At 42.0% G+C, this 72,089-nt stretch overlaps 1 protein-coding gene across 1 annotated transcript; it reads left to right on the top strand.

Moving 5' to 3' along the window:
- The first annotated feature begins 43,157 nt into the window (after positions 1–43,157).
- NFIL3 (nuclear factor, interleukin 3 regulated) lies at positions 43,158–62,579 on the top strand. The gene is made up of 2 exons (XM_056848600.1): positions 43,158–43,176; positions 60,650–62,579. Exon 2 carries the CDS (start codon positions 60,848–60,850, stop codon positions 62,234–62,236), a length of 1,389 nt encoding a protein of 462 aa, XP_056704578.1. The 5' UTR covers positions 43,158–43,176; positions 60,650–60,847; the 3' UTR covers positions 62,237–62,579.
- Positions 62,580–72,089: the final 9,510 nt, after the last annotated feature.

Here is a 72,089-nt window from a genome sequence, read left to right as displayed (position 1 = left end):
CACCTTCCAGAGCATCCATTTTCTCCAGGTGAACTGATCTCTGTTGTCTGGAGATTAGTTGTAATAGTGGGAGATCTCCAGCCAATACCTGTAGGCTGAGCAACCAAAATAAACACCGCTGTACTGTTACCAAAGGTTAGGAAATGAGCACAGAGCACGGCTCTGTGCTCAATACCTGTAGGCTGGCAACCCTAGGCACTACTGATATGAGTGAAGCTGTTGCAGTGGAGGAGAGAGGCAGACCTGCAGATATGAGGGACCAAGGAAATAAAAGCACTTTGTATGTGATAGTCAATACCTTGTATTCTGTACTAACTGGAGCCAGGTAACTGATGGGCAGCCAATGGAGTGATTGGGAATGATATGCATGCTCTGCCTAGCTCCTGATAATAGCCTAGCTGCAATGTTCTGTACTAACTGGAGTCACCAACTTGACTTCAAGAGTGCATTAGAGAAGTCAAGATGATACGATGGCGTGGTGCCTCCTTCTCCCAAATGAACTTGCCTACTTGTTCAGGTCTTTGGCAAAGGCTTTGCTCTGTGTACCACACCTTCGGATTTGGTATGAAATACAGAATTCAATATCCTGAGAATCTAAGTTTCACACTGTTAAGCTTCGTGAAGAGGAGGCCATCCATAAGGTACATAACCAACAGGAAAGTTTATTGTTAAAGAAGAAAAATTTGAACAGAACTGGTAGGATATGATGGTGTGGCAATCCTTCTTGGCGCAATTCAATGGTGTTTCTCTCTGGCAGGCACCTTTAGACTTACAGGGGGCACTTCAGGTTCAGACTGATGCCGCAGGTGGGATGGTTTCAGGGTGTACTTTGAGGGCTGTTGGTGCTCTCAGAGGTGGTCGGCACACTGGACAGGGTTGGGGCTCACCTAGGATTTGACCTTCTTGGAGTTCTTCCCCATATTGGTGGCAGTTACCACCTGGGATTGAACAAGTTGCTGGAGGTTTCCTGGTTTGGCATTTGCGGAAAGCGATAGGATGCTGTAACATTGCTGCTGTGACACAGAGTTCAACAGCTGGGCCCCCCGGATGTGATGGTCCTGCAGTTGGGCAAGAATAACCTGGGCAAAAGATCAGGACTTGAAGTGTGAGAAGCTGCTGCAGCAGATTTGCTGGTATTGGCAGAGTGGCTACCTGGCGTGACCCTGTTGTGGTCTGACATATTGGAGCAGTAATCTTGGCAGGGGATGGTGTGCCACAAGAAGGTGGACCGGGCCAGGCAGAAAGCTACCTCGGCCATCGGCAGAGTGGCCATAGCCCTTGGTGGGCCGGTAATCCCCCACCCGGATATTTCCTGCTGGGTGGCAGCAGACTTTTGCCCAGACGGAGTGCATCTCTCTTCATGGGGATCAGACATTTAGGTACCGGACATCCGTTTTGGCCTAAGTCATTGACTGCAGCTTTAGGCATTGGCGGTGAGTCGGCCAGGTTGGGGGATGGTCCCCAGCCATCTTTTGTGGCAATTTGGGCATGGGGCCGGATCCAGTTTTGGGGGAAAGCTGGCCTGTGTTACCCCTTTCCCCTGCTCTGGGGACCCCAATAAGGGTTTTTTGGGGAGGCGATTGGTACATGCCCTGCTCAGGTAGGGTTGCCAGGTGCCCGCTGGTGGCAGGCAACCCCCGGCAATTTCCCCCTCTGCCCGCTGACCACCTGAGGGTCGGCGGGTAGACGTGCACACACACATGCATATTACGAGTGTCACTTCCGGTTTGGAACCGGAAGTTCCGCCTCGCGCGGGGCCTTATACCTCTTAGTTTGAGTGGTAAAGGGCCGCTTTACCACTCAAATTAAGAGGTAAAGGCCCTTTGCGAGGCGGCACTTCCGGTTCTAAACTGGAAGTGGGGCACACGCACATGCGCGCGCGCACTTTACGAGAAGAGTCTCCCACCGGAGGAGGGAAGGGACCTGGCAACCCTACTGCTCAGAGGCTGTGAGGATGACCTCCTTCCAAGTGGCAGTGGACCACACAGCAGCGTCTGTGCACATGAGTCCTGGTTACTGCCATCTCAGGCTGCTCCCAGCAGGCAGGCTGGGTGCAGGAGGACTTCAGTTGACAGCTGAAGCCTGGATCCTGCCCCTGTGCTACTCCAATGCCTAGTGCAGTAACCAATAAAGTTGTGGCCATTTGATTCTAGCCAGAGACTCTGTGGCTCATTCGCCAGGCAATGGGGGACCTTGGGCTTGGATTGGGGGCAGGTTGCTTGCGGTAGCTTGGTGTGCCGGCAGCGGGCTACCCACTCAGCCCTAGGCCCGCAAGTAAATGTTACTCTATTAATTTAATACAATGAAGTAGCTTTAAACAGAGTGGGTTGCCTGTACTGAGGTTCTGGAAGATTGCAATGATCTACCAGCCCCAAAGCCTCACTGGCTTTGGGCCTCCTCAGCTTTCATTTTGTCTGTGGCAGCCTGTAGCAAAACCAGTTCTGACTTACTGCTGAAAATAGAAAGCTTCTGTCTTCTTCTGATAAGAGAGGCTTAACATAAAAGCCAGCGGTGAAGTTTGCAACTCAACAGTTGCATTCCGAACTGTACAATACCACAAAGCACAAACAATAATCTTATGAAATAAGAGGGGATAATCATCCTTTCTCTGGTTTCCCTTTGAAGGCTGAAGTCATCAACAGGAATTGTTGGTTTCATGGGATCATAGCTAAAGCTTTAAGGCTTGCCACAGAAATATAATTTGTAAAGTGACTGAAGCTAATTGTCCTTTGAATTTGCCCTTCATTGTGGAATGTTACAAATAAGGTTTTATGTGACTCTGAACTGCTTCAACCTTTTGAGCATGTCCCCTGATACGTCTTGCATTATTCCCATGTCCTTAAAAAAATCCTTAGGAAGTTCCTGTCTACATTGCTAGCTGTTTCGAGAGGATGATTGGACTTTGAAGATGAAATAGAATGCAATATAGAAAATACTCCTTTTTGTTATTAGGTCTACTTGAAGCTGCTGTAGCCTCTGATGACTTTGCAAAAAAACAAAAAACAAAAACAAAACTATTTCTATTACAAAGACATACCTGAGCTTTTTAAAATCAACCATCTTTGAGTCTGTTGTTATAGAAATAATATAACACATTAACACACTGCAGCTGAGTGAGACAGACTGGCCAGTACTATTAACGAGAGATAGTAAAATAAATGTGGATTAAGTTGGGGAGAAAAGTGGAATTAAAATTTTTACTTCTGTTGCATTACTTTTTGCTGTTCAACAGATCCTCCTTTATAGGGCAATCCTAAACAGAGTGAAACCCTTTTAGGTCTGTTGAATTTGGGAAATTCCTGGAGATTTGGGGGCAGAGCCTGGAAAGGAGGGATTTGGGAAGGGGAGGGACCTTTGCAGGGTACAACTCCATATTGTGCACCCTCCAAAACATCCATTTCCTCCAGGGGAACTAATCTCTGTAGTCTGGAGACCAGCTGTAATTCCAGGAGACATCTTGGCCTCACGTAGAGGTTGGCAGCCATGGTCAAACTCAGTGGGTTTAGATACATGCACCACTGTTTAGGATTGCACTGACAGTACATTATTAGGCAATTTAACATTTCATCAAGCCATGAAGTGTCTGAAATAGTTGATGGATTTGTACAACAAAGGAAATAGATAAGATGGTTGAGGCAATAGCTTAGTGTTGTTTGGAAAAATCTCCATAGGGTTTAAGAAAGACATACTGATGTAATATAGTTGGTGGTTTTATTAACATTCTTTTTGTACAACATCCACAGTAAGTCTCACCAAAGCCCTGTTACAATTTTTTCCTGACCTACTGAAAGGACTCTTCTGTTCATTTCCATTTACACACACATCTTTCGGCATGTCTAAGTCACCCCCTTCATTAACCTGGCCAATGAGCACACACTATTGCTATCACACTCACAAGGAGGCAAATAGGTCTTCTGAAGACAGTACTTTCAGCATACTTACACTGGACATGCATTTTTCATGTGTGTGTGGTTAGGACAAGATTTGTACTTCCCTCACAAATGGCTGCATTAAGAAGAAGAAGAGTTGGTTTTTATATGTCGACTTTCTCTACCACTTAAGGGAGACTCAAACCAGCTTACAATCACCTTCCCTTCCCCTCCCCACAACAGACACCCTGTGAGGTAGGTGAGGCTGAGAGAGCTCTAACAGAGCTGTAACTTACCCAAGGTCACCCAGCTGGCTTCATGTGTAGGAGCGGGGAAACCAACCCAGTTCACCAGATTAGCCTCCACTCCGCCGCTCATGTGGAGGAGTGGGGAATCAAACCCGGTTCTCCAGATCAGAGTCCACCGCTCCAAACCACCGCTCTTAACCACTACACCATGCTGGCTCTCTTTATGCACCTTTATGCACACTACTGTATTAGAGATTTTGTGTAGATAGTACTTTTTGTTGGGTTTTCCTGGCAACTATCCTTTCTTTTCCTGTTACGTTGTATGTTGGTATTGGATAGGTTTTTGATAGGGAGTTGCAAAGCCAAAGAAAGAAAGGTACGTGCAAGTACCATAATAAACCACAACTACCACTTTCTCCCTTACCATGGCACAGTTGTTGGGTCTCTTGTAGCAGCAGGCCAAGAGTGGTTTTTTAAACCATTTGGCTTTTAATTGATTGCTGCAAAGTTTTTGTCATCCCCCTCCTGTCCCCAGGTCATTTTGCATCTGGCCTCATTATGATTTGAATTGATTGCTGCTTGGTGTGTGTGTGTGTGTGTTTGGTGACTGCTAAATAAAACAAGTCTAATTTATTTACTGCTCTTTTAGTGCTGGTATTATTTTGAATTTTCCTTTAATATTTGTCTTGTCTGGTTATTTTCTGTATTGATTTGATGTTGATTAGACTGTGATATGGCCAGTTTTAATTAGATTATTCTGTTGTAGACGGCCTTGGGCACTTGTCAAGGAGAGTTGACATATAAATAGTTCAATATAAATAATATAATTGACCAGTAGGTCAATTAGACCTTTCCAGTTGGCAGATAATCACCCCCTTCTAAAACACAATCTGACTACGCTTAAAATTATGGTCTGTCTTTGATGGTTAGATAAAGTGCTTGTTAAGAAAGATTACATGTGCAAACCAGTAGGTGCAAAACCACCTAAGATGTGACTTTTGATAGGTGATTTGTCAGAGAGTCCCTGGTACAGTGTGTACTAAGAACAGCTTACAGAAAGGAAATGTCTAGACTATTATCATCATACCCTGAGCATTTCTGTCATCCTTCCTGGTCAGAGATATATGCATTGCAAAACTGTACGGTTGTTTAGACTGCAACCTGAGTGCATGTGCTTGAAAATCAGTTTCACTGAAATCATAAAGTCTTCCTCGTAAATATGTCTCAGATCAAGGTGCTTTATTTCCACAAATCACATACTGTTCTAAACATGCTCTGACTTCCATAGCACTAGATATCAGGGCACAGTCCTTTTAAAAAAACTGGTTACGTTTAAAATAATGAGCAATATGGGTAGGTATCAATTCTGGGTTGGGATTTTTTTAAGACTCCTGATTATGAGCCAATTTTTTAATCTCCGTCCAACAGTACACATTGCCCTGCATTTTCACAAACTCTTTCCAGGTACACAATGATGTGTACAGTTCATCAAAGACTACAATCTGACCCACAAAGAACAGCTTGGCCTTGGGAAAGGCAAGACAAACAAGTAGTTTTATGGGGACAGAAAGCAGCAGCATTCTGCTTGGCATGCTGAAGCTCTCAGCTCTATGAAACCTGCTTTCTAAAAGGTTCATAACACTTTCCTGCTTTGTCCCTTGGAAGTTCAAGGAAGCTTTTTTTTGGGGGGGGAGTGATTTCCATAGCAGAGAGAACACTTAAGGAGACTTATGGTGTTGATGAGTATTTGGTTATTTACACTTTTAAAGGTTGAGGGGCAGAAGGATTGTGCTGTGGGAGTTGCCTTCCCTAAAACAGAATATAATGGTTAGGCTACCCTTCTGGAATGATAAAAAGCTCATTGGTACTATTCAGTGAAAAGATTTCACATGGTTATATTTTACGTTGTAGTAGCCTGAATGATATTGGAGTCCAGCCATCTCTGTTCTCCCCTTCTTGGATAGCCAGTACACCCACATAAGGAGAAGAATGGTGCCAACAGACCAGAGGACTGAGAGAAAAGTGCCCAGTTGTGAACATGTTCACCTGGTGGTTGACAGGCAGCTAAGCCTCCTGGACAGTTTTTTTGGTCCTCCAACAGTGGAGCTGCTGCTGGTTGTGTATATGTTATCATGTGCTTGGGTAGCACTTCAGAAGGAAGGCCCAGAGGTGACACTTCTGTGGTACTGATGGGCAGAGAGAGGTATGGCAGTAGAAGCGGAGATCTACAGGTTGAGCCCATCCATTTTTTCCAGTCCTTTCCTCAGCCAAAGTAACCCTGGTGATTTTGCTGATCACCCATCAAGCCTAAAAGTGATGGTGCTGAACACCAGGTCAGTTCAAAACAAAGCATCCCTCACCCAGGACTCAATACTGGATGAGGAGGCCACTCTGGTATGTACCATGGAGATTTGTTTGTAAGGTCGGGAGTCCATTAGGGGCTATAGGTATTTTGAAGATAGGTAGGTTTGGGATGCTGTTCCTGTTGAAAATCAGTTGAAAATTAAATGCCTTTCTGTTCCACAATATAAGTCTGAACCAGTCAAACAAGGATCCTGCTTAGAAACTGTTTATACTTCCTCAGGCCCCAGCTCTTCGGTAACTTTGTTATTGTAATACTGAGAGGGCTGGAGAAAAGGAAAACAAGGAAACAAGCAAGCCAGACATACCAATGAAACAAACCTGGCTTTTAGTTAATTTTCGTTATTTAGTTGTTTTTTGTTATTTTCATCAAGCCTACTGAGAGGTTCCTTCAAGCCACTAATCCCCTCATAACAGACCAAGTGAATGGCGGATGACGCCTTGAGTCCAGGCATTGCCCTTACTGAAGACCAGAAGACTACGTGGTTCCAAAAGTCTCAATTATAAAAATAAAAGTATAAAAACAAAACAAGTTTGCAGGGTGTGAAATGTAAGCCCCCTAGTTTCTATGTCTGGAGACAGGGTGTCATCACAATCATTTTCAAGTAGTCTGGTTATGCTTTGTTTATTTGCATAATGTATCTGTGTCATTCGAGAAGTAGGACAGTCTGAACTGAAATACAGTCAATCAACAGACTCTCCCAGGTGCAGCTTTCGCAACACCATTTTCAACTAAAGGCTAATCGCTGTTCTTTATGAGAACGGCACACTGGCTCATGAGAGTCTAACAGACCTGAAAACAAAAACTTTTGGAGGTCAGATGCAGCATAAGGAAGTCCAGTTATCCTGCTTTTGCCATAATAATACTAAGAAAGCTTATATGTGTAAGGCAAGCGGACTTTCAGAGAGCTGTGGCGGAAAGGAAAGGAATATACTGTGACACGACATTTGTGCAGGGGGTGGGAAGAACAGGTCCTATTTGATGTGTGGAAATTTCTGAATATGGTTGCCAGCCTCCAGGTGGTGGCTGGAGTTCTCCCACTATTACAACTAATCTCCAGGCGACAGATGAGTTCACCTGGAGAAAATGGCCACTTTGGCATGATATCCCACTGAAGTCCCTCCCCAAACCCTGCCCTCGTCAGGCCCTGCCCCCAAAATCTCCAGGTATTTCCCAACTCGGAGCTGGCAACCCTACTTCTGAATGAATTAAATTGTATTTTAAAAGCAGTATTAACAGGTGGGCTATGAAGTGAAAATCCATCTGGTGGCAATCTGGTAGCTGGAACTAATGGAGTTGATAGGAGAGTTCAAATTATCACTGAGCAGAATTATTATAACTTGAAAACTATATCTTATGGTGGTTTGAACCACAAGTAAGGATAAATACATGAATGAGTGTCATTCATCACCCCTTCCTTATCCTCTCTCTCCCCTCCCCCCACTCTGCTATTCTCTCTCTTTTCCATCTTCTCTCTCTCTAGGGTTGCCAACCCCCAGGTACTAGAAGTCAAACTAAGTCCCTTAAAAAGGAAATGTAAACTATGCAGTGGGGACCACAATCCAAATATGGTTCAAATATGGTTCAAATTCACAAGAAGTCGTTCAGAATCTCAGGACAGAACGCAGATCCTGGATAATGTTTGCGTTTCACCAAAAAGGCTTCATCAGCCTAAAAATACAAATTGCATGCATAAAAGGATACAACCTAACCTATTACCAACTACACAGTATAAACACTTGAATGGTAAACCTCCTGTAAACCGAGTAGAAATAAATGGTAAAATATTAACCTACAAACCTTGCATCTCTCTAGAAGGATTTCAAATCACCTTGATAAAGGTTTGAAAAAAGTTGCAGCGTATAGTCAGCCATTGAGTTGCTCTCTCTGAGTATGCTATTCCCGAGAGAGCTGTAAATAGCACAGCTGTTGAAGTTTGCGTCAGTGTTCATTTAAAGGGGAAGCATCCATATAAAGTCATTGTATTCTAAAACGTTTAAAAAAGATTTTCAACAAAATTAAATTATTTGTATAAAAGATATTTAATGTAACAATGTGATCTCATAGGTATTTCATGTTATTTCATTGTAGAAACTGTAGTTATAAGAAACAAGGCAAATCCATGTCTGTGTTCAGACCTCGGGGCGCTAGGGTCTGGAAGAGATGTATAAAACGGGATTCATATTGATGTAATATTTTCTGTGCATTTTTATGATCAAACTGATGGGGTCGAAATTGCCATAATACAAAGAACAAAATATCGGAGTCTTTGTGACCCTTCTCCATGTAATGGCGAACAAGGGGAGCTTCAACAATACCTGCCCTGATACGGGATCTGTGCTCCAGAATTCTGATCCTAACCATGCGGATTGTGCTCCAAATATAAAATAATTTGCAGGGGCAAAGTATGCAATAAACCACGCAGAAAGATGCACAATTCGAAAATTGGCGCAATTCAAATTTAAAGTTGAAATTTATTGTGCTGAGATTTTTGACTTGAAGACAAAGAGAGCACGCTGAGCAGGATCCTCAGCGGTAATGACCAATGGTGGTAGGATTGGGACGTGGAGATAAAGCATCTGAATGAATTACATGATCCCTAATGGATCGGGTCCTTCGGAGCCTGCAGCGTGGTAAGTTTTGGCAGCCGACGAAGGAAAAAAGACTGCAGAAATTGGGGGGGGGGGGTAAGAATGACCCAGTGATCCTGTCTCCCGAGGCACACGGCTTGCTCGATCTCTCGCTTTTGGGGAGGGGGTGCAATCACTATTTCCAAAGGCAGGGATCCTCTGGAGCAGGCGGGCTGGGCCAGCATCATCCCCTTAAGCTGTTTCTCCTGTGCATGTTGGAGACACATCCTGCGCAGGGCGTGGGAACTAGAATCTGATCTATGGAGATAGATGAGGAGGCTGTTTATTATATTGGGGGGGGGGAGTCCTTTTGCAGCTGAAAGAGGGCTCTGCAGAACAGAGGAACTCCAGGCTCTTTTCCTTGCTTTATGCATCCACCTAACCAATTTTTTGGAAAAGAGAGTGAGTGGCAAAGTAGACTCCTTAAGGATCGGATGCAACGGTGAGGCAAAAAGCTACTTTTTTTGCTGGCGATTTCTTGGGGGCGGGGAAGCCCCTGTGCATAGTGCTTTGAGAATTCAACTGCAAATACTGTGCTTTGAGAGAGCAGCATATCCAGTGGAAACTACCTGAGCATCAAAGGCCTCTTTCTGTAGATTGCTGCTTGCCTAGGGAACTGAAAGTGCAGTTAGATTGCCACCTTAGACCGTCATGGGAAGCAACCAAATGATGGTTTAGATGTACAGTAAAAGCATGAACACATGGAACTGCCTTATACTGTATCAGACCATTGGTCCATCAAGGTCAGAACTGTCTACTCAGACTGGCAGTGGCTCTCCAGGGTCTTAGGTAGAGTTCTTTCACATTACTTCCTACCTGATCCTTTTAACTGGAAAAGCTGGGATTGAACCTGAGACCTTCTGTATGCCAAGTGGATGCTCTACCACTGAGCCACAGCCCTCCCCTTGGGGTCAAAGTTCCCTCTAGGGCACTGGTTCCCAACTGGGGGTCCGTGAGAACTAAATTAAGGTCCACGAAACAAAGTTATAACCCCATAATAAATTAATATTTTCAATTAAAAGTTCTCTATTAATATATATATATATATATATATATATATATATATATATATATACACAAATATTATTCTAAGTTTAATGTTTAACTAACAGTTATGATTAAAGTTTATTTTCAAATTCTCGGAATTTTTATTTTGAACCTTGGGGTCCCTGCACCGAACAAAAAAGTCCTAGTGGTCCCTGGTCAAAAAAAGGTTGGGAACCACTGCTCTAGGGGGACACTGGCCATCTAGATGAAGAGGAGATAAGATGTCCTGTCTCCTCCTGTATACTCACTGCAGCCTGATGTACCCAGCACTGTCAGGTCTGTGAGGACAGGGTTAGTTCCTACTCCTTTCTGGTATCTTAAATCTTGAGATACAGAGTAAGACATGTTTCCCACTCATCTGCTTTGGAGGTGGTTGGAGAGCATCCTTCTATGATCTGTTTTCTTCTTCATTGAACCCAGGCCTCTTTGAATAGATCTTATTAGAAGAGGAAAGATATTCCTATTTTGGTAGTTGTTTTTTCACCTGAGTGTTTTCATCTTTAGACCTATCTATGGCCAACCATCATTTGTCATTGGCTGGTTATGTTGCGCCTTTGCTCTTGAGATAACTTCCATACATAGAAAATAAAGCGCAAAGTCAAACTTGTGGCTTTTCCAAAATGTTGCCAGCAGTGTAAAGCTACAAACAAAGAGCTGGCATGAAAGATGCTGAGAGATACTCAACATCAAACTATTGTGCTTGTGCCAAAAAAAGCAGCACCCTGCCAGAAAGCATAAATTGCATCAGTGTTTGTTCAGTGTTCCTAAATATAAAAATTATTGGGCCGAAGCCAGCCCTGAGGGAAACAGGATAAATTCCAGGGATATTAGTAGTTCTGCATCCATTTTCACCAGAATTGCATAATGCCACCATGCGTTTAAATGGTACACTGATTATCAATAGGTTATACTTAGATCGATGCCCTAGTCTTCACTCATACAATTGAATCTTGGGTGTGAATCAAGAAAGAAGTGCCAGCTGCAGTTCTTAATATAACAAAAGCAATATGACAAAACACAAAGTAACCACACTCCATTTCAAATCTCCCTTTCAGTCATAAGAGGTTTATTGGGAATGATCATGCACAAACACAATATCTGCCCAGGACTGCAGGATTTGAACCAAGAACCTCATAGCTTCAGGCTGAAATTTAGGATCATATGTACTTGGGTATTTGGATGCTGTTCAGGCATGGAAAGAATCAAGGCTGCACACGATCATAGTGTATGCAATTGACAAGCAGCATGAATCTTCTGGATTAGCTAGTCACAGTGTCAGTCTTGGGAGTCCAGGCTTCTGCGTTTCTGGTTCCAGCTTCCAGCCATTGTCCTCAGGCAATCTGAAGGCTTAAGTAAGGCCCAGCACTGACTGAACCTAATAGGATCAAGTAGCTATAGTTTGTTATCCTCCCCATCAAGGTAGGCTTCCTTTTTTCTTTTCTTTTTTTGATGGATGCAAGATGTTTCACAGGAAAAGTTCCTACAGTTTCCTAGAACTAGTTTGTTTTGTATCAAAAAGTATACAAAGGCCTATTCTTGGCTTCCAGAGTGAAGCAATCTGCCTATGCGCATAGATATTTCTCCACAGGCCACACTAAAATACATCATCCATCCCATTGTCAGAGGATGAGAAAGAGACAGCAGCAGGTTTGGTTATCTTCTGTTGGGTGTCCCTCTGTGCTGGAAAAACAGAGGGAGTGCAAACTCAATTTAAAGTAACTGAATAAAGAGAAATCCTGCTGAATTCAATCCCGTGTGACAAAGGTTAGAGTTGGAAGACTACTAAAATAGGCTTGCAGGCTGGTATTTTTGCCATAGGTCCTCTTTCCCCCTTGCCCATCATGATTACAGGTATATTATTTGTTGCTGGCAATGACTGGAATTTCTCACATGGCTGAACATGTTATTTTCCCAATTTGCCTTGTCAGGTAGATTACACAGAACCACAGAAGAATGGAAAGCCAGTGTGGTGTGGTTGTTGAACTAAGGCTAGCAAGACATAGACACAAATTCCCATTCTGCAAAGCCATGGGTGACCTTGTCCCTCTCAACCTAACCTATCTCATGGGAGTGGTGTGAGATTCAAATGAGGAAGGGACAAACTAAGTATGCCACTCTGTACTCCTTGGAGAAAGGACAGGATAAAAATGTGATAGAAGTCTGTATTGGTCGCCTCATCTAATCCGCACTCATAACGAATAAAATCTTGTTTAGAAAATCAAACACAAGTGAATATGCTGAAAATGCTAAACCCTACATCAAGCATTGTCCTGATTGTAGTGAGTCACAATCGGACCACAAAATATACCATTTGCCTGGAGGTAACTTAGGAGCAGAAGAATGTTTATGAAAGAAAAGTTGCTTGAGCAACTCAACGTACTTCTTAAGAATGCAAAGCAAGCAAGCCAACAATGGCAAAGGACTTTTCGGCACACTGGACTTACTCCTGATTTTCTTGGGAGTTGATCCACAAGCCCTCGGTTCAGTTTGGGCACTGCTGTTCTGCATGTCTGCCCTCCCTGTGCATTTTCACAGTTGTGGAGTCGGTTTAATTTCTTCCACATTTGCCTGAGGGTTTTCAAGGGAGGGTGCTGCCATCATCAGTAGTGGCATCCGTGGCATCACAACACCCTCACTTCTTAAATAAAAGGGCACTCAAATATCAATATATCGCTGGAACGTTGTAACAATAGGCTTAGGAGGGTCTCTGAATTGTCGTCTTTCTTTCTTTCTTTCTTTCTTTCTTTCTTTCTTTCTTTCTTTCTTTCTTTCTTTCTTTCTTTCTTTCTTTCTTTCTTTCTTTCTTTCTTTCTTTCTTTCTTTCTTTCTTTCTTTTAAAAGTAAGTCTCTAGTTCCTACCCTTGCAGAGATAAAAGGAAAAGGGTGTATGCCTATAAAGGGAAAAGATAGAGACTTGCAATTTTTTTTTAACGAAAGCTGGGATTTCAGAGAACCTCCCACACCTATTGTTACAATGCTCTTGTGATAGATCAATATTTAGTGCCATTTAAAAAGAAAAAGAAATCACTCTTCTTCAGGATGGAGGGGAGGAGAGGGAGTGGTTCGACCATGACAGTGTCATCATTAAACAGTGGCCTGGACATGGGTGGCAGTGGGCAAGATAAAAAAACCAAACAGAAATATTACACATAAGGATGAAGTTGGTTCAAAATCAGCTTCCAGAAAAAATATTTGGACAAAATTGGTCTCAAAAGAAACAAAAAAAAAAGTTGGGGGAAAAAAAAACACTCGAAGTGAAAACTAAAAGCACAAAATTGTATGTAGAAATCATGGAATAAACCGAAGCAGTATGGGTCCATGTGTGCGCATGGGGGGTCACATTTAGGGGGGCTGTACCGAAATTCCTGTCATCCCAAATAAGGTGTCAGATTTTAGAAAGGAAAGCTAAAGCCATCTGTTCAAGACTGAAATTAAATTACCTTTTAGTATTAGTTTCTCTGTTTATTGATTTCTTCTCTTCCTTCTAAGAACAGTAAAACACCATGACCGAGACAGAATGTGGTGAACCACATGGAGTTGCGAATAAGTTTTAAAAACTTGTTTAGCAGTTTATCCTAATGAGTCATGCAGGTAACATATCTGATTAAATTCATGAGTTAATACATTCATAACTGTTTTGTGAGGTATGATTCTCACACAGTAGGCAGCCATATCACACTCTTAAATATGGTGAAGCTAAGTTTTACTATTGTTTCACTCCATACAATAGTTTGTTAAAATGTTCACAATATATAATGATTGTTTCCAGTCAGTCAAGAGTAAAATGTCACCCCCAAAAGTAACATGGTTTGGTTTCACTCATTTGGGGTTCTAGCTCCAAGCTTTAGTTACTTTTGATTAGGTGATATCTATTTCAAATGATCATTGTCTGAGATTATGCAGCCATCTCCAGACCTTACTTTTCACAAGAAGGAAGAAACAGCCACACCTTCTTGCTCTTTACACTGTAGATGTGGAAGAAATGCATTGGTAAAGTTGCTCTGATTTCCACCACCATAACACAACAGGGTAGGAGGTATGGTCTGTAGTCTGAGATAAAAGCCTACGTAGCTAGCCATTATTGATTTATTTACCTCATTTGTATCCCACCTTTCTCCCCAGTGGGGACCCAAAGCAGCATACAGCATCATTCTTCTCTCTCCCCCATTTCAAACAGAGAGCAAGAAACTGGTAAAACTCTTATCTCAGTACCAGTATATTTCTCCAACAAGTCAAACTGTGGTTCTGCAAAGCCTTTCCAGACCAGAAAAATGGCATGGGAGGAAGGCTTAAATCTCCTTTCCTTTGCACTACAGTACAGATTTGAACTGGACACCTGTGTGTATCTGATATTTACAGAAAAAGAATGATGTCTGTTTTGGCCTTGATAAGAATGTTAGCCAGAAAAAGTGGGGGGACAGAACTCAATCCATTCAACATCTGGTGAAAGAGAAGTGTAAATGGCTTGCAGGCATGATTGGCTAGGGAAGGAAGCAGAACTGAATCAGGTGGGGTTCACCTTCAACTATGGTGAAGTCGTTGTGGAAGCACTGAAGGCTACTAGTGGCTGAGGTACCTGTAGCATAGGGTTCCCTCTTTGCCACTGGGGGGAGTTTTTTGGGGCAGAGCCTGGGGAGAGTGGGGTTTGGAGAGAGGATGGACTTCAAAGCCATAGAGTCCAATTGCCAAAGCAGTCATTTTCTCCAGGTGAACTGATTTCTATTGGCTGGAGAACAGTTGTAATAGCAGGAGATCTCTGGCTAGTACCTGGAGGTTGGCAACCCTACTGTAGCAGCTTCTGTCTTCCTTAACTGGGAGGGCAACTTGGGCCACACCTGGTGCAGTTCTGTGAAACTGTGCATCTACACCCACGTATAGGTGAAGGTGAAAACTCAGAAACTATAGTTACATGGAAGGTTGAACAGAAATGCTAGTAGTTGAAGGGGGATTTCAATGCGTAGCATGTCTTTAGTTCTACTAGTCATGAGGAGGGAGAGATGCAAAAGCATGTATGCATAATTGATGCTCTTTGTACTTTTCAACTTTGTTGGTAAAGAATTTGGGCAACCTGGGTATGAGGTTTTGATTTTAAGCGCAACTATGCACAGCCCTAGATCCCAAATAGACTTGTGTGATTTTTTTAAAAAAAATATCATGCTGTTGTTTTAACTATCCCTTTTGAGCAGACTTTACAACTGTTCTGTACGTGGGATTCAGAGCTTGACTGTGTGCCAGCATGCGGCTTCCTTGATAAAAGAAGAAATACCATAAATAAGAGGGCTCAATTGCCCTCCTCCGCTTGCTTCCCCCGTCTCATCATCTTCGTATGAATCACACTGGATTGACAACATGTCAGAGACAAAGATAATGATTTATATTAGCTGTGTTGCTTGCCCACAAGCGGTATTAAATAATACAATATTAGAAACATGTGTATAGTACTCATTTCCCCCCTGCCACCACTCAAAGAGGGAATAAAAGAAAAGGGGGGAAATGCTTTGTGGTGTGATGGAACAAGCCCTGGGTTTATGCAGCAGATGCTCACCCAGCCACGCAGTATAGATGATTTAATGGATGAGGCAAGTTTACTCACCAATCACACGCATGGCTTCTCCCCCCACCCCAGCACTGAGTCATCACTCGACTGTGTGTTTTCAATGGCAAAAGCAGAATGCTGCAGAAATAGTTATGACCATTCCTGTCTTTTATCGATATGGTTTCTATGCCTTACTTCCAAGTGAGACCTCTTACTGATATGGTTTCTATGCCTTACTTCCAAGTGAGACCTCTTCTTGTTTTCTTAAATTTGGGAATGTTTTAAATAATTTGCTTCGCCTTCATCAAAAGACATTTATGATTAGCACTTTAACGTTTTGTTTTCTTTCCATGCATTATTTCCTTCCCAATGCCCTTTACTCATAAAAATGCTAATCCAAAGTGATGACGACAGCAAACAAAAGAGCCTTTTCCAAAACGGGAAATGAAAGGAGGTTTTTTTTTTTTTTTTTCCTGGTCTTCATAGCTAATTCTATTTTAAAGACTTTTTAGTTGGGAAGAAATTGTTTTGCATAGAGGCTGAAGCTACTGGGGTGGGCAAAGCAATTTAAATTCTTTTGCTCAGTCTCCATGAGATAATAGGAATTGTTTTGTTCTCTCCAGCTACAGCAGCCCTGTATATTGCAACTAGCAGTGTTCAAGCAGAGCAATTTAAACCCAAAATTGTGAAAGGAGGAAAAATAAAGTCTCCAAAACAGAAAAAGAGCATCCAGTTTTTCCTGTCTTTTGACCATACTTCTTAAAATATATGGGTAGGTAACTGCTGGTTTTGCGTGTACTGACAGGAAATAACACCAACAGGAGGCAATCCAGTTTAGATCCATTCTTCAGACTAAATGAGACATTAGAAATTGTTTAACTCAGCTGTGGAGCTGCAGCAGTATGGCATGCGCAAACTCATCACTGTTCGCAGTTGGTATGTCTGTGATGGTGTATGTTGTTTTCTCCTGCTTTCTGCTTCTGGTGCTCTATCAGGGTCATGTCATTTAATCTGGGTGGATTGTTGTGTGAAAGATCCTTCCTTGGGGTAGGTGCATTGTGCTGGTACCCTTCTGGTGCAAGTATATGTATACACAGGCCCACTTTTCACGGAAGATTTTGATGCTTTCTTGCCACGGAGCAAAAAAAAAAAGCGATTTAAATTTATTTTTCATGGGTGTGATTTAAATTCATGTTTTAATATCCCCGTCAATCCAGAAGTAATTTTGGTTTTTCATGGGAACAAAGCAAGCAGTATTCTACAACGGTTTGGTCTGTCCCCTTTTGAAAAGCTCATGGTTTATGCCCGCCCCCAACTCCACCCCAACTCTGCCCAGCGGATTACCCAGTGCAGTTCACCTCTGTGGACACAGCCCTAGCCAAAAAAAAGCACCAGTCCCTCCTGTTTCCTTATATAACTTTTCTATTTACCATGCTCCCCCATCCCCCCGTACTTGGCCATCCCCCTTTCCCAGACTTTGACCGATGGTCATCATTGTGCCCCCCCCCCCCCGTAGAGGTCCGGCCATCCATTGCCAGGAACTTCCATCCAGATAGAGAAGGGGGACCCAGAACAGACTGGCTGCCCCTCTTCAGAAGGGTGACAGGAGTTTTGGCTTTGATTTGCTGCTCTCAGGATACCCCCCCCAACACACACACACAGGATCGCACCGGCAGGAGGGAGACCCAGAGCAGACTGGCTGCCCCTCTTCAGAAGGGTGACGGGAGTTTTGGCTTGGATTTGCAGGAGGGAGATCTGTCCTGCCTTGGAGGGAGGCTGTCCCAGCCAATTGCCGTTCACAGGGGAGGAGAAATTAGCTGACATGGGCGGGGACAATTGGTCCGAACCCAGGAACTTTTTTTCATGGAGCGAAAAAAAAAATGCGTAGCAGCCACAAAGAATGGACCAACACAGGTTTGAGAAGACGTGGAGTTGACGCAGTTTTTCTGCTAAAACGCGAAGGGTTCATGAAAAATCAAAAATTTGAAGCGGACCAAAACAAAGGCAAAACCATGCCAAACCTCCGTGAAAAAATGACCACAGAGATCAGTAGCCCAACCGGGGAAAAGAATATGTGCTTTTATATCTTGAAACACCAGTTTTCATTCTCTGGAGTCTCCTGTCTGCAATCCAAAGAAAATGGAGGATTGACAGAATGGCAGCAACTAAAAACTACTTCCACATGGCACAGGGCTGCATACTGCCAGCACGATGTTTATGAATCACATATTTTGGTGCTGTTTTGAGGAAGGTACCCATGCTAGTGGTAATGGATTCTGGAAGGCTGCAGCACTGGTAAAGGAATGTTCCAATGATACCCAGGGCTTCCAGCCTCCAGAAGGGGCCTGGAGATGTCCCAGAATTACAACTGATCTCCAGACTGCAGAGATCCGTTTCCCTGGAGAAAATGCCTGCTTTGGAGAATGGCATTATGCCCCACTGATACCCCTCCGCTTCCAAACCTGCTCTCCCAAGGCTCTGCCCCCAAATCTCTGCCTCCACATTTCCCAACCCATAGCTCACAACCCAACTGATGGCATTGAACCATGTGGTCCATACGTTTCTGGTGGCTGCCCTACTGCTAATGTCACATTTGAAACAGACCTTGGTTAAAATAGTTTTAAGGAAATTTTGCCTAGAGAACTATGACATCTGCATTGTTTCTCTCTGTCACTCTTTCTGGAACACTTTCTCAACTTGAGAGCCAGTGTGGTGTAGTGGTTAAGAGCAGTGGTTTGGAGCGGTGGAGTCTGATCTGGAGAACCGGGTTTGATTCCCCACTCCTCCACATGAGCTGCAGAGGCTAATCTGGTGAACTGGATTTGTTTCCCCACTCCTACACATGAAGCCAGCTGGGTGACCTTGGGCAAGTCACAGCTCTCTCAGCCTTACCCACCTCACAGGGTGTCTGTTGTGGTGAGGGGAAGGGAAGGTACTTGTAAGCCGGTTTGAGTCTGCCTTAAGTGGTAGAGAAAGTCGGCATATAAAAACCAACTCTTCTTCTTCTTCTTCTTCTTCTTCTTCTTCTTCTTCTTCTTCTTCTTCTTCTTCTTCTATCAATTCAGGCCACTGATTCTTATCTAAGGTAACATGTACAGCTTTGTTTGAAGCTCCTGGGTTAGATGGACTATTGACCTGATACTGTATAATGCATCTTCATAGAATCATAGAATCACAGAGTTGGAAAGGACCACCAGGGTCATCTAGTCCAACCCTCTGTACAATGCAGGAAATTCACAACTACCTCCCCCACACACCCTCAGTGACCCCTATTAAACACCCAGAAAATGGCCAAAAAAAGTCCTCCAGGATCCTTGGCCAATCTGGCCTGCAGGAAAAATTGCTTCCTGACCCCAAAGTGGCGATTGGCACTACCCTGGGCCTATCACTAAATGTAAACAAGTTTAAACTAATGCACATAGTTTCTCTGTGTGGTGACCACTTTTTTCAGCCACTTCCTGTTTGTATGCAGCAGTGCTTTGCAGAACATGTAGTTTTGCATGTGCAGTGCACACTTGGGTGGTTATGGAGTGCAGTATTTTCAGAACTTCCCCTTGAACAGAATTTGATATAGGTTTAAAGGAAAGAAGTGTATGTCCAAATATGTAGAGTTTTATTGTCATGTTGGCACTCTGGCCAAACTAACAAAACTATTCCTTGCTAATTAATGACATTGTCCTAGAAGATGTTTATTTTGTCTTTCCTAGACTTTCATGATAATGTCACACTGATCAATATTATGCATTTTTTAATATTGAGCTCTCATGTTTATAAAAATAGTGCACTCACCATTTTTAGTGCGGCTGATCCCACTCCCCCAGGAGGAAAAAAAACAAATGCTTTATTTTTTTATACGGCAAAAGATTATTATCAGCACAACAGCATCTGTTCACAGAAAAACACATCTGCCAGATCATAGAGATTAAATAACCATGTTCTAGTGACTGTCATTCAAATTAAAATATCTTTTTTCCTCCCTGAACACTCCTGTAACTATACTGATAAGTTTTCAAAAGTGTTTTGGACAAATGCCTCAGTCTAGCAAGGGAGATCCCTGCATGCATTCCATTGTTTTATTTGTCCTGGCACTAATGGTGGGTGTTGGGGGGGGGGGGCTCCTCTAGCCTTGACTGGTCTCCCAGCCAGTCCCCAGAACTGTAGACACCCGCTTTGGTTTCTGAAGGCAAACATATTGTTAATAGTTTCTCACATATTTTGTGCAGGATTGCCAGATCCCCCCACCAGCGGGGTGGGGTGAGGGGAGTGAGGGGGTAGGGTTGCCAGATCCAGGTTGGGAAACTCCTGGCAATTTGGGGATGGAGCCTGGGGAGGACAGGTGCCTCAGTGGAGTACAATGTCATACAGTTCACCCTTCAAAGCATCCATTTTCTCTACGGGAACTAATCTCTGTAGTCTGGAGATGAGCTGTAATTCTGGGGGGTCCCCAGGTCCCACTTGGAGGCTGGCATCCCTAATTTTATGGATAAAATACAATAGCAACAACAAAAACGTTGGAACAAAGCAGGTTTTGGAAAACTTGGATTAAAGCATAATTAAGCTGGGCAGAAGGGGGGGCAATTTAGGCTGGCAACCCACATGTTTGGGATACAATATGAATGTATGTCAGAGTATGAGAATACAGTGAAAGTAGATGCTTTTTTAAAAAAAAATTAATTATTATTTTTCTATACTAATTAGACAAAGTATTCAACAATCAATATAAGTAAACATCAGAGTATAAATTCTAATAAACAATTGTTGAAAATACATACATATATAAAAAATAAAATATACAGACTTCCTCTACACCTCCCTCAATCTTGTCATTTATTTGTAATCTCCTTTGTTTAAGATTCTAATCCTAATATTGTTACAAACGTTTATAAGATTTTTTTGTTTATTTAATATTACTCATAATCTAAGTATTTGCTATTTCATTTATCTATATTCAAATAAAGAAAAAAAAGAAAGAACAGAAATAAAAAGCACAATTTTTATAATAAAAAATGGATTAGATAATAAGTACCATTTTTAACTTCCTTTGAGAATGAATATCATTATGATTCCTCCATTTCTCCCACATATCTAATAAGTATCAGTTATGTTAATGCCATTAATTATTCTGTTTTTGTCAGAGCCAAGCCATTTAATCAGTCCTTTTTAATTATATCCCGAGAAAAACTAAACCCTTTGACCCAGTCTCTTTATCTTAAGTTTCCAGCATCTTCCTCTTTTTCCCAGTAGCTTTAAACGTCGAAGGGCATCCATGGAAGTTGTTAGTGCAATTCCCTCTGTGAAAGTTGATTGGGGATAGTAAATCTGCAGCATATTTTCTTCCATCCCTAAGGCGAGAAGAAAAATCCCGATATTTCCAGCTTTTTGCCCTTTTAAATTCTCCTGGTTGACTTTGAAAAGTTCATCAGGTAAATCATACAAACAAAAGTCAAAGTCTCTTACGTTCATATCCATGGTTGTCAATAGGGTTGGTTCAATTTCTTCTTGCAGATGTATATCCTTTGGTAGTCCTTCATAGCTCTTCATCTCCTCTGCAGAATTTAATTCTTCTTTTAATGGTTTGTTGTTTGGGGAGCTTCCTTCTCTCATCTCTGATCTCATTGTCATAATTCGGTCTTTTATATCCTTGAGATCTCCCGAAATAACATCCAGTTTAGGTAGATGCTAACCCAATATGAGTGTGTTGTCCTGCCTTTGGGTAAAGGATTGGACTAAGCTATTCTGATCATTTCCATCTTTCTGACTGTGACTGTTCGCCAGCCTTGTTTAGAACCACACAGTTCCTGAGAACTATGGTGTAGCTTTATTCTTATTGCTTTATAGTATATAAATCATTGCCTTGTATGACCTAGTGAACCTCAGCAATGTACTCTGAACAAGTATACAGTTTAATTCCTTCCTGTATTGCTGCATTCCTTTGGAGGACTGGGGATGATGACATAAGAGGGCTCGAGTTTATGACCTAGACACACATTGTGCCTGCTCACATGCTACAGCAACAAGTGGAAGAATTCCACTTCTTCGCACTGACCCTGCTTTCCTAGTGCACCAGGAAAAATCTGGAGAACAAACACAAAGATTTTATTATCAAAGCTGAAACAAGTTGATCTTGATGCCAGCCTCCGGGAAATGGCAATGTACGGTGACTTATATTAAGTTTCTGACTTTGTGGACCCCTGGAGGAAAGCTGATAGGTATTGAGGAACATCTGGTGCAAAATGACTCATCCATGAGGGGTGATGCTGTAAATGCACAGTGTTCTCGAAAGTGATAGTACTGAAACTGGCAATAACAGCACAAAAAGTAAAGTGCAGATATCCAGATAACTCACATTTCAAAGAAAACTAATAGCATACACAAATACATTTGCACTGCCGTCGTAAGCAAAGTTACATCCTTCTAAGCCCATTGATTTCAGTGGAAGTAGAAGTATGTAACTTGGCTTAGGATCAGTGAAGCATGAGATGCAGCTATGTAAATGCCAGAAGTTACTGCCATGCCAAGGTGGGTGAACTAGAGTGCTTAATATTAAAGAAGAACACTGATTTAGTGAGTGTATCGGAAACCAACTAGATCAGATGATCAGGGGAATATGTCTTCCCAGTATATTTCTATAGAAAAAGACAACATAGGGAGTATACTGAAGGTGCATTGTAATGTGGGACAAAGAAAGCATACATTTCAAACGGTTTAACATCTTACTATGAATAAATATAACCTCAGAAACCACAGTCCCACAATCAGTGTGCTTAATCCACAGTGAAAATCAATGGGCCTAAGTACATCTGTCTTGGAGTGTGACCAGAAATTATTGTGAACACAAATTTCAGGACAACTAAGCAATATTATTAGGAGCATGCTATCATCTATCTGAACAATATTTTTACATTATCTGGAGATGCAAGCAGAAATCAGAAAGACTGCAAAATAACAGAATGCAACAACAGAGAATGTAGCAACTATTCTTGAAATTTCTGCATAAATGTAAATTTGGGTCATGACAAAAAATTTTTTAGATAAAATAAGTGATGGTGCCTTGGGGAAGTTATTTATTGAGACATTAAGAAGAAAGGAGACTTCTGGTTGAATCCTACATAGTATCTATGACAGGATGGAAGCCTTCTTGAACCACTTGGATATAATTTTCTTTTTTTAAAAAATAGTAATTCAAAGGAAATTACAAGGCACAATATTAGTTTTTATGTCTTGAGCAATTTGTTACTGTAGATTTACATGAGGTTTGGCAGTGTATGTCCTTTTTATTTTCTTTGGACAATATTCTGAGTTTAAAGCCAGTTTTCTTGCCTTTATAGCCTCCTAGATGCCCCCCCCCCCGAGTCTAGGATTTACCATCTTTCAGGTGAGGCCTGGAGCTTTCCCAGAATTACAACTGATCTCCATGCTATAGAGATAAGTTCCCCTGGAGGAAATGGCAGTATCAGAGGACAGACTCTATGGCATCACATCCCTGCTGAGCTCCCTCTCATATACCCGTCTCTCTCTCTCTCTCTCTCTCTCTCTCTCTCTCTCTCTCTCTCTCTCTCTCTCTCTCTCTCTCTCTATATATATATATATATATATATATAGAGAGAGAGAGAGAGAGAGAGAGAGAGAGAGAGAGATGGGTAGTTTGCTCTCTCTGCGTATAATAATAATAATAATAATTCATAAGTAAATAAACAAGAAGCAGGATCCCAGCCAAAGAACAGTAATTCAACAGTATGCAGATAAAGATTTGGAGTAGAGTCATTTTAAATACATAAATCTGATTCTTAAAAAATAGAAGTAGAGCTTAGTTGTTTCCACCAATTTCAGTGAAAATACAGGATAACCTCTGCCCCCACTACCCAACTGAAGTGAAATTCTAAGCACTCGCTTCCACATTTCAGACAGACAGAAAAAAACATCCTTGGACTACTGGAATTCTTGCTTGCAGAGTGGGCACAAGAAGATGTGAATAGGCATAAGAGTGAACTTTTCCCTCCTCTACCAGAATTTCAGTGTGTTTTCACAAAAGCAGAATGTGTAGGCAAGGGACCTTGAAGCCTGTCCCCCGCTCCTTACTTTGCTTCTTGCAGCCTTTTTCTCCCAGTCCAGCTGACTTCTCATATTGGAGTGTGGCTGGGGGAAAAATTGGAATAAGCAATAGGATGGGCTTGGTTTACTTCGCTCTTGAGTGAGTGCTCTTGGTTAGTTTAAAAATAGATCACAGACTCTTGCTTTCATTACACATGAACGGATGGCAGTTCACCTTTACAGAGGCTAATTAGGGTTGCCAACTCTGGGTTAGGAAATTCCTGGAGACTTTGGGGAAGGATTCTGGTGAGGGTGTGGTTTGGGGAGGGGCCTCAGCAGGGTATAAAGCCATAGGGTCCACCCTCCAAGGCAGCCATTTTCTCCAGGGGAACTGATCTTTGTTGTCTGGGGATCAGTTGAAATTCTGGGAGACCTCCAGGTCCCACCTGGAGGTTGGCTACTCCAGGGATAATAGCAGCCTGGGTGGGTTATATGTAGCTACGTAGTGCTTCTGCAGGAATTAACAGGTATGGAGAGATCCTGAGTCAGCACAGTCCTTTCTCAAAGAGAAATGTAATGGGAACCTTACTCATCAGTAATTTCTGTTGCGTCTTGCTTGGTTTGCTACGTGTATGTTGGAGTGAAGCCTTAGACTCTCCCCCCTCCCCAGTTGTCTGTAGGACTGGCAAACAATTTATGGTGCTTGGGAGGTAAAGCAAAGGCTGGACAGTTTCATTCCACCTGTCTCTGGAGCTCTGCTTGCCTCCCAGCTACTGCAAGTGAAGTGTACTAAAATTGCACAACTTCTTTACTCCTTAAGCTACTGCTGGTTCTTCTCTATTTTACCTCCTTATCAGTAATCCCCATGCACACCCCAGCCCATATCGTTTAAGACACATCAGTTACATGAGAGTTGTATCTAGGCAGACTTTGACATAGAAAAACATAGCTCGACACATTCTTTACATATTTGTCATAGAAATGAACAGGTGTTGCCTTGCTGAGACACTCCACGCCCAGTACATTTTCAGGGATTTTCCATATATTATGCTGTGAAGCAGAATGGTACTGCCTAGGTATTGTTCAGGCAAGGGGAGAAGGAGGACACTGAAGCCCACAGTCTCTGGGCTTCTATCCCTCCCATCTACCATGTATGTGTGGATGGGTACAAGCAATGCTTTTCTTATGCCTGACTAGCACATGCACACAGAGTACAGTCAGAAAACCGTCCTCCAGCCCCAAGGTGAAAATGATTGAAGGGGAAATGGAAACTCTTGATCACAAAAACATCAATTTCCAACTGCAGGGTCCTAGTGGAACTGACAGTGTTGAAAGAAAATAGAAAAATTGTTAGAAATACACTGTTAATTCTTTGCACCCATCTTCCCTGTAGAAGATGGAATAGCCAAGGTGAAACGTTTGTTTCTGGCATACAAGAGAAGCTGACAAAGCATAAAGTTTGAGAATGAATTGACACATTAACACGAAACACACACTTGGTGCCAGATGGCATTTGCCTGAGAGTTCATAAAGGCCTCAGATGTGAAACTGCAGAATCGTTAATTAAAACATGGCATTTATCACGGAACGTTTGTGCTATATTTGCCACTACTTGTTAAGGAGACTGATTTCAGGGGTGTTTAATCTTTTAATTAATGATTATGTAACATCATATTGGAGCTCTTTACAAACTCAGCTGTATAGTATCCAACACCAGGCCTTTGTTAAGGTGTCAATTAGTTCTAAACTTCATCTTTGACAGTTCCATGTGACATAGCTCTTCCTAATGCACCATCAGAAATAGTTCCCCCACCCCCAGTTTGATCTAATCTAAGTAGGCAGATTCTCAGGAGGCCAGGTAGTAGAAAAAGTATACCATTTGCTAACTGGACAAACAACTAACAACAGTTTGATGTTTTGCTTTTGTTCCAAACAATTTTTATGAAGGAGAAAGGCAAAGAATCTGCAGAAATCTGTGATGATGGTTAGCTCTTATCAGTTGTCTTCAATCCAAAGGGAAGCCTTGCAGGCTTTCTTCTTGTCTGGTTTGGACTGCTCCCTCCCACTCTTGCAAAGGCATTTTAAGCAGTTCTGCTCAGAATCTGACTCAACACTATGCACTGGGATTTACCCACAGGAAAGTGTTCTTAGGATTGCACTGGTATCTGGTGCTGGTAGAGTTCAAAAAACCAGGGCAAAGTAGTCTGTGCCTCCCTCCCGCCCCCCACCCCGGGTACCCAATGACTAGAGCTCTAGGATGGGGGAGACTGGTGCCAGGGAGAAGGAGGCTATTTATACTTGGCTACTTTGCCTCACATTCTCCAGCGGACTGCTTCAGGGATTCATCAAAGTTATTCATGATTTTTCCAACCTTCAGAAGTCAATTTGCAGCTGCCATGCACTTGTCTTGCGTTTTCAGGAACCTGTTTTGCCACAAATTTAAAGTCTGTGCTGAGACAAAAAAGTAGGCTTGCTGGGAGCCTGAGTAATTTTGTCCATCACTAGCTATTAGGTTGCCAGCACAAGGCTGGCAACTGGTGACAGGAGGGCTCTTGCTAGTAATGTAATAATTTTGCTGACATCACTTTGAGTGCAACCATGGAGTTTTGACTGAATGCGAGAACTTCATCAACAATGTGCTGATGTCAGTTCCAGTTGCGCTGGAAGTGATGTCAGTGTGTCAGGACACTGGCAATCAACCCCCCCCATTTCACCCTCATTTTTTCCCACCACACAGCTGAGCAGAGGTGGGTAAGGCCCACTGAAAGTGCGAGATCCACACCCAGTGGGAAAATGGCAACCTTACTAGCTGTGGCAGAAGAAGTATCCATTGTGCTGTGCAGGATTTTTGTTTTTCCTAACTGAGAGAGAACTTGATAAAAATGGTTCTCTAGTGACTTTATAAAAGCTAACAAAAGCCCAGTTATGTAATGCTTACTTAATGCAACAATGAAACCTGCTCTAAATGTGGGATTTGATTTCAAAAACCTTTATTTGCAAATAAACAAAATAAATTGTCAGGTTGGTACCAGGGTGCAATCCTTTGAGCACTTACCTGAGAATATGCTGCACTAAGCATAGTGGGACTCACTTCTGAGTCAATATTTATTTATTTATATTTTATATTTATATCCCGCCTGTTCCCCACTAAAGTGGGGCTCAAGGTGGGTAACAACAAGTCAATATATATTTAAAAACAGAACAGTTAAAATAGATTAAAATCCATAAAATAATACAAATAATAAAGATGGCATCCTAAGCTCCCCGCAGACCTGACTCCTGAGAACAACAAACCCTCCACAAAGTAAGTGGGGAGGGGGACCAAGGGGAGCATATAGAAGAGGGGGGCTTTGCATGCATGTGCACTGGGGATAGTGATTTCTTCCATGGTGCTCCATTGATATTGCATCTGGTTTCCACCTTTTTAAAAAAATTAAGTATTGATCTAGATCCCACTGCCTATTGCCTTCATGTTTCAAAATGGAGTATTGCCATTATATGTTTAAATGAGAGTACTGCTTTAATGTAGAATGTTAGCTCTGTCGGAAAGAAATTGTTCTTGTGGTTTGCATTTGTTTAGTGTCTTGTATTTTGGGACCTTGGAAGACTTAAGACATTACTTTAGTACAAATTATAAAGGGTTTTTTATTAATGGAAATCCACAATTAATGATACTGAAGAGCAAGGAAGAGAATACACTATGAAGTGATTTAATTGGCATTCATATATATTGCAGAGAAAATGGCCTAAAATGCTAGCTCTATGTTCTCTCTATCATTCTGGGGTTTTTTTTTTTTTTTGGGGGGGGGGACCACAATGAATCTGTCTCAGCTGTTTGGTTTCTTTCCATTTCTATTTCCAGCACTCCCTGTGAGTCACAGATATATTTTTTTAAAAGGAATAGAGACACTACTTTGCCAGCAAAATATTGAACAAAATTAAATGAATCAGTACAATAAAAAAAGAAAACGAGTCTGCCAGATCTCTTCTGGATCTATTGCAGCACATTTCCCCTTCTTTGTGTATTACACGCTGTGTTTGTCTGACTGCTCCTCCTCAAGTTTTTTCTCTGGACCCGTTTCTTTAGCCACACCTTGTATGGAACACTTTAATCTCACCTGCTTCTCCACCCACATCTGACTTGGCCGGTCCCAGCTCCACCAATTGTGCATCATTCCTGAGGACTCTCTTCAATGCCTGACTTGTCTGTTTGCAGATTTCAGGCTCTTTGTGGGAGACTATGCTGCTACTATGTTCTATACAGTACCTAGCATATTATAACAACATTAAAAGCAGTAGCCACCCTCCATTTCTCTAAAGGTAATGAAATCAGGCCTGATTGGAGGAAGTGAAGCCTCTAACCTGGAATACTTTATCTGAAGATGTGTACAAGCTCTGATGCAGTCTCCAGTTCAAAAATGCCAGTCATAATAAATGTAGTAAATGTGTAAATCCAAACAGAATCAGATCTGGCCTTTGGGGGAAGTTCAAAAAACCTTCTTATGGGCTACCAAGGTTGTAAGAATAATGGTACCGGTAAGTAGAGAATGTGTGTATTGGCAGATATATGCCTGACAGGAGTGTTGTCCAATCAGAACAGTTTACCTCTGACCACACAGGAATGTTCTGAATGGTATGTTAATTTTCTGCTAATCATTGCATTGTTTCACTGGTTTGGGGGAGGGATTTTTAATTTTAGAAAATCATGGTTCCTGCTTGAACTGTTTGGTACTCTGGAGGCTGCACCTTTTAACTGCTATGTAAGGATAAAAGCTTTGCTTGTATACTTTATTAGGCAGGTCAATGGGAGGAGAGAAGCAGTCTACATACCTCAGGCACTATCCCCTTTTCATGATAGACAGCTCTTCTACAGCAAGTCAAAGAGTCAAAGATTTTGCTTGTGCACCCTGGCAGGCAGCCAGGGTTGCATAGTCCCAAACTTTGCCCCCGCTCCCGTAACAGGTCTGTTCAGCAGACTGGAAGGGGGCAGAGGCCAAGGCTCCCAGAAAAAATACACACATAGGAGAAAACTGATGGTGAAACATCAGATCATCTCTCTATGCAACTCAGAACTACTGTCTCAGGATCTAACAGGACCTTTATTGTATTAAACAGCACAGCAGCTGATATACACATGTTGGCCCATTGTTGTACAAAGAAAGAGGAACATCCCGGTTTTTAGCAAAGCTAGAGGTAACCTTTTCTCCCTCCTGACTCACCTTGTCTCACTGCATGCCACTGCCTGAAGCATATTTTCTCCCACCCCAGCTCAACATGGAAAGCTGGGTAAGGTGGGGGGAAAGAGCCATGGCTTAATGGTAGAACATCTGCTTTGCATGCAATAAGTCCCAGATTCAATCCCTAGCATCTCTAGGTTAAAAGATGAGGTAGTAAGCAATGCTGGAGAATGGCTGACAGCCAGAGTAAACAAAAGTAACTTCATAAACCAACAGTTTGACTCAGTGGAAGGCAGCTTCAAGTGTTCACGTAGGGTGCAATGAGGTAATCATGGGAAGTGGCAGTGTTGAGATCCTCTCACCTGTGTGCTTAATTCTTGTAAAAACAAAATCTGTATGCGGTACCCTGTTCAAGCCTCCAGGGAAAGAAAGGAAAGCTCACTTACATTTGAATTTATGCTTCTTCATGCCTGTTGTGCAAGTGAGAATTTTCACTGCCTGTAGAATTGGGACACTTTCCTCTTATTTTGATGAATTTTGAGGAGGATTCCTTGGGAGAAGGCTGCAATCTGTGAGGATTTCATCCCACTGACACCAAGGAAAATTACTATTAAATTGATGCCCTTGTATAAGTTACTTGGATTCCAATATTAAATTTTCCAAACTTTTTTTAGAAACTTAAAAAAGAAAAAGAAACAACAAAGGAATAGAAAGTCTTGACCAATTTCAATTTCCTTATTGTCAACCTTAAAGTTGAGTAATTCTTCTGTAGTCATTACTTTTGTCTTCTTGGTGTTCAGCAGTAGTCCTGCTTTGGCACTTTCTCCTTTAACTTTCTGCAGGAATTGTTTCAGGTCTTCACTATTTTCTGCCAGTAATGTTGTATCATCGGCATATCACAAATTGTAAATGTTCCTCCCTCCAATTTTTACTCCACCTTCATCTAAATCTAATCCACCTTTCCTTATGATATGTTTTGCATACAGATTGAAGAGACTGGGAGATAAAATACATCCTAGTCTAACACCTTTGCCAATTGGAAACCATTCTGTTTCTCCATATTCTGTCCTAATAGTAGCCTCTTGTCCAGAGTATTGGTTGTGCATCAAAACAATCAGATGCTGTGGCACACCCATTTCCTTTAAAACCAGCCATAGCTTTTAATGATCCACACAGTCAAAAGCGTTGCTGTAATCTATTAAACACAAGCTGATTTTCTTCTGAAATTTTCTCATATGCTCCAGTAACCAACGTAAATTTGCAATATGATCTCTAGTGCCCCTTCTAGTGCCTTTAGGGACATGTATGCATGTATGTATTTACAGAATCTATCTCTTTAGCGATGTGCTTGAGATGGCTCACAATTAAAACAACACACAGAACCACAAAAAAGACATTCAAAGCAAGCCACTATTTGAAACTACTTTACCACAACAGCACCATCCTCACTACAAGAAGGAAATCCTAGATGACCTGAAAGGAGTAAGCAAAGTGGAAGTCAATGTAGGATTCTCACTTCCCCAGTCTCAGCCAGGGCAATCCACCACACCTTCCTGGCCACTGCCACATTTGCAATACCTTCATATACATAACAAATGAGGTCAATTGTACACAGATCTATGTATTTCCAAGTAGTGGCTTCACCTGAGCACCCCAGTGGAATCCTTGATCCCACAAATGTAAAAGTTATAAAATTACTTGAAGCAACTGCTTCCAAAGCAAATAATGTAATGGCTGTTAATTTGATTCCTTGCTGGTGCTCGTGTTTCCTCAGTGGGTATTAATGTTTGGAAGGGTTTTTTTTTTTCCAGTGACCCGTTAAAGTTTTTCCTAGTTACCCACTCACACACAAATAAGAATGCTTTAGTGTGGCCTGAAAAGAAATGGCAGATGTGATGCAGCTAGCAAGAGATAAATAAATGACTGGAAGAAATAGCCTGGCCTGGTCTAAAAGGCTGCTGCTTTCTTGGTGGGGGTGGGGGGTTGATGCTGCTTTCAAAGTTACTCCTGTCTGACTACTTTTGCACTCCCACTGTGTGCTGCCATAAATAAACAGGCTCCAGTAGTCTCTGTCCAAAAGGACATTGCCTCTGAAACTTCTCACACTTGGGGACGTAAAGTATCAAAACAAGACATACAAGCTCCCCCCCCCCACCCCCATCTTGTTCAGTTGTTATGAAATATTTGGTGTTTCTTCACACTCGGCAGCTGCAGTGAAGATTGCATCATGGATGTTGGCCTGGGTTTCATTTGGCTTGGTGTTAGTAAATATACACTAGGCTACAAATAGTACCCTGTTGGTTCTACCAGATGTGGGGAGCCACTTTAGGGCTCTGTCAGACATTTACAGTGCAATCCTAAGAACACTTTCCTGAATAGACCTGAGTAGGATTTTCTAAGCAGTAGACTGACTTGGGATGGCTCTCTTGAGCAGGTAGACTGAATGCACCCAGGCAGAGAAAGATTACTGGGGCAAGCCCTACTCCAACCTACACTTCTTCATTGGAATTCACATATATAGATCCTGCATGCTTACAAGGGTATGGACAAAGGGCAGTCTACACATAGCTGAGGTTCCTGATTGCATGGGGAGAGCTCTAACCTGTGAACGTGTAGGTCAGGGAACAGCTTGCTACCATGATTCCCCCTCCATGTACATCTGAAAAAAGCTTTTTGTTTAACACTTTTATCAATAGCTAGAATTCGTAGTGTATATTATGTCTAACTTTACATCTTTTGGTTTTGTAAATGTAGCTGCAGCACCATTTAAAACCAACAGTCTGTGGTTTGCCACAGACTATAAAAACCCAAAAGTACTAGTCACTTGGAGGAGACATGCAAAAAGAATCAGCCATCAAAGCACAGGGACCAACACTAGGGAGCCAGCATGGTGTAGTGGTTAAGAGCAGTGGTTTGGAGCAGTGGATTCTGATCTGGAGAACCGGGTTTGATTCCCCATTCCTCCACATGAGCGAGGGAGGCTACTCTGGTGAACTGGATTTGTTTCCCCATTCCTCCACATGAAGCCAGCTAGGTGACCTTGGGCTACTCACACTCTCTCAGCCTCACCTACCTCACAGGGTGTCTGTTCTGGGGAGGGGAAGGGAAGGTGATTGTAAGCCAGTTTGATTCTTCCTTAAGTGGTAGCAAAAGTCGGCATATAAAAACCAACTCTTCTTCTTCTCTCATCCATTGAGCCACCCCCAAGATTGGGGTCGTATGAGTTGATGAGCAAGTTCAAGTAGAGGCCCTTCAGAGATACCTTGGTTCTATCCCCTCCCCCAAACAATTAGGGTCTTAAAGGTACCCTTTGCATTTTTTCTGGGGGAAAAACAGAAAACTAATGTAAATATGGTGCTCAATGTGCTCACTGCTATTAAAATTAATGTTTTAACCTGTTGTGAATATAAATACTTTAGTAAATGGAAATCAAAGGGCATCAGGAGATAATTTGTGTATTCACATCTATATAACATGGGGGGGGGTTTAAGAAAAAAAGAATTATTCTTTCAGGTTTATGATACACCATCTTTTGAACAGGATAGCTGCATTTGACCTTCAGCCTGGTAAATATTTGCAGAATGTGCTGCATTGCAAAACATACTCAATTGCTGAAGGAAGTCAAAAGTAAACATGGCATGGCAGATGATGAGAGGGAGGGCATCTTGGCCATCTTTTGGTCACTAGGGGTGTGGGGTGGGGGGAGGTAGTTGTGAATTTCCTGCATTGGGTAGGGGGTTGGACTTGATGGCCCTGGTGGTCCCTTCCAACTCTGTGATTCTATGATTCTATGGTATATTTATCAATACATTTTGCAGGCAGCTTCAGAATGGGTTCTCGTACAATAGTATCATTAGAATACAATTAATAGTTAATAATTAATAGAATACAATTAATAGAATAGCATTAATTATGGATGCAATTAATTTTGCAATGTGTACTTATAAAAAAACCCTGATACAACTCTGAAAAATACTTCCACATCATTCGGTATTGTATTGTGGACCCTGATAATTCTAGTGGTGCTGACCATTAGCTGCAGGGTTAGGCAGTGTGGGGTGGTGTTGCCAGGACACGAGAATGAATGTGGGAGGTACATTTGGCTTAGATGGAGAATTTGGATAGCCTGGTACCTGCTCCTGTCTGACCAATAACTTTGGTCAGTTAATCAGCACAGTTAAACAGATAATCAGCACTGGCCAGCTGATTTACCCAAGCAGCAAACGGAATGGTTTCAAACCACAGATCCCATGTTTTAGTAGCTTGCAGTTGGCTTTAAACTGAGATGCCAGACAGAAATTCAATGTATACATCACCACCATCCAGCTCTGTGGCTATCTAATCCTTTCTCTTTGTGCTATTTTCCCATCAAAAATGCACCACTTTTACCAACATTTAATAAAGAAAAACAATTGATCATACATTTTCTCTAGCAAAAATAGAAGTGGCTTGAAGGTGATGATTCTCAGAGGAAAAATTACATGAGGCTAATTAGACCTTCCCTGTGCTGGTCTCCCCTTCAAAATAGCAGCTCCAGCAGATGACTTTACTTTTAGGAAATGGTGCAGAAAAGAATCAGAGATTTTATATAGTCCTGGTATAACACACTCAGCCCTAAAACTCCCAGGATGAATAAGCAAGTGACTGTCACATCTACCAGCTCCTCTTTTTAAAGAGGGCCAGTGTGGTGTAGTGGTTAGAGTGTCAGCTGAGGATCTGGAGACCCAGGTTGAAATCCCTACTCTGCCATGGAAGCTTGCTGGGAGACCTTGGGCCATTCATACACTTTCAGCCTAACCTACCTTACAGGGTTGTTGTAAAGATAAAATGGAGGAGAGGAGAATTATGTCAGCTGCTTTGTGTCCCTATTTGGGAGAATAAATGAAATAAAGAAAGAACACAGCAATATCCTTATAGCAAGCTTGGTTAGAAAACAAGGCTAATTTGAATAGCAAGCAAGGCTATTCTTTCCTCCTGTTCAACACTTGGAAAGGATCTTGCACTCTTCCAATGAAAGGGACTTTGAGAAGTATAATACAAAGGATATTCAGTCATAGCAAACTGGGACATGCTTTGATTCATTATGCAAAAAGGCCTTATAGGTCCATCAGAAAATTTCAGAAATGTCTTCAGATTCTTATTTATTAAGAAAGAGACAGTTACTGATTTTAGTTTACCAAGAAACATAAACGTTGTTTACCAGTCAAAAGATCTGAAACAGTAATTCATTTTCAGTAGCTTTTGGAAGGGAGCACTGTTGCGACACTATCTTTTTGAATTATGCAAAGGATCTGTATCAAGTTTATGTAACAAAATTAAGATTAAGCAATAGTTCATACATACCCAGATTTTTAATGTGTGTTACCTGGCTACTTTGAGAGAAAAGGATATGCTGAATCCAGCAAAGTATAGGCTCATAGTCTCAAGGATCCCCTGGATTTTCTTTCAAAAGACATGTATCATAAGTAGCCAGGAATGCCTTTTAACCAGCTTGGGCTAGTTCTTCAAATGCACCGATATCTGAAGAAAGCACACCTGATCACTATCGTATATGCCTTGGTAACAGCCAGGATGGACTACTGCTCCATATGGGGCTGTCTTTGAAGACAATTCATAAGTTTCAGTTGGTACAAAATTAGACTGCCTGGATTGGTAATATCGCTGTAAGGCAGAGATCAATCAGGAAACCCATCTATTGGTATAGTAGTTGCTCTGAAGATTAATTCACAACTCACTCATACTCATATAGCAGTAAATTTTTAAAAAATACTTCCAACTTAATGAATGATGGATTAGACTCAGATAACCTTACTCACTGAACACTATAATCAAACATTTGCCAACCTAAATTCATCAGCAGCTTAGAAAAAGTAGAGCTTTATGTATCTGTTTCAAATCCATGTCCAGACAATCCTTAGGAGTCCATAGCAGAGATTTATAAACTGAATCTCACGCTGGATGTTGGTGGGCTAGCTGTGTGGCTCCAGCTGCCAGGTTTTCTCTAGTGTTAGTGCACATGTGCAAGCTGATCCTCTGTCCAAGCCACCCAAGTAACTGCTTTGGATGACACAGTGAGGGGAATTCCTGATGCACTGCAGGGATTCAGCTTGCTCCCAGTCATCAGCAATGTCCAGAGCTGGCTGGTGGCAGCATAGGAGGAAAAAACGGGTGTATTTTTCTTGAGGTGAGCTGTCCCTGCACATGTACACAAACAGAAAAACATGATTGGGATTTAAGTACCATGAGGAAGGCAAAGACACATAGCAGTTGGCAGGGGGATGCAGTGGTAATAGTGAATGGGTGCAGTTGAACTACTGGAGGGGGGCACAAATGGTGGTCAACATTAAGGCCCCCTACCAGAGATGAAAGAGCTATAAACAGGCTGAAGCGGGTTAATGCTTTTCAGTGCCTATGCTCTTAGAATGGACCCTTTCCTGAGAAGAAGTATGTTATCTTATTCAGTTTAGACACCTACTAAGCAGGACTCATTGCTTCTTACCGAAGTAAGCTTTCTCTTGAAGCGCTCCAATAAATTATGAAAAGGATGTGAATGTATATACAGTTTATTTTACATAATATATATGCATGTAAATGTTTACAAAGTTCTAAAAAATGTTACAAAGTTCAGACATTATGAGTCTTAAACATGTTCATGTATGCAACATGACCAAGAAAGGGATCTTGGGGTGGTAGTGTATAGCTTATTGAAGATGTCAACCCAGGGTGCGGCTGCTGTAAAAAAAGCAAATTCCATGCTGGCTATAATTAGACGAGGAATAAAGAATATAACTGCTGATATCATACTGCCCTTGTACAAATCTATGGTGAGACCACACTTGGAATACTGTGTACAGTTCTGGTCACCACACCTAAAAAAGGATATTACAGAGCTTGAGAAGGTGCAGAAAAGAGCAACCAAAATGATTAAGGGACTAGAGCAACTGTCCTATGGGGAGCGGTTAAGACGCTTAGCGCTGTTTAGCTTGGAAAGAAGGCGGCTGAGGGGAGACATGATAGAGGTCTATAAAATTATGCATGGTTTGGAGAGAGTGGACAGGGAGAAGTTTTTCTCCCTCTCCCATTATACTAGAACACGGGGTCATCTGCTAAAGCTGGAGGGTGGGAGATTCAAAACAGATAAAAGGAAGTATTTTTTCACACACACAACGCATAGTTAAATTGTGGAACTCCCTACCCCAGGATGTGGTGATGGCTGCCAGCTTGGAGGACTTTAAGAGGGGAGTGGACATATTCATGGAGGAGAGGGGTATTCATGGCTGTTAGTTAGAATGGATACTAGTCATGCTGCATACCTATTCTCTCTAGTATAAGAGGAGCATGCCTATTATTTTGGGTGCGGTGGAACACAGGCAGGATGGTGCTGCTGCACTCGTCTTGTTAGTGGCTTCCTAGAGGCACCTGGTTGGCCACTGTGTGAACAGACTGCTGGACATGATGGGCCTTGGTCTGATCCAGCAGGGCCTTTCTTATGTTCTTATGCAAGCAATCTTAAACAATCTCTATTCCTCTATATGAGAGTTCAAACCTTAAACCAGTAATAATATTTCATTCAGGAAATATAAGTTACAGAAATCTTGTAAAGAATGGTTAGTGCAATGAATAAGATTTAATTTAGTTAAAAGCATTTTAATTCAAAGTACTTATAATATCATAAAATATAAGACATACTTCACCTAGTCAGCACAGCAGGGCCTAGAGAGATCTGAAAAGTTCCTAATTCATGTTAAGGATAAAATAGACCTTTTTGGGTCCTCTATGTGTTATTTAAGTGTTTAAATATCTTTGGTGTATACAATGGTTAGAGAAATCTCTGATTCCATGAGTTCATGTCAGAGCTGAAGTCATGAGCCCTTGACGCATATTTTCAGTCCATGCCAGGACTAAGATCAGGGAGTTCTATATGTATGTGCATGCCATCTTTAGCTGTGTCAGAACTAGAAAGCAATGCAAAGCTTAAAGCTATGTGAATGTCAGAGTTCTGTGTAAGAACTGAGTTCAGAGGTCTCTCTGTCAGCTAGAGAAACCTCTGACTCAGAGAAAGTTCAGAATTCTCTCTGTTAGCTAGAGAAATCTCTGATGCATGCTCAAAGTATAAGCTCCTAGTGTCTTCAACTCTTTGAAGGGTTGAAGAGACCTGTGTGAAGGGAGCTATAGGTTTTATAATCTCCATGTCTGTCAGGACTGGGAGGCCTATACAAGGCTAGATAGATCTTAGTGAAAACCCATCAATCCCTGCTAGAATAAATGAGTTCTCGGTGTTTCCATTTTAAATATGGAAAGATCTAAACTCTTAGACTCCACCCAAAGGTTGATGGATTCTAAGAGTCTCCATCTTATTTATAAGATGGAGGAGTCTGTAGGCATTCAGTTCAGACATCCAGTCCTAGCAAGGGCTGGCTATCTTGAAAATAATCCCCATTTTAGGGAGTTCTCCAGTCTCACAGGAAGACTTGTAAATGTTGGAGAAATCTGTAAGTATTCAGTCCACACTTAGATTTTTAGGCAAATGCTTAGACTAAACACTTAGATTTTTAGGCAAGAAAGTCTTAACCCATATGGAAGGTCTGAGAGCCTCAATCCACACAAGAATTAAGGTTCAAAGCTTTTACATCCCAGGTAAGGGATGGAGAGATCCATTCAGGCCAATGGGTATCAACCTGTTAGGAACTCTAACTCTTGGCTAGGAAGCTCCTCCTTTTATACCTTCCAAGATCAGTATCCTTCCCTACCCTTAACAGTACTTGGTAGGATCTGATCTTGAGATTGTTCCAGTGCATCAGCACTTTTGGAACTTCGAGCAGCGGTGTTGTTGCTCTCACCTGATAAGGGTTACCTGTTAGGTCATTTGCAGACCTGGCCATGTACTAAACAGTCAGTTTATGGTTTTATGATATTTCTTTAAATATAACTTTTTCCATCATTCTCTTCTTGTTAAGAATACGGTTTATCTTACCTTTAAAAGATCTTCTTAACTTTCATATAACATCACATTGTGTATTTTCATTACATCATAGCTCTCAGTCAGCAAATGTTATCAGAATACAGAGCAAAAGTCAGAAACACCTTGATGCTGCCTGCGTTTCAGTGGAGAACAGACTGGCTTACCGGCTTCAAGGTCGCTCTGAATATCCTCAGAAACAAGCGCCTTTCTAAGAGGGCAATCAGTCAAGGACGGATCTACAGCTCCTTGACAAAAAACATTTAAGCTGAGTCATTTCCTTTGAGAGTCAGTCTTCTGAAAAACCTGTTTTCTCCTTATATATGAAGTCTATATGGATTTCAAATGGGAAAATTCTATATTCTTTCTGCATCTGTGAATTTGCCCATTACATAATGAAATAATGCCAAAACATTTTGCTTAGATTCTAAGCTTAGACTAGTAGTTTTTAAAATATATCCCAGGGGATCCCAGGGTGCTTGGGAAGCTTATCAAAAGCTTATCAATGCCCCCCTGTGTGAACTCAGGTCTATGCAGTGGGGCTTACTCCTAGGGAAGTGTCCTTAGGATTGCACTGTGAAGACAGAAAGTCTGAAAATCACTGCCTTAGAGTATCAGTCTAACATTATAATGTAAATGTTTATGGAAGAATTACATGTGCTGCTTTTCTCCACATTGACCCCTAGGGGGCTGTTACACACAATATGAATGCTGCCATGATGCAGTGTTCACTAATAGTCCCCACCCTATTTTACATGTTGTCTGAGGTTCTATGCATCTCTGAGGCTAGCTCACTCCTTTGTGGCTTTTTATTGGTCTTCATGTGCTGTTGTTGTGGTTTGGATTTAATTAATATTATGAGAATGGTGGTGGAATCTACTTCTAGACACCATGAACCCAGAAGACTGGGTAGGAATGGAGAAGATACAAAAAAGTAGTTGTATTAGGCACATATTTATGATGTTTCATAACAAAAAATAATTTTTGTTAACAACTAACGTATGTTAGACCAGGATGGTGTGCATGTGTGCGTGCTGTGTTACAAGTCTGTCCTGCTTGTCCCATGCCTAAGCTTAAGAGCAATACCAAAAAAAGTCATACATCTTTACTTCTCTACTGCCTGCTACATTCCTCCTGACATGCTCTCTCGCTGTTCATTACCAGGGCTGATGCCAGCATAGCATAGTGGTTAAGAACAGCAGACTCTAATCTGGAGAACCAGGTTTGATTCCCCACTCCTCTACATGAAGCCTGCTGGGTGACCTGGGGCCAGTCACAATTCTCTCCAAACTCTCTCAGCCCACCTACCTCACAAGGTGTCTGTTGTGGGGAGGGAAAGGGAAGGCAATTGTAAGCCGCTTTCAGACTCCTTAAAAGTAGAGAAAAGTGGGGTATAAAAACTAACTCTTTTTTTTTCTCCTCTACCTTTTTAAATGCACAATACAGATGTTTTCCTTGCTACTTCTCATTCTCCCAATCCCCATGTTCTCTCCCCCTCATTCCCTCCATGAGCTAATTGACCTTCTTATCTTACCATGATCCCAGGGACTCCCTGATATCAATGTATAGGTCATATTTCTTCTATCAGTACCCTTTCTAATTATATTTCACCACTTTCCCTTCCTTGAGTCTCATTAAACTAATTTATGTTTATGAATTAGGAATTCACAAAATAAACAGGAAATCAGTCGTACCATGTTTATTTTTTGTAAAGGGAGAAACACTGTGCCCCATCTTTGGATGTCTTCTCAATTTAAACTCATTTGAGAACTGGATTTCTGCCTGATACAAGGTATTTTTCAAAATGGAAGGTAAACAAAAATAAAATAAAGATGATTTGAGACTTTCTTGGTTAATATAAACTTTTTAATATGAAGAAAACAATGGAAGATACAAGGTACAATGGGTCTTTGGAATCACCGGTGGAAAAGTGCTTTTTTTAGGGGAGGAAAAAATACTGTGTAAAAATTAACCGTGTGTACTCATTTTCTAGCTCAGTTATGATAATCTGCTCCCATTTGCAGAATTTAATGGATGAATTGAGGAGAAAAATTAGGTCAGTGGAAGTAAAATTAACAGAACCCTTCATCCTTGAAGTTCATTGAATGAAGGCACTAGCTCTGCTTTCCTGCATATATTATATGCTTTGTGGCCTGTGGAACAAAATGCCAACTGGCATAACAGCAGGAAACACACCCAACTGATAAACCAGCCTATCTCCAGACTTCTTTGATAACCAGTGAGTAAACACAATTCATTACAGGATCACCCTATTCTAGTGAGCTATGCATTGGGCAAGTTCTGCTAATGCTCTAAAGTCTTATGTAACCCACTGACTCAGTACTACTACCACCTGAATTTCTTAAGTCTTATGCTCTTTGCAAGCACATTAATGTACAAAATAGTTTAAATGTTTTATTTTTTTTTAAAAAATGACTATTTTCTAGCTAGCAGCAGATAACTGCAAACGATCCGCTGATAATTAGATCCAAGAAAATGCTTCCATCAAATGCTTGAGGTAAACTTTTCCCAGAAAGGTAGGCAAAACAGGTTCTCCCCCCCCCAGACTGATGCATCAAAAAGACCCATCCAGACACCACAACCCCACCTGCAAAACCCCATTGCAGCTTTTGTTCTATGCACTATTTTTGTAGCAGGCTCTGAACAATGAACACCCAATAATACTTTTCTGGGAGTAAGCCCCACTGAATAGGCCCGACTGAAACTCTGAGTAACCTGTAGAATTGCCCTCTCAATCTGTTTCCCCTCGAGCGCTGAAAATGTACGCGCCCTCCTCGATTCCTGATATGATCTTCATTTTCCTCATGGATAACCCACCCTGCCCCCGTGGTTTTCTTCCAGGCGGTGGTTTAAACGCGTGATGCTGCCCTGTGCTTTTGCGCGGAAGCGAGTTGTAGCCATCCAGGCTGACGCCGAAGCGGCCCCGAAATGGCTCTGCGCGCAGCATTTTTGCATTTGAGGCTGGGGGTGAACCCAGAGCAGGAGCTGCCCCCGCTCCTTCCCCCCTTCCCCCCCCCCCGGCGTTACTTTCAGCCTCCATTCCGCCACCCTGCCCGCCTGTGATGTCAGCTCAGCAAGCTGACTCGGGAGCGCCCCGCGCGCTGCACCGTCTGGGCAGAGTCTCCCCCTCCCGCTGGCCTCGCTGACTCTCCATTGGGCCATTACGTCAATGTCAGCAGCCGCCTCTTCTCTCCTCCTCCTGCTTTGCCTAGTTATGCAATATCTAGCCCATACGTCTACTGTACCACACGCAGAACTCCAGAGGGCCGCGGGGGGGGGGGCGAGGAGTGTGAGGGGAGGAGAAGGAAAGGGAGGAGGGGGGGACCGAGTTCAATTCAAGTCTGGTCCTGCCCTTGTTACTTCCCTCCCGGAAGCATCCATTGGCTGCTCTTTGGAAAGCCCTGAGCTGTGATTGGGGCTGGGCGACCGCCAATCATTGCAAAGGCTGGCATGAGGCTTGTGCGTTGTGAGGAGTGTACAGTATTGACCTACTAACACAGATCTCTCGCCAGTGGCGGCGGCGGCAGCAGCAAAGGCATTAGCAGCAACAGCAAAAGCCACCGTCTCATCTCTTGCCTGGTTTATTCGCTCCCTCCCTCCTATCAGGGGAGCGGCTTTGGGCTGCCCAGAGAAGGCAGCGCTCCCATTCAGAAGGGGTCTTCAGGGAAGCCTTTTCCTAAGGCTTCACAGCCGCCAGCCGCCTGAACGCTTTTCATCTGTCGGCTCCACTCCAAAGTACTCCGCTTCGGAAGGAAGCGAGCAGATGCCAAAGGGATCTTCTGAGAAGACATAGTCCACTCCTCCGGAGGAGATTGCCAAGGTATAGACCCTTTCATGGAACTAGGCATTACAGTGGGGTCGCTTCCCACTGGACACTTTATTATCACTCTCTGTGTTAATCACCCTTTCCTACCGAGCTAGCTCTGTACATGTGCTTCTGGGGGGGAAAGGCATCTGCCTGGCTATCATCTAATTTATCTATTATCCCAGTAACTTTTTTTTTTCACCCTTTGGCACGTCAACATTGGGACTGGCCACTTTAAGGTGGCTGCTTTGGTTGCAGCGCCCCTTTGAACAGCTTGTAGACTCCGAGCAGTGGCTGCTGCCGCTTGTTCGCTGGCTCTCGGTGCTACATTGTTGCATAATATGTCTCCTTGTTTGAGGGGGGAATTGATGTTTTGGAGAAGAAAAGGGGGGCGGGGGGAGCGGAGCCTGACAATGAGCCAGGGCTGGGAGAAGGGCGCATGTGGTCTGAGCAGGAGTGGTGGAGAAGATAATAAGAGAAAGTTGGCATTCGGGATTGTCCTTTGGGGGGAGGGGGGCGAAGGATTTATTTTTGACGGTTCGAAAAATGCCTGCTTGCAGATTTGTATATATACTTACAAGGGTGTGTGTGTGTGTGTTGTTTTTTTACCAGACACGCACACGTTTTCCCGTCTGAATGTCTAAACAGCCCGGGGGGGGGGGGTTTGATGGGATTTGTTCTTTCACAGATTGCATAATCTGTCCACTGTGAATTACTGGCAAGCGTTTGATATTCCGTGAGCGTGCGGCGCTTTGCTAATTTTGGTGCGGCGTTCGTGATGTCAATCTTTAGCTACCTTTATCACATCTTCATTGCTCAGAAAATGTGCTTTTGAAAAAAGCTGAATGATTGATGGGCTACACTTTTTAAAAACTGTCAGACGAATACCCATAACAATCGCCTTGTTCTCCCAGCTCTGAATTTATTTTGTGTGTTTTGTGTTCTATCCAAATTCATCGAGATTGCTCTTTCTCCCGATTGATGACAGTTTTTCAATCACTGGGTTTCCTGATCGTTCCTGGAAATGTTGCATTATGTAACCACAGAATTTGCTGCCAGTCAAGCTAGGCAGCTAATTATGCGTTTTTTTATATATCTCGCCACAGAGAAACTAGAGCAATCTCAGTCTTAAAAATGTCAGACTAACAGATTTCCGAAGTCGTTTTTCTCCTTCTCCGCCCCCCCCCCACGGCTCCCCTCCTCCTCCTCCTCCTCAACAAAAGTAGATCGCTGGGTAAGGGTGGGGAGGAGGCAGCTCGGCTTGTTGAATGTGTGCCATGTCCCTTAAAATGAAAATTGTGCACGTCTATATTTAGCCCTATCACATTTGAGCAATTGTGGCTTCATGGGCTATTTCTGGTCTTTTCTCCAGAGCTGTGCAAATAGACGTTCAAGGACATTTGCTTGCGTTTTGAACTCCACACCCTCGGAGACGTTTTGATAAGGCTGGTATTTTTAGGAAGGCATTTCGCCCAGACATCAAGTGGTTTGGTAGGTGTTGGCTTTCTTGCACGATTTTCTCTTCCACCTCCCCTCCTGCGCTCTGCAAGGGAAAAAAAAAAAGGACCTTTAGGAGATCATTACGCATTTCGGGAAAAGCGAGATCGTGTCTGATCTCATCGCCAGTGTAAACTGCGATGAACAACGGCGAAGTCAGCCTGACAGAGTGTGTTATGTTTGTGTTCTCATTTCAACGTTGTGATCTCTGTAACGTACGCCAAAAACAACAACAGAGGGATCTAGGTCAGTATTACATGTCGAGTGACCATACTTCTCATGGAAGATCCTAACCTACGTAGTAGCAGATTCTCTCCCCTTCCAATTATTTGCCTTCCTTTTGTAGCAGTTTAGTCCTGAGGGGGGTGTGTGGCCCTGATCCGGAGTCACTTCCAAATCCAGTTACAACGCTGCCGGGAAACAGGACAGAGAATCGGGCCCGGCGTGTTTTGCTTTCTATCGGTGAACCCTTTGGCGGGTTTATGCGTCGATTACGCTCGAAACTCCCTCCGAGGGGTGTCGCACAGGCCGTTCCCCAGATTTAAAGTGTCCAACGTTGACCCCTTTTTGGAATCGATGGGGCTAGCTGGTGCGTCAACCAAGGGGTGGTGGTGGAGGGGGTCGCCAGCGGTGTCGGGGCAAGGAAAATTCCGCTTCGATTCTCAAGCGCTTCGGGGTGTTTCTCCCCCCCCCCGGGACACCCGTGGCAGGAGGGGAGGGGTGCCGTGGCCGGGCTCGGAGGGAGGGCTGACCGGGGGCCCTAGGCGTTGGTTGTTATGACTGGGAAGGGGGCGCGCGCTGGCTGCCTGGCTGGCAGAGGGGGCTGGAGGGCGCCGCCGCCGCCGCCGCCGCGCTCCGCATTCCTTTGTTCTGGAAGGGGGAGCGAGACGAGGCGGCTCTCCAGTGGGGCGGGCGGGAGGCTGGCTGGCTGGCTGGAGCAGGGCAGGCCAGAGGAGTAAATAAGGCCGGGGAACAGTTGCTTTGTGTCCTGACAGGGAGCGAGAGCGGAACAAGCCGGCCGGAGGGAGGGATGTGGCTCCAGTCACGTAGCGTGTGTACTCGCTGTTGGACGCGGGGACGCGGGGAGGGAGGGCGGATGGGCAGAGCGCTCCCCTCCCTCTTTCCCTCCGCCCCCCCTCTCTCTCTCTCTCTCTCTCTCTCTCTCTGCCCCTTCTGGCTTGCGAATGCAACTGTGCGAAGCAGCCAGGCCCTCGCTTTGGCAGCCTGCAAGGCTGTGGCCGGCCAAGACGTCTCTCAGACTTGAATGCCCTCGGCTTGCATGCCTTTACTTTTCATGCGCCCAGGCCTGGAGCTGGGTTTCTTTTGTTTAAAAAAAACACGCACACATGTAAACGATCATTCACAGTGGTCACTTTAGATGGACACTTTAAATCTGGGAAATGGCCTGTGCGACACACCTCGGAAGGAGTTTCTGAAGAAGTGAGCTGTGGCTCACGACAGCTCACACCCTGCCAGAAAATATTTTTGTTAGTCTTTAAGGTGCTACTGGACTCTGGCCCTTTTCTACTACACATGTAAACGGTGTGCCAGAAAGCCCCACCTCCCCCTGGACTGTGTCTAAGGGAGGCCTATTCGCCAGACTCCCCCCCCCCCCATGGTGCAGCAGTTGCTTCTTAGCAAAATTTCAGCTGCCACAGTTCCCTTCTAGGGCTAAAGCTTTTCTCCAAATATGCGTGACTTGGTTATAAGTTGGTAGACTGCCGGGGGGGGGGGGGGGGGTGAGAGAGAAAATTACAGTACAAAATTCCTACTTGACAAGACACAGTTATTGGCGTGAGGGAGTGAAGTGACAAGAGACTTGACTGGGACACATTGCCAAACCCTGTGGCATACTGTGGGTGGCATTTTTACCACACATCCAAAAAGAGATTTAACTACCACTGCCAATGGTATTATTAGTTCAGCAATGTCCAGGGCCTGTATATCAGTTTGCCCCCCCCCCTTTTTTCCACAGTGGCTATAAAATAGTTGGTATTCCACTGGTGTTAATGTTGCCATGAAACAAGCCTTAACAGACCAACAGAGAAGCCTGTGCATGTTTCTTAGATGTCCCACTGGGCTCAATGGGATTTGCTCCCAGTTAAATAGATACAGAGTTGTAGCAGTTGTTTGCCATGGTAGTAATAACTGTAGGCAGAGCACAAATGTTTGCATGGTTTAAAAATGAACACATTCCACTGGTGGTAAGAGACAGTTATAACTGATTGCTCCCACTTGAAATGCCAAAGTACTTATTATTCCCCTATGGAAAGAGAACATAACTACTCAGCAGCAGCAGCAGCATACTTAGCTAATGATTATTCCAGCAAGAGCATACTTATGACATTTTTATTTGATATCCTTTTGCATTTTTTTTTGCTTTGTATAGCAAAACTATTGGAATACTTTTGGTTATTTTTCTTTCCACTACGTGACCTTTGCTGTTTTTACTAGAATTTGACATTTTCCATTTTAGTGAGTTCCTTAATTTGTCCAAAATATGGTCGCATTTAGCATTATAAAGAATGTCAAGAAGGTATTGTCGAAGGCTTTCACGGTCAGAGTTCATTGGTTCTTGTAGGTAATCCGGGCTGTGTGACCGTGGTCTTGGTATTTTCTTTCCTGACGTTTCGCCAGCAGCTGTGTCAAGAAGTCTTTGCCACAGACTTCCCTGGGCTGCCAACTGATGTCAACAGGCAGTTTTGCTGTTGACTTGAAGTTCTAGTGTCAGGCCAAAGGCTGCAGTTCTGAGTCAGGATGCCAAATGACAACACTGGAACAAACATTAATATTTTACTATTTAAAGAAATTTAAGTTGGGCCTTTAAGGCTCAAACACACACACACACACTTTTGGAATCGTTAGAAAAACCGAAGCTCTTGTTGTCATGTGAATAAGGTCACATTCACGTGTTATATTTTAAATTATACACATCAAGTGATTTGTGCATACAATTTAATGTGAGAATGTCACAGTCTTGCTTCCAAACACCTGTATAATACAAATATGCTCTTCAGGGATTTGAGATTTGCTAAAATTTGTGCATAATTTGAAAACAATGACTGGCTCTTAGAAAAGCAACAAAGGCTGCAATCCTAAGAATACTTTCATGGGAGTAAGCCACACTGAATAAAATAGACTTCTGAGTAGGCTTATTTTAGGATTGTTTGCAAAGTGTCAAAACAACATGACTTGAATGGTGCTTTCCAGGCAAACATAGACCTTTTATTCCACAACCAAAGTTTGGCAGGAGTCAAGACTAATGAAGAAAGCAAATTAGTTCTCCCTCAACCTCTCATTTGGTTGAGATGGACCTGTGACATTCGCTAATCCATGCAGAAGTTTCTTCACTGGTGTAGATGACAGACTCTTGGTCTTGCTATTATATTCCTGTTTTGCCTTTCTTGTGCTTTTGCCCATTGCTTATTTATCTGCCTGTTCAGATTTTGTTTCCTCATGTCTGTTTCCTTATCCGTATAGTACAACACATGGTCGTTCCAGAATTATAGTCTCTGCTCTCTGGAATTTAAAAGTTTTAATTTTAGGCTCTTGCTACCATTTTTCACATTGTTCAATATCTACTGCCTGGACTAGCTACACTTAATGTTAGCTTTTGAGAATACATTTTAAAATTCACATTAATTCTAGTTTTTTGTAACATAAATAAAAACAAATTATTGGTATATGTCTTATTTATTTTGTCCATTAAGATGGCAAAACCACACAAGACTATAACTTTGGCTAAATTATAAGATAACACTGAGCCATTTACATTAAATTTCTTTTTACCTGACTTCTACAGTAAACACAAATTAAGGATTCTTCATGGGTACTTGTTGGAAGGTCTCACAAGCATCAGTTTTGATAGATAAAAGCTCATTAGTAAGAGATAATAGGCAGCAAGTTTCCACGAAGTGTATTTGCAAAAGGCTTTACACATGATAGTGCTGGTGAAAATTTTATTTTATTTTTGGAAAATGCTACATGGCCAGCAGACTTAACTGTGCATTCCTCTCATCACATGCAGTTGCATGAAAGCACATGAATCTCTTAGGAAATATCGTGTTATCTGTCATGTTTGCAGCGATGGTGGGCTGCTTGAACACTACATCTCTTTGATACATCAGGTAATGGGTTGTGTTTACTCCAATATATGTGGTCAGCTGAATATTTCTTGATATGTTATGAGTGTATATTGTTCATGTACCTGCATTTAAACAGTGGTTTATATAATCACTAGTAGGCTGTTCTGTAACAGAGTAGCACACCATAGAGACATATCACAACCTAGTTAAACAAGGATTTGCTGAATATTAAATATACATTGGGTAAGTAATGACCCAGCGTTTGCACTGGAAACTACCTTTACCTTTTAAGGATTTATTGTAGCCAGAGCTGGATTGATCACCCAAATGATCCAAGCAGCTGTTGGAATGCCATTTTGGCAGAGGGCACCAACTTTGAGTGGCATGGCTTTTGCCTGTTGTCGCATTCCTGACTGTGTCCAAGCTAGGCTGTAGAGCCTAACTGCAGTCCACCTTGGTGATAGTAAGAGATATGTGCACCCTTCCCATTTGTGCCACTGGATTCCAACAGGATCCAGAGGCCATTTGCACATCCTTGGAGCTGCTGGGGGTACATGGGAGGACATGTTGCCCCCACTTATGCGCTGCCACCTGGTTTCAAGATTAATTGCCTTGGAGCTGGGCAGCTGCAACTTAAGTGAGGAGGGGCAGTCACCTCCTGTGTTATGTTCCAAGTACTTGGAGCAGCAGAAAGAGTTTAGTTTTCCCTTATTGTAGATGGACCTGTATAACTATATTGCATCCATGCATAGTTAGCTGCTCAAACTGGAGTTTTCATATAATTTAGCTTTATTGGACCGTGATAAACAGCACTGGAATTGGTACTGTCTTTGAGTTGTTTCCTGAGGCCCTCTGACTGCAGTTGTTATTTTATCCTTAGAGATAACTTCCCACTTACGGAAATATTCCCAAGGAAATTTGCAGGATCAGGCCTTTACCTCTGGAACCAGTTCTGTGTTCTGGGCTGGTCTTTGCTCCTGCCCTGAGTTCCTCTACCTAAGTGTCACCATAGCTCAGTGGTCGGCAAACTCATTAGTCAAGAGAGCCAAATATCAACAGTACAATGATTGAGATTTCTTTTGAGAGCCAAATTTCTTAAACTTAAACTATATAGGTAGGTACACTGTTTATTAACTTAATAAACTTTAATTAAAATTTTAAGTCTTAATTAAACTATGGGTACACTGAATAAAACTTGATATCATACTTAATGATCATTTATTGATAAAAATTAAATTGTAAGTAAGGTATCCATAAAATTAAATCATGACAATGACTGACAAACACTTAATGTGAACAATGGCCTTGCATCTCCTTGGAAAGTTTGGGTAAATCAGGTTTGTATGTTGTTGTTTTTAATTTTAGGCATGATTCCAGGTTCTCATCAATAAGACGACTTCTCAATTTACTCTTGATAAGGTTCATGCTTGAAAAAGATTGTTCGCATGAATATGTAGAACAGCAAACACTAGTAGAGGAAGGGAGGGGGGAGGAATGGAGAAAGGAAGGAAGGAACTGGGAAAGGAAAGAGAAGGAAGGAACTGGGAAAGAAAGGATGGAAGGAAGGATGGAAGGAAGAGTGGGGGAGGGACAGAAAGAAAGGAAGGAACTGGGAAAGGAAAGAGAAGGAAGGAACTGGGGAAGAAAGGGAGGAAGGATGGAAGGAAGGAAGAGTGGGGGAGGGACAGAAAGAAAGGAAGGAACTGGGAAAGGAAAGAGAAGGAAGGAACTGGGGAAGAAAGGCAGCCTGGAGCTGGACTTTTGGGAGCCGCCTGAGGGGGACGAGGAGGAGGAAGGCGGCGAGGAGGAGAGTTTACCCCTTCCAAGTGGGCCGGTGATTAAGACGCGAAATCCGCCCCCTGCCCTGGAAGTTCCCCTGCAAGATCCCGGCCGGGCAAGACGCGGCCTGCGCGGGGGGCGGGAAGACGATACGCCGGACTGGCTCCAAACTCTCAGTCTGAGGCGCAAGGAGGGCGAAGCGAGCTCGGTCCTGGCCCAGGAAGCATCGTTGCCTTCCCCGCTCGGGGCCAGGCGGAGCCAACAGGAGGAGGTGGGGGGGGTGAGAGGTCGCCTAGCTCCGGTCGCCCATAGAGACAGAGGAGGGAAGGCGGCGGCGGCCGAAACGAGGACCGGACAGCCACGCCTCACTCCTCACGGTGGAGAGAAGGGAGGAGGGAGGGAGGAGCCCCCTCTCTGCCAAACCAAGGCGTGCAGCCGGGCGGCAAGAAAAGACGGGGGGGCAGCTGAGGGGCTCTTGTCATTCTCCGGCTGCCGCCGCAATGGTGGGAGGCGGGGACGGCGCTGGGGCGAGAAGGTGGAAGGGCCGCTCCTTCCTCTCTCGGAGACCCTCCCGTGGTTTCGGCCGGCCCAGGGCGCTGCTTCCGCATGTGGGAAGAGCCGCACTCAGGGGCCCAAAGAGCCACTTGCGGCTCAAGAGCTGCACTTTGGCGACCCCTGCCATAGCTGAACATTGGCTATTCAATCCCAATCAGTGTTCCATCTGATAACTTGATCTTCAGGCGTCCCAGTCTTTTCCACAGCCTTACATCTTGTTACGCTGTCTGCATTCCTGTTTGCACTCACCACAAGTTCTGATATTACAATGTCCCGTCAGTCTCCTATGCTGCTGCTGTGTGTACACTTTTGCGATTTTGGTACCATGGCTTAAATGTAATCAGGAATATTGTCGAAGGCTTTCACGGTCAGAGTTCATTGGTTCTTGTAGGTTATCTGGGCTGTGTAACCGTGGTCTTGGAATTTTCTTTCCTGACGTTTCGCCAGCAACTGTGGCAGGCATCTTCAGAGGATTAACACTGAAGGACAGTGTCTCTCAGTGTCAAGGGTGTAGGAAGAGTAATATATAGTCAGAAAGGGGTTGGGTTTGAGCTGAGTACTGTCCTGCAAAAGTAATGTGGACAATGATTAGCACATTACTTTTGCAGGACAGTACTCAGCTCAAACCCAACCCCTTTCTGACTATATATTACTCTTCCTACACACTTGACACTGAGAGACACTGTCCTTCAGTGTTAATCCTCTGAAGATGCCTGCCACAGTTGCTGGCGAAATGTCAGGAAAGAAAATTCCAAGACCACGGTTACACAGCCCGCATAACCTACAAGAACCAGTAATCAGGAATCATTTGCTTTATTTCATTTTCACAAACATGCGTTTCTACATGAGACTGAGGCTGAATATTATTTACCCAAGGCCAGAGTTCTTCCCATGTTTAAGTCCACTGGCCTGCTGTAGCCTTCAGGTTGCTGCATATCCTTTGTTATGTCGTATCCTGATTATATTAATATCATCAGCAAAGGTTGTTTTGGTCATTAATGTGTTAAACGGTTTCCCAACAATTTATTATTTCCTTTCAGTTTTTAATTAACATCTATTTTTAGCCTTCCTTATTCTCCAGGGATTAGTTAACTACTCTTTATAGTCTTCAAGTTCCCGGATTTGCAGGTTCAGATTTCTGTTGAAATTGATTTTTTTTTTAAGGAAATGGTTTGAGATTGTTTTTTTTTTTGGTTTTTTTTTACTAATGTGAACGTACTCGGGTTTCTTACAGTTTCTCTCCTGTGAAGAAAAACACCATTAGCTAAGCATGTACAGTCCATCAATCATTGCTGTGCTTTAGCTTGAAACAAAGCACACGCATTTAGCTTATTTTAAGGTGGGCTTATTTTACTAAAGGTTGTGCAAACTTCATTAATGAAATGACGTCCTTTTTCCAGATGGCTGACTTGTTACACTATCATTATGATCTGCAGCTATTATAACATCACTGTGATGAAATCACCTGAACAATACATTGCTTGTTTTATGGTTACTGCATATTGTTAAGCAAGAGATCTGACTCATCAGCATAACAGATTCTTTTAGATGACCTTGCCATGGTTGTTTCAGTCTGCTCTAGTATGACAGAAAAATACTGCAGGTCCTCGGACAAAACTTTAATTGATTTTAAACCAATCATGATTTCAGTTTAAAACACACATCATGGAAACATTTCCAGTGAAATGTTTATAGCTTTAATCAACAGGATGGCAGGTTTGGCTGTCAAAAGCAAGAAACTGAACAAATAAAAGGCGAAGTGCTATCAAAAAAGCCTTGCAGAAAACCTTTGAATCTCTTATTTTTTCTTTTTGAAAAATCGCCTTAATTGCTTAGGATAACTGTGCAATCTGATGTATCTAAGCTTTTTCGAAATTGTATTTGTATTGCTCTTTGTTCAAGTAAGCATTACATTAATGTTCTTCATGGATATTATGTAAGAGACCTCTGCTTTTTTACAATCTTTCAGTACTGGAAGTGGATTACATTTCAAAATGCAATAATAATGAACCACTTGCAGAAAGAGGGAGTGACTGAAATCACATCTGACCTTTAAGTACAGTTCTTGTAGCTTTTGTAAAAATGATAAAACACTTAGAGATTTGAAAATATTTTGTGATAGCTCATAATAATTAATTTTTAAATTATTTCTTAATTAACAGTTTTAAGTCTGTAATGTACAACTGCATAGGATTGATCATTTGGCAGGGGGCTGACTTGGGGATAAGGTTGCCCAGCAGGCCTGAAGAAAAATGTGGTCCTTTTAACAGGGGCTTAAGGTGTAGAATGGGTAACTGAACTTTTCATGTCATGGAAGTAAATAACATTACCTGCCCTGTCCCTTTAAGCCTCTATTACAGGGACAGGGCACCCCCCCCGCCCCGCTTCCCCAGGCAGTTGGCAACCCTACTTGAAAGTGGTGCTGTGGATTTGTCTTTACCTGTGTTATAGAAACTGATTTATTATTCTAGTTTTACAGGTTTGGATTTACCAGTGTATTAGGATTAGGGACTTTTTATAACTTTGCTGGTTATATACCGAATAAAGGTTGTCTTGTCTGTCAGGTTTGGATATAGGGCTTTGAGCTTCTGGAAAAGCTGAAACTAGTCCCTACAAACAAGATTGATATGTATACATTTTTATATTATTATTGAAGGTGGGTGGGATCTGTACCTACATGCTCATGTAGCTCTCAGGGGGAAAAATACTATGCCTTCCAGTGTGCAACTGGTTATTAATGCAATTGGTAAGGCCAATTTCATATACTTAGAGTTCTAAGGAAGGGGTTCCCAACCTTTTTTGAGTCTGCAGGCACATTTGAAATAATGACACAAGGTGGTGCGCGCAACTTCAAAATGGCTTCGGCAGGAGGTAGAGCCACACCCAAATGGCTGCTGCAGGCGGAGCCAACTGCAAAATTTCAGAAAGCGAGGTCACGCATAATTCTAGCAGTAATACTTAAAACATTTTGGGCAGAAGCCATGCTTAATAGGATGCCTTTAAAAATGAATATATTGTTTAAAAATATTTTCTAGCATAGCACACGGTTTACTTCAGTCACACAGTGAAGATCCTTGTGCTGCAGTACCAGCTGCTGCCAAAAGCAATTGTTTAAATCTGCTCAGCCAATCAGAATCCCTGCCGGGCAAAAGCTCTACTTGGCCCCACCCACTTATTAAAAAAACCCTTGGTGGGCACCAGCAAAGAAGTCTGTGGGCACCATATTGGGGACTCCTGTTCTAAGGGCTGGATCTGAATCATCTCTTGCTTAAGCAGAAAGCATTTCTGTTCATACATCAGGAGCTGGGTTTTGGAGTGGGAGAGAGGATGCAGGGAGCTTCACGAGGAAGAGAGATGTGAGAAAGATCCATTATACAAGTTAAGCTCTGCTCACAGTTCTTAGAATCCAGTTCTCATCTGAGACTAAGAAAAAGTTCTGCAATTAGAGAAAAATAGATCAAACAGGATTTTCTCTTTGAACATAGAGTGCAGGTGAATCTTTGCCTACTATAACCAAAATTATGATGCAGAATGGTTTTGTCGTTTAGCAACATAAATATGTTCAAGGAAGAATGTAAATAGTGTCACTGACCTCAATATAGTCATCTGAGTGTACACCAATTAATAATGGATACAATACTCCAGGTGATGCTTGCACACAGGCATCATAGAAATCAGCATGAACTATGAGATCAGTGGTTAATATACTTCCTCAGTCTGGCCTTTGAGCTAATGGAAATACACTCAGATTAATCCAGCAGTGAGCCATTTGTTTTAAATAGAATTGGAACCTTATTCAAGGATCAACTTCAGAATTCTATTATCTTTTAGATTTCTCTTCAGGAAGGAAATAACAAAAACATGTTATTATCTGAAGATGCTTGAGGCATTTGACAAAAAAACCCTATTTATTGCAAAAAATTATAAATGTTGGAAAATAATTTTTTAAAAAAACTCTACATAATTTTAGTGTAAGTGACTATAGGGGATGTTCACATCAATTGTCTCAATGAATATACCAGTATAAAAGATGAAGGAACTGCCTTCTAGGAGCCGATACTTACATTATAATACTCCTCCACATGAAGTCTGCTGGGAGATCTTGGTCCATTCACAGTTGTCTCAGAACTCTCTCAGCCCACATGGAGGCAGGCAATGGCAAACCACATCCAAATGTCTCTTGCCATGAAAACCCTACAGGGTCACCATAAGTCAGCTGTGACTTGACAGCACTTTCCAACACCAAGATACCAACTAAGCCCTATGCCAGTGCAACATCAAGATACACTGGTAAATTTTCAAGTTATGTTGGTGTATCTGAAGATATGCAGGTACCAAGGCACACTGGGAAAGGAGAGAGTCTTAGTCAGTATCCCAATCATCTTCAGGCTGCCCTCAGTAATTATATAATGTTACACCAGCAACAATCCTTGTGTAACTGGAAAAATCCCCACAGAAGCCACGAGGAAAGAGAATATAACTGCTTTCCTCCAGACACTCTTCCAAGCTACGGCACAGCTGGGGATACCAGCTAAGCCAGCAGCCAAGTATGGTTTTCCCAAGCACTGTATAAACCCCAAACTGGATACCTATATGCCTGATGATAGGGCATGCAGCGTGGGGCTATACCTTCCTGGCTTTGTGATCGGCACATCTAGAACACATATGGGGGTTGGGCTTTTGTGATGGGAGCTCTAGAGAAAGAACACTGCACAGAAATGGAGCACTTTGGCCAGATATCAAAGGGAGAGAACAAACATATTGTGCCCGAGCTCCTACAGTTTGCCCTGTGGTTTCCATGCAGGGAGGGGTATTCTGTTCCATTTGCTTCCTCCCTTGTTGGGTTCTGCATATAAATGGTGGTAGGCTGACATCAGGGGTGTGCCCACAGTTACATGTGCTGGTTGGCTCCTTCCATCTGTGGTTGTCATGGTGTGTCATTTGCACGCCACTCTATGAATGGTGGATTACCTTGTAAGTGATACGGACTTCACTGCAATTGCTAGGCTGTCTGCTCCTTGGAGCTGGATTTCTTCCCCTCTGCTGAGTGAACATTGGATACCAGCTAGCACTGCTGACATCAGCACTCAAGGTTTAGGATTGGGCTCTTTTCTTTCTTTCTTTCTTTCTTTCTTTCTTTCTTTCTTTCTTTCTTTCTCTCTTTCTCTCTCTTTCTCTCTCTTTCTCTCTCTTTCTCTCTCTTCTCTCTCTTTCTCTCTCTTTCTCTCTCTTTCTCTCTCTTTCTCTCTCTTTCTCTCTCTTTCTCTCTCTTTCTCTTTCTCTCTCTTTCTCTCTCTTTCTCTCTCTTTCTCTCTCTCTCTTTCTTTCTTTTTCTTTCTCTCTCTCTCTCTCTTTCTTCTTTCTTTTTCTTCCTTCCTTCCTTTCTTTTTCTTTCTTCCTCTTCCAGTTAAATTAGTCTTTAATGATGACAATGAGTTTTCTAACTCAAATATTACAGACTTATTTTAGAAATAAATGGGAGCACTAAATTAGACTTATGAGATAAATGGGGAAAAGGACAAATATGGGTCCACTAACCTTACATGTGACCTCTATAATCAACTGCTATTTTTGGCACACATTTAAGTGCTGCCTAAAAGATAATTTAAACATGTAATTTGTGTAATTTACCTTTGGGAAGTATGGTTGTACTTCAATTAGTTAATTTGTGACTATTAATACAATGCTAAACATACAACTCATAATGATGAAATTACACCAGGAACTGAATCTTAGGGTAATATGGTAATTCTGCATGATTACATGCAAGAGTATATTTATTATACATTATCTGGTATTATTCATTTGCTATTATACTATCCATCGAGAATCCTAGCTGATTAGCCCTTTATCTACCATTTGTTTCCACGGTGACTTATAATTATAATTCCCAAGACAATGCATTAGAAGTTGGGGCTTGTATTTAGCACCAATCTTACCTAAGACTTAAAAGTAGAGCGCCGGGCTCTCATTTCAAGAGAATTTATTGCCAATTCAGCTTGTATTGCTATATTGGCAACACATTTGGGTAAACCTGTGACCTGTCTTAAGAACATCTACGGAGGAGTTTCTTTAGAACCATTTATTCAATTAATCCAAACAGACCCATATAGTAGGTGAGGGACTACCTTAGCCTCAAATATCTTATAGTTTCTGTTATGAACTGCCCTCTTCGTCTGAAATAAAACTTCACAATTGCATTAATTACTTCATCCACTTTACTTTTAGCTATTTTTATTGGATAGTTTCAGTTCAATCTGGCATTAAACAAAAGGCCCAAATAGACAAAGTTGTCCAACTGTTCAATCTCTTGGCCCTTCACCTTCCAAGACAACTTCTGATATCTTTTCTTCTGACTAAACACCACAATGTTAGTCTTCTGGGCTTTTATGATCAAATGTTCATTTTTGCAGTATTCCTCTAAACTACAGATTAAATTGTGCAACCCACTTGCAGTCCGCGACAAAAATGCCACATCACCTGCATACAGCAGAATTGAGATCTTATTATTGGCCAATATGGGATGATGTTGAGAACTAATTATTTGCAGTCAAGCTGGTAAATCTTTTATACATAAAAGAAATAATAAAGAGGCAAAGGGACAACTATTACCCTCTTTCTTAATGGAATCTCCCGAGACAGTTCCCACCCCCATTCCCACATCTAACCCTGGCTGTAGGCCATTCATACAGCTTAGTTATCAGCCACAGTAGGCGCTGGTCGCTAGATAATGTTTCCCAAAACACTCATTGGGACAGTGCATGATTCATATTCATATTAAAATATATTTTTTCTGATTTATCATGGCCTATAAGTTAATTATAGGTTGGTTATGTAATCTTTGAACACATTAGACAACTCTTGATTTGTGAGAAGGTTGTGTTCTCAGTAGCATGGGACTGCTTATTCAGAGACTGAATCCTAACTTATATGTTCCTTCAGTAAGATTTGTGAAATAAAATCAAATATTATTTTTGCTATTATGGTCATAGGATGTCCAGGTTTAGGTAACTTTCATGTTGAAGCTGTGGAACCAAACACCTTATAAAGGAATATTTCTATTAAGTTAATAGATACTTGTGTCTCAGCTCCAGCTTCTGTCTCTAGCTTCATGGGACATCATATTAGGCAACAGGAATCTTTCTCTTAGGTGGATATCCTTACTCATGGTCCAGTCTCACTTTCAGAGCCTTACAGTCAACTTTTTAGAAAAACTGCACAAAGTAATGTAAATACTTCTTTTACAGGGTTGTTATGATGGTAAAATAGAGCAAGGAGAATTATGTAAGCCATTTTGGGTCCCCCATAGGTATGAAGTAAATAAATAAGACATTTCCCAGTGATAGGATACTTATAGTTTACCACATTGGGAACCCTGATCTAAAACATTACATAGTAAGTCTTAGGTTGTCATGATTTCTCATTTCATTCTAGTATAAGTTTTGTAGATCTATCTGATCCTGTTTCGAATGGTAAAAATATAGTATAGAACAGGAAGGGAAAAAAGAGATGCCACAATTTGAAGCGAGGGGAATGTAAGCTGCAATTCTGTTATTACAAATATTCCTGGGGATAGCATTGTGGGAGAACACAGCTCAATTGCTACCTGGATATTGAATTGAGAGGAGAAGGTATGAGACATAATAGAGTAGGTTGACGACTATAACCAAATCCTGCGGATGTGGCTTTCAACCTCTCCCTCGGTCATAGAACCAATTCTGCACACATTACCCGTCATCTGAAGCAGTCTCACTTAATTTTCTCAAAAAACCTAGCCTAGGACTCCAAGAGCAATCACCTGCATCCTCACACCCAGCCGCAGCAAGTGCTGTTGGCACCTCTGCCTTCTAGTCTTTCACTGGGCCCAGTCAGGCCCCTGCCCAGAGCCTTCAGGCAATGATCTTTCTAGTCACAAACAGATAGTTGTCCTCTTAAAATCATGGCTCAACAATTCATACATGTGGGTAGGCTTATAACATTAAGATTACAAAGCTTTGTATTGAATGTTATATTGTTGAAACGACAGTGTTGCAAGCAACTTTAATGGCATTTCTAAAAGCTCCAGATCTTTCAAGAGTGACTAATGTAAGGCACTATTAAATGTTGGTTTTAGACTACTTTATGGGGGAGTGATAAAATAATTGCAAAATTAATCATAAGGGAAAATGTTAGAACTTGAAACATAGTAATAAGAGCCATTACAGTTCATTACTTTATGTGTAAGTACTCTTGTTTTCCAATGAATTTATAGATTGCTGCCAAGGTACAATAGCTTGTTTTTGTTAAAGACATTTTGCCATCATTATCAGGTGTAATTTAATTTGTTTATGGGCCATTTTAGGCTGATCCATATACACAGATTAACTGATGAGGGCTTAATCTTCATTTGGAAAACTACTGGTTCAGTTAGAACAAAGCATTTTAAGGTTGACAGTAGTAAGACATTGATAAGACATTGAAAATATTGCAGATTTTAGTGAATTTACACACACACACACACACACACACAAGATTGTTCCAAAAGGTTTACTTAATGTGAGAAACAAAACCACTTCATGTTGTTACTGTAACTAATATGTTTGCTATAGGAAAATTAATCTAATTCTGTCCTCAGCAATATTTTTACAAAGAAAGAGGAAGTTGCCCTACATGACTATTTCGTTCTTCATGTCATTTAAAAATTATATAGGATAACAAAAGGGAGTTTCTCTCTTTGAACAAAACATAGTCTATATTCTAAATTCATCTAAAACTACCTGGAATATGGGTTTCTGTATCATCATAAAGTACAGTTTATGAGACTGGCTTTTTCTTCTGGGTTAGTGCATATTTAGCATACTCATCACTTCAGCCTAGGAACCTCATTGGCCCATACCCATTCTGATCCTACATATCTTGTACAGCAGTGGGATTCTATGCCAGAAAGAAATTCAAACTCTACAGAAGTTATTCTGTTTTGCATTGTTATAGGATAAATATGATCAGATGTCTCATTCAGTACTGAAATATGAGTCAGATAATATCAGCAATGAATGGTTTAGGCTACAATCCTGTACAGAGTAGGATGTGAATACCTACCCCCCCCCCAAAAAAAAGCTTTCTCCCAGTCCACCAAAGTCCAGTACACTCATTGGGTGCACTGTATTCCAGGAGTTTTACCATGTCTCACTCATTCGTTCACTATTATTCACCATTGCAGTGCTGCTTCTACTGAAAACTGCTGTGTGTCAGGGTCTTGGGAAGGTGAGACCTGTTGGGTGCCCTACAGTAAGGAATCAAGTGGCCTCCATTTAGAGGGGTGGACCTTGCAAGATCAGTGCACTTAATTCAACTGCGGTACACCAACAACAGATGTCTACCTTCCATCCCTAGTTGAGGACAAAGTTACTTTTGGCTTCTTATGAGAGGTTGCTTCACAGACCCTGTGCTTGCATGGGGCTGAGTTTCTGTCCTTAGCCTGTCTTTTTTCTTCTCTCTCTCTCTCTCTCTCTCTCTCTCTCTCTTTTACAGAGGAAGGGGGAATTAATGTGTTATCCTAGATCTTTATTGCTATTTTAATTTGGGCAGTTTGGGGGTATGGAAAACCAGAGTTGCCTCATAGCAATGTTTGGGTATGTAGTCAGCAAGTGCTGCTAGAGGCATATTATTTCAGTTATTACTTAACAGTCTTGTCTGTTACATAAAGTGAACCAATGTTAGTTAATATATTGATTTATTTCCCTTAGGTATTAATTACATGTTATATTATTTATGTTTCATATATTCCCTTAGGAATTGCTTCAGCTGGTTAAAATGAGGGGGGGAACATATCAGTTGAATGGGACTTTTAAAGTTACCTTGTTACAAAACAAACGTAGTGGGTTAGTTCTCAACAATAATTTTCACTAACATAATTGGGCAATTGTCACCAATTTTCCCTTCTGCCGTAGATTTCTGATTCACTTTCATTGTCTTCTTGGGGTCACCCAGGAGCAATGTTTCAGGGAGATCAGTGGGCTGCAGTGGGACCGGCGGGGGGAGTACTGTTCCAGTAATGGGAGTAGCTTTCATTCATTGATCATTGGGATTCAACCCATTATAAGATCTATATTATCACTATGTGTTGTTTTATTAAATAGATTGCCTTGTCTGGATCTGTGAACCCAGGGTTCACTAAGGTTAGCTATAAACTTATCAGGTGGCTGACAGTTTGTTTCTGAGTTCAATTAAAGATGCTTATTATGATGTTTAAAGCCCTTCATGGCCCCCACACTGTGAGACTGGCTCCCTGAAGAGGGGAGGGGAGACCCCTTGGTGAAGAACTTAAAGAGGCACTGCAAGGTTTCCCCACTCCTACACATGAAGCCCCTGACCTGGATGGCCCAGGCTAGCCTGATCTCGTCAGATCTCAGAAGCTAAGCAGGGTCAGCCCTGGTTAGTATTTGGATGGGAGACCACCAAGGAATACCAGGGTTGCTATGCAGAGGAAGGCACTGGCAAACCACCTCTGTTAGTCTCTTGCCATGAAACCACCCCAAAAAAGGGGTCGCCATAAGTCGGCTGTGACTTGATGGCACTTTACACACACACAATGTCTTGATTTAGTAAAATATTGCATCTAACAAATGGTAATTCAGAGGGAGAAAAAATGGGTTAGATTCACATTAGATTTTTGTTTATAGCAGCATCAGTTTACAGCAAGGGTTCAATGCTAAACATATTTAATCTGGAGTAAAGCACAATTGAGTTAAACCACCCTAGTAGGATTTCAGCATTAGTTAAATTCATAGTGTCAGTGCATTCAAGTAGAGCTTAATATTGTCATGTAAAGGTACAAAAGCATTATTTACAAATTATATATAATTCATCCAGAGTATTGTGTTAATTATTTTCCCAGCAATAGGTATTAAATTACCACACCTCTTTATTAATATACGTCCAACAAGCTGAAGTTGCTTAGAGATTTATGTCTTGGATTCCCTTTGTTTGATTGCAGGGTAATTGACTATTTTTTTAAATTAAGGAACAGAAAATCAACTAAATAATTATTATTCTTTTGTGTTCCATAGGTTGGTAAGAAGATTGTCAACTGAATCTACTCAGAAGAAAATTTGACTGAGATAGCTTGATGCTTGGGACTATGAAACAAGCCAAAGAATGCTTATGGATTTAAAATTATTGTATTTACCCAGTTGTTATGGTTCAAGGAATCCTAGGAGATTAATTTGTTCAGTTACTATTTGCACAACTACTAAAAATTGCTTCTGATGCAGCTGAGAAAAATGCAGTCCATTAAAACAGAACAGGCACCTGCTGATACAAGTAGCAATGTGGACAAAATTATGGTGCTTAATTCCACATTAACCGACGTATCTGATGACTTAGCAAGTGGTGAAGAAATGCCACTAAATGAAGGAAGTATTGTAAAAAACAAATCTTCAGCATGCCGGAGAAAACGGGAATTCATTCCTGATGAAAAGAAAGATGCTATGTATTGGGAAAAAAGGCGGAAAAATAATGAAGCTGCCAAAAGGTCTCGTGAAAAGCGGCGGCTGAACGACCTTGTGTTAGAGAACAAACTAATTGCACTGGGAGAAGAAAATGCCACTTTGAAAGCTGAGTTACTTTCACTGAAGCTAAAGTTTGGTTTAATTAGCTCTTCAGCATATGCCCAAGAAGTTCAGAAGCTCAGTAATTCAACAGCTGTGTATTTTCAGGAGTATCAGAATTCCAAATCAAGCATTAACTCTTTCATTGATGAACATGAGCCGACTATGGTGGGTAGTAGTTGTATATCTGTCATTAAGCACTCACCACAAAGCTCTTTATCTGATGTATCTGAAGTTTCATCAGTAGATCCTGTTCAGCCAATCCCTATACACACTGATTGTAGAAATCCTGAAAATAAGTTCCAGATCATAAAACAGGAGCCTATGGAACTGGAAAACTATACAAGAAATCCACGAGATGAAAGAAGCTCCTTTGCATCATCCATATATCAAAACTACATGGGAAGCAACTTTAATGGGTATTCACATTCCCCTCCTCTCCTGCACGTTAACAGATCATCCAGTAACTCTCCAAGAACTTCAGAGGCAGATGATGGTGTTGTAGGAAAGTCATCAGATGGAGAAGATGAGCAGCAGGTTCCTAAAGGCCCAATCCACTCCCCCGTTGAACTTAAAAATACCCATGCCACAGTCAAAGTTCCAGAGGTGAGTTCTTCTGCACTGCCTCACAAGCTTAGAATTAAGGCCAAGGCCATGCAAATCAAAATGGAGTCATTAGACAATGAATTTGACACTGCCCAGAAACTGTCATCGCCAATTGACATGTCATCTAAAAGACATTTTGAGCTTGAAAAACACAGTGTACAAAATATGGTACACACTTCCCACACTCCTTTCTCTGTTCAAGTGACTAACATCCAGGACTGGTCCCTGAAGCCAGAACACTGGCACCATCAAAAAGAACTCACTGACAAAATTCAGACTGCCTGCAAAACTGGAGTGGTTGATATTAAAGACAATTCTTACAAGGTGTCTGAGACAGAGAACTTGTATTTGAAGCAGGGCATAGCAAATTTGTCTGCAGAGGTAGCTTCACTTAAAAGACTTATAACTACACAACACATTTCTGCTTCAGACTCTGGCTAAATTACTACTGAATAAATGCTTATTGTATTAAAGGATGTCATTTGAAGTAGATTGATATGTTTTGTATTATGCTGAATTTTCACTGGACTTGTGATGTCATTTCACTGTAATGTTCACATAATGTCTGATGGATAGTATCTTTTTGTGCACAAATGACTATGAGGATTAGATTGTCATGCTCACTATGCCTTGTGTATAGTCTAGCCTGTGCAAAGGCTGTATATAGTGAACATTATTTTTCTGTCGTTCTGTTACTATAAATTGTGAAAGTTGCCAGTTCCAATAAAAAAATTGGTGACAAACACACAATTAGTTTGCTGTCAGTCAGTTTCTATTAGCCTGTAAATAGAGTGACCACAATTCAAAGAACTGTTCCTGTTTTCTTAGGTACATATTACCTATGGGACAGAAGGACCTTTTCCCCAAACTAAATCTGCTGCATTGGCTTGCTAAACTGCTTTTGAAATTCAAAGTGGTTTTTTAAGCGAAGCATTGTGGAAGCACTTACAGGGCAAGGGAATGTAGAATTCCTTGGAAATGCCTAAAAGATCTTTCAAATTGTGTCTATTTTGTTCTGTGTGTGTGTTAAGTGCCGTCAAGTCGCTTCCGACTTTTGTGACCACAATAATTTAATAAGCTGTCCTAAAACAAGACAGGACATTTTGGAGGACTTTCATTCATGGCGACCCTATGAATGAAAGTCCTCCAAAATGTCCTGTCTTGTTTTAGGACAGCTTATTAAATTATTGTGGTCACAAAATAGTTAATTTTAAAAAGAACTAAAATGAAGTTTGACTTCTCTAACTGCCAGCACTTTCTTTGAGGATTAGAGAAAGTTACATAGAATGAGATGGTATCAGACAGGCCATCTTCACAACAGTCAATGGGCCTCAATTTGTCTTGAGGGAATAATTCTTAAAACACCCCCAGCATCATTTATTGATTTTGTTTACTTCATTTATAGTCTCCCTTTCTCACAAAGCAGATCTCTCCCTCTCTCTGAATATCTATATATGTAGATATTATATATATCTATATATATAGATTATATATATAGATATATATAAAAATCAGACAGCATAAGAGATCTACGGCAATGCAGTAAAAGCAAGGTGATAACATCCAATAAATATTCCAATTGATTACAGACCTATTTCTTTATAAAAACAGTGGTGAAATAAGTAACTGTAACTTGCATTTACTTTTCATATTCAATGTAAAAGTTAATATTATAAAGGATTTCCCCTCTACAGTCTTCAGTGGCTTTTAGTAGTTTATTGAAGCAGACATTTTTCTTTATGTAGCACATAGTCCTCCCTGCATACACTAACAGTATATATTTAAGTTCTTGTCTCCAATAAAGCTCAGTTAATAATTTTTTTTTCTTGCTAGACACAGATATAAACAATTCTTTTTATTTTATTTTATAAAGATCTAACAATTGCAATCCTAAACAGAGTTACACCCTTCTGGGATGATTGGTTTAAATTGCTTTAGAGAGAAATAGCTGTGTTTAGGATTGCACTGTAATCGATTTATGAAATGCCAGTGGTGTGCTTCATACAAATCTTGTCTCAATAGGAATTGATTTTAGTATGAAGTGGGCTATAGTCTCAAGTAACAGATTATTTCGAGCTTTCAGGAGATGTAAGAAAAAAATCTCGAACATGGTTGATTCTGGTTCTAACAACTTGGTTTATTAGTCACGGGTAGCCCAGCTTCTAAAAAAGAAGGTAGATTCATCTTCCTTAGATATCTTATTTATATAAATGTACTCCTCTAGATTGTCCTATAAATTTCAAGTAGGTATTCTTATATGTACATTGGAATAATCGGCCATCTTCTTGCTTGGTCTGCTTTGTTAGATGAAAAGAAGCAATAATCTACAGTAACAGATTATAACTATTTAATGTGACTAGGTAATCAAGTGTTGGCTGTAATTATGGAATAACAGTATTCTACACACACACTGATTTTTATGTCAAACTAGTAACTAATTTTTGTAATGTGCAGTTTGCACCTAATGTCATGTCCTTGCCCTACATTGTGAAATTTTCTGTAAATGTGATGATCTCTCGTCTGAATTCAAAAGAAATGACATTCTTATCTGTCTACTCCCTCTTTTATGTGTTAAAACCACAAATTACTAATTCACACCTTTTCAATCTGAAACTGCCTTACATGGCTAAAGCAGAGGTATAATACTTCTTACAGCTACATCCGTAACTGTAAATAGTCTACAAAAGCATTTCACTGCTGTCTGGGCACTCCTTGAGATCCCTGAAGGTACTCTTGGGGGAGGGTGTGTGTGTGTCTGGAATTCCTTTGTAAGGATAGAGATCCTTTCTTGTGCCATTTGGGCAACACAAAAACAGAGCCCTCAGCTTTCTAGAAATAGGGGCAAGAGCTCTCCAACCCCTGGGGAAGGGAGCAGAATTAGCTTCCCCCACTTTATGAAGGGTGGGAGCTCATACAGTGACGGCTGCTCACAATCACCTAGCTTCCAGATCATATTAGCCAGAGAACATAATGATTGGTTGCTCGGAATCTACAGTTCAACCCTAGAAACTCTTAACTGGTCCGGTGACACCAAGGAGGCACTGCAACGAAACAAGGGGAAGAAAAACCTTAACCCTATGAAACTAGAATAAGGTACCCGAAATGTAAGGAATCAACACGAAACCATGGGCTAATATTGATAAAAGTGACTGTGAAAGGTATACTTCTATAGGAGCCTTAGACTATAAAGGCAACTCTGGATGGAATAAACAAAATTTATACTTTACACTTTACAACATCATTTTACTTACTCTAAGGATTGCAATTTTCTCATACATTTATATACTTTCACAACGGCATAGGTGTATTCAGAATTGTATTATTTGGACCACTGAAGACAGCTTCACAGCTGAAACATATTTGGTCTGAGCTGTGATATTGTTGCTGGCGTATGTTAGAAAGCGTTGCAGCTCTACAGGCGAGTAAGCACAGAAGACTCAGCACGTAGTACAAAAGTGCTCTTTTATTCACAGTGACAGAATGCTCCGCTTGGTCATCAACTCTCCACAACCCACAACCCAATACATATATAACACACCTATATACATATCTGGCATAGTCTCTCAGCCAATCACCTGTTGGCTGCCTTGTCTCCAGGACTATCTAGCTCAGTCCAGTACAAGCCAGTTTTTCTGCTCAGTCATTGAGCTGTCATGTGACACCACCAATCACCTGGCTGTCACATAGATCTTTTACATCTGCTTGCCATCTGCTTGCCATGTGCAGTCTCATATTCCAACACTCCTCCTAGACTGACATTGCAAGCCCCAATTTGCTTCTAAATAGTTCAAACTTTTCAGTAGACAAACATTTGGTGAAAACGTCAGCAATATTTACATTTGAAGCACAATGTTTCAGAACCATTAAACCATTGTTTACCGCTTCCCTGACATTCTGGTATCTTATTGTGATGTGTTTACTTCTTGTTCTTATACCTTGATATCCAGCCAATTGCTGTGCTGCAGTATTATCACAGTAAACACTTACAGGCATTTCATATTCAAGATTTAGGTCTTTAGCCAGTTGACACAGCCATTCCAGCTGAATCTCACTGTCGCTTAATGCAGAATATTCTGCCTCACATGTGCTGGTAGCTACATGAGTCTGTTTTAAAGACTTCCACATAACCAGTGCCCCATGTAGAAATAACACGTACCCAGTGGTAGACTTTCCTTCTTCTCTTTCCCCCCAACTGGAGTCACTATACACTGTGATTGTTTCCTCTGCATCAGCCTTTAAACACAACCTGGCTGAAGCTGAGCCTTTTAAGTATCGCAGCACCCTTTTTGCTGCATTCCAGTCTTTCATGTATGGACATGCACATTTCTGGCAAAGCAAATGTACTGCCATACAAATGTCTGGTCTTGTCCAACATGACAGATATAACAATGAACCCACCAACGATTGGTATTGATTTTTATCATGGAATACCTTATCATCCACCTCTTTCACATACCCTGTTGTCATGGGAGTCTCAGTGCTTTTGGCCTCTGTCATTTTAAATTTTTCTAGGAGCTGTTCAATCTTTTTCTCCTGGCACAATTCAAAATATCCTTCTGGGTTCCTGGTAATTTCTACCCCCAGATAATTTTGAATGTCACCAAGATGCTTCATTTTAAACAGTTTTCCAGTTGCCTCCTTAAACCAGTTTAGTTGTTCTTTTGTATGACACAACAAACAAAGATCATCAACATATAAAAATACAACACAGTCAGAGCCCTTTACACATTTGGTAAACATACAAGGATCAGCAACACCTTGCTTAAACCCAAGATTTGCCAATGCTTCACTAATGCATTGGGACCATGCACGTGCACTCTGCTTTAATCCATACAGAGCCTTATGCAATTTTAATACTCCTTGTTTACCCTTGCATTCAAACCCAGGGATCTGCTCCATATATATTTCTTCACTTATTGTTGCATTCAGATATGCAGTGGTGAAATCAAAATGGTGCACTAACATGTTATCTCTGACAGCTTTACACAATGCAGCTCTTATAGTATCAGCCTTCACAGTGGGAGCAAATAATTCATCAAAGTCTTGCCCTTCAACTTGGGAATAACCCTTAGCCACAAGCCTGGCCTTACGGAGTATCTTCCCTTCTGGACACTGTTTGACTTTGTAAAGCCATCTGCACCCTATGGCTTTTCTCTGAGCTGGCAGTTTTGTTACAGAGAATACCTTATTCTCTTTCAGGGAATCAAACTCAGTTTGCATGGCTTCTAGCCAGGCCTCCTTTTCCCTGCTTTCCAAAGCCATTACCTCCTGAAAGCTCTTTGGTTCTTTGACCTGTACATGATTGACATCAGTGGTCTCAAAACCATACCTCTCCGGGGGAATTCCTTTAGTGCTCCTGCTTGACACCCTAGGAATCTGTCTCCCCTCTTCAGCCCTTGGCGATGAAGCCCTTTGAGGAGACCCCTCCTGCTTCACCCCATCTGCATCCTGTGAGAGATCTGTCAATGGTAGCCCAATTTCTTTTGGCTCCTCCTGTCCATGAATTCTGGCCCAGTTATTACCCTCACAAAAATTCGCAGCTCTGCTGTAGCTGAGAGAATTATGTTCATCAGCAAACCTGTATGATTTCATGCCAGACTGATACCCAAGGAAGGTTAGTTTTTTAGCTCTCGCTCCTCCTTTCCTTCTCTTGGATATTGGCACATCAACCCAGGCTTTTGTACCAAACACTCTGAGGTAACCTAAGCTAGGATCCCTCTGGTACAAAACCCTATAAGGTATGTCTTGTATGGACCTGGTCCAGATCCTGTTGGAAACATAGGAGGCGGCCTTTATTGCTTCTGCCCAGTATGTCATTGGCAACCCTGCATCCTGCAACATGGAATACATTTTTGTTTGTAGCATTCCCCCATGTCGTTCAGCAACACCATTTTCTGCTGGCACCGCCACGTTGGCAACTCTGTGCCTCACACCTTGCACCTGTAACCACTTCTTAAACTCATTTGACATGAATTCTCCCCCAAAATCTGTTTGGAGAGAATCCAAGGTACATTTAAGTTGTTTCTGCACTCTTTTGGCCCAATACTTAAATGTTTCAAACACCTGTGACTTCTTTTTCAAAGGATACACCCAGGAGAATCTGGTGCAATCATCCACCAGAATCAACGCGTAATGGTTACCTGAGTGACTCTCCCTGTAGGGGCCTATTACATCTGCATGTACTACCTTTAATGCAGTGTCTGAGAGTCTCTCACTATGCTTAGCCACTGGGTAAGCCTTAGATTTGGAACTTTTGCATACCTCACAATCCAGGTAGTTCCCACACTCTTTAACTTTTTCCTTCCCCAGTAAGGCTAGCGTTTTCTTTATGGTCTCATAATTTGCATGAGCCAACCTTCTATGTAGCAGATGTATGCAATTGTCATGGGGGCTCTTATTAGTTATCATCTTTGCCTCCACATGCCTATTTTCTACCACATACACATTATTACACATTTTCCCTGTAAGAAGCACTTTCTCACCTTTGGATATCTTACAAGCCTTGTCTGTAAATGTTACAGTATATCCAGCCCTGTCAAGGGCACTTACACTTAGCAAATTATTCTCTAGTTCAGGGACACATAGCACCTTTTTAAATGTATAGTTCAAAGCTGGGAACCACACACTCCCCTCACGTGTCACCTCAGAATTCCTTCCATCAGCGAGGCTTACGTGCGGCAAACTTGAGTCCCGTGTGTCTTTTAAAAGTTCCTGATGCCGGCAAATGGTCTGTGACGCACCAGAGTCTAAAATCCAGACACCGGCTGTGTCACTGTGCTCAGTCAGCACCAATGATGCCTTCTGACCGCTCACAAACTCACGTGACGACTGGTCCCTTCGGCTTTTCTTCCTTGCTTCTGGGCAGTCACGCTTTAAGTGATTTGTAGCCTTGCAGATGTAGCAACGTCTGACCCTCAGAGCCACGTGCTGCTGTAAATCACCCGGCTTTCTCTGCTCCGCATTCCTTTCTCCGCCGGCAAACCTCCGCGTCTCCTGGCTTGGCAGGTTTCCCTCCGGCTTGGCAGGCTTCTCAGGATTTCTTGCAAGCAATCTCTTTTCATGTTCCAAAATTCTTCCAATAACATACTGTAAAGTTAGTTTATCAATTTCAACCGACTCCAGAGCTGTAATTAGCATGTTATACTGCTCAGACAGAGAGCTCAGGAGTATATAAACTTTATCATCCTCCGGTAGAGTCTTCCCCCTCTGCTCCAGCATTTGGAAACATTCAGTCAGTTCATTTATATGGTTTCTCACAGGAACTGACGGCAAAAGAAAAGTTCTGTACAAACGTCTCGTTATGGCTATCAAAGAGCCAGCTGTTTTTTGGACGTAGACCTGTGATAATGAGTTCCAGGCTGCTTTCGCTTTCAAAGCTCCCGTCACATGGACAAGCTGGTCGTCAGCCACGCTCAGCACTATGCTTGCCAGTGCCTTCTCATCTTTCACCACGTCCTGCGGCGTCTCAGGATCCGGTGGGTTGGAGACATAAATCCACAGTGCCTCTCTTTTAAGGTAGTGTTGCATTCGTAACGCCCACACATTGTAGTTGGTAGAAGTGAGCTTCTCCACAAGCAAGGACATTGCAGCTTGAGCCATAATTTCTCCCGCTCCCTGCTGCTCCTGCTCCGTGTCGCTCTCCTCCTCCGCCTCAGACGCACTGCTGCTGACAGACCTGCTGGGCACCTCCTCTGCTCCGTCTGACTCAACCTCAGACATGCACTCGCCTTCTGCTCACTACAGCCCTTGTTCCACAGATAGTACCTCTGCTCAGAACCTCCAGGATGTAGCGCAGCGGAAGCGTGCTGGGCCCATAACCCTGTTGGCGTATGTTAGAAAGCGTTGCAGCTCTACAGGCGAGTAAGCACAGAAGACTCAGCACGTAGTACAAAAGTGCTCTTTTATTCACAGTGACAGAATGCTCCGCTTGGTCATCAACTCTCCACAACCCACAACCCAATACATATATAACACACCTATATACATATCTGGCATAGTCTCTCAGCCAATCACCTGTTGGCTGCCTTGTCTCCAGGACTATCTAGCTCAGTCCAGTACAAGCCAGTTTTTCTGCTCAGTCATTGAGCTGTCATGTGACACCACCAATCACCTGGCTGTCACATAGATCTTTTACATCTGCTTGCCATCTGCTTGCCATGTGCAGTCTCATATTCCAACACCAAGGAGGCACTGCAACGAAACAAGGGGAAGAAAAACCTTAACCCTATGAAACTAGAATAAGGTACCCGAAATGTAAGGAATCAACACGAAACCATGGGCTAATATTGATAAAAGTGACTGTGAAAGGTATACTTCTATAGGAGCCTTAGACTATAAAGGCAACTCTGGATGGAATAAACAAAATTTATACTTTACACTTTACAACATCATTTTACTTACTCTAAGGATTGCAATTTTCTCATACATTTATATACTTTCACAACGGCATAGGTGTATTCAGAATTGTATTATTTGGACCACTGAAGACAGCTTCACAGCTGAAACATATTTGGTCTGAGCTGTGATATTGTTTGGATACATTGTTGCACTGTTGTAATTTTGTGTTTTTATGTTTATTTGGCATGTTTAGCATAGATACATAGAGGCTTGAACTGGGCTACATACAAGTTGTTTCTATTTATTTTTGTGTCGGTATTAAATTTACTATATATTATTCACAAAATCACTTTTATCAATATTTGCCCATGGTTTCATGTTGATTCCTTACCTTTTGGGTACCTTACCAAGGAGGCACAGTCACAATGCAATCATTATAGTTTCTTCTGGTATAAAATTTCATTCTATTTTCCAGTGCAAGGGCATCTGTAGACAATATTATCCAATTGCATTGCCTCCTTTTTCTGTTTCCATGTGCAGCTCTTGTCAGTTTGTCCAAGCCCCTCCCATCACCTTTCAGCTGAACTTTGTCAAGATGTTATTACCCACTACGGTCATTTCTTGCTGCCTGTGGAGCAAAGTTCCTTCCAATCAAGGGGTGACATTGATTCAACCTTTTGAGTTGTGGCCCTATAGAACCAGCTGCTCTCCCTTGTAGGTCCTGTACTTGTGTCAGACTTCAGTACCTCGTTGCATCTCAGTAATAGTAAACTTCACTCCAGACGTTGCAGAGAGTTTTAAAAGTTTTATTAAGAAAGCAAACAGGTCAGGGTCTATACAAACTTAGGTCAGAATGCCGATGGGGAGGATACAGGCTATCTATATAGAGAACACACACTAGAATTGGCTACACATAATCTTTGAAATGCAAAACATCAGGGTTCTTTCAAGCTTCAAGAGGTGCCAGGCTTCTGGCAGAATTGACACCTTTAGAACAGATAGTTGATTTACAATAGGAAGGCTTTGAAGTGGAAGTGTTACTGCCTCCGGCCTTCGTCCCCTCTTCCCAAACTGAAGAGAACTTTCCCACGAGACCGGGAAGTGGGGGGCGTAAGAACACAGAGCTTGCTATCCGGGGCCTGACTGGGTGCCCTCACTGACAACTTGCTTTTAAATTGTACCTAATAAGGGCCTCACTATACTGTTTTGAGGACATGAGAGGACCACAAGAGTCTATGCCACATGACAACTTTGAAAAGGGGGTTGTCCAGTGTGTGGTGTGTGCCAGCAAGGAGGAAGGGGGGGAATGATGTTGGCATGGTGTTCTAGGATTCTGCCCCCAAACCCTATGGTTTTACCACAGAGCTTTGATGGAATCCTAGAAAGTCAAGTCAATACAGTACAATCAGTTCAGGTTATTTGTTGAAAGCGATGTTGTGCCATTGGCCCGACACAGAGATTCACATTCATTTTGCCCCTGCCATTCTGCAGAGCAGAGGCAGGCAAAGTGAGCAAAGGGCAGAAGATCTCTCACTGTAATAGAAGACCTATCATCCCTAGTCAGTGGGGGTGTAATGCCATAGAGACTGTCCTCTGAAACTGTCATTTCCTGCAAAGGAGCTGATCTCTGTAGTCTGGAGATCAACTATAATTCTAGGAAACTTCAAGCTCTGCCTCAAAGTTGGAAAAGCTATCTCTGACAGATGAGCAGAGAAAGGAAGAAGATAAATCATACACCATTGCCACCACACATACACACAAGGAAGGGAGTAGTGCTTAATCCTTTCAGGGGCCAACTCAACACTACTGCAGCAATCATTTCTTGCTGCTAAATTTGAAGCTGGAACACTGCACTGCACTGCTGGGACACACAGTGTGTGTGTATGAGAGAGAGAGAGTAGGTGGTAACACCTCCTTGGAATCACTGCTGTTGCTGTCAACCCTAGTCAGAGAACAG

The sequence above is a fragment of the Euleptes europaea genome, chromosome 4, assembly GCF_029931775.1.
Source record: "Euleptes europaea isolate rEulEur1 chromosome 4, rEulEur1.hap1, whole genome shotgun sequence".
NCBI classification, from domain to species: domain Eukaryota; kingdom Metazoa; phylum Chordata; class Lepidosauria; order Squamata; family Sphaerodactylidae; genus Euleptes; species Euleptes europaea.
Note: the sequence above shows the minus strand (reverse complement) of the source record. Positions and strands in the feature narration are given on the sequence as shown.

What these genes read in the sequence shown, in the direction of transcription:
- NFIL3 (XM_056848600.1), top strand. Translation starts at nt 60,848, where the DNA reads ATGCAGCTGAGAAAAATGCAGTCCATTAAAACAGAACAGGCACCTGCT.